The 72,089-nt window shown below is 33.7% G+C and overlaps 4 protein-coding genes across 6 annotated transcripts; 2 read left to right on the top strand and 2 right to left on the bottom strand.

Moving 5' to 3' along the window:
• Positions 1-2,766: 2,766 nt before the first annotated feature.
• LOC137816974 (uncharacterized) lies at positions 2,767-3,405 on the bottom strand. Its single transcript, XM_068620166.1, has one exon. The coding sequence runs from the start codon at positions 3,403-3,405 to the stop codon at positions 2,767-2,769; it is 639 nt and encodes a 212-aa protein (XP_068476267.1).
• Positions 3,406-17,282: 13,877 nt separating this feature from the next.
• On the top strand, positions 17,283-26,504 carry LOC137816972 (protein HLB1). Its single transcript, XM_068620165.1, has 14 exons — positions 17,283-17,845; positions 18,148-18,270; positions 18,437-18,506; positions 19,287-19,400; positions 22,848-22,931; positions 23,122-23,172; positions 23,355-23,384; positions 24,164-24,226; positions 24,350-24,415; positions 24,534-24,662; positions 24,764-24,799; positions 25,148-25,267; positions 25,359-25,547; positions 26,243-26,504. Exons 1-14 carry the CDS (start codon positions 17,454-17,456, stop codon positions 26,351-26,353), a joined length of 1,578 nt encoding a protein of 525 aa, XP_068476266.1. The 5' UTR covers positions 17,283-17,453; the 3' UTR covers positions 26,354-26,504.
• Positions 26,505-26,755: 251 nt separating this feature from the next.
• LOC137816971 (metal-nicotianamine transporter YSL1-like) lies at positions 26,756-30,471 on the bottom strand. 2 transcript variants are annotated; one of them, XM_068620163.1, is made up of 7 exons: positions 29,893-30,471; positions 29,333-29,735; positions 29,032-29,204; positions 28,688-28,782; positions 28,387-28,521; positions 27,997-28,301; positions 26,756-27,896 (listed from the first exon to the last, which is right to left on the bottom strand). In XM_068620163.1, exons 2-7 carry the CDS (start codon positions 29,706-29,708, stop codon positions 26,968-26,970), a joined length of 2,013 nt encoding a protein of 670 aa, XP_068476264.1. In that variant the 5' UTR covers positions 29,709-29,735; positions 29,893-30,471; the 3' UTR covers positions 26,756-26,967. The 2 variants fall into 2 exon arrangements, with proteins under 2 accessions (XP_068476264.1, XP_068476265.1); XM_068620164.1 differs by lacking the exon at positions 29,893-30,471 and having other exon boundaries at positions 29,333-29,890.
• A 31,247-nt stretch (positions 30,472-61,718) lies between these two features.
• LOC137816941 (serine/threonine-protein kinase BLUS1-like) lies at positions 61,719-69,747 on the top strand. 2 transcript variants are annotated; one of them, XM_068620123.1, is made up of 19 exons: positions 61,719-62,651; positions 62,739-62,783; positions 63,047-63,128; positions 63,254-63,322; positions 63,675-63,845; positions 63,939-64,004; positions 65,150-65,218; positions 65,298-65,366; positions 65,439-65,713; positions 67,540-67,676; positions 67,784-67,881; positions 67,950-67,988; positions 68,080-68,139; positions 68,301-68,402; positions 68,527-68,578; positions 68,666-68,721; positions 68,898-68,962; positions 69,050-69,101; positions 69,263-69,747. In XM_068620123.1, the coding sequence occupies exons 1-19, from the start codon at positions 62,113-62,115 to the stop codon at positions 69,326-69,328; spliced, it is 2,112 nt and encodes a 703-aa protein (XP_068476224.1). In that variant the 5' UTR covers positions 61,719-62,112; the 3' UTR covers positions 69,329-69,747. The 2 variants fall into 2 exon arrangements, with proteins under 2 accessions (XP_068476224.1, XP_068476225.1); XM_068620124.1 differs by having other exon boundaries at positions 61,769-62,651; positions 65,304-65,366.
• Positions 69,748-72,089: the final 2,342 nt, after the last annotated feature.

A 72,089-nucleotide genomic window follows, 5' to 3' on the forward strand; every position in this document is an offset into this window, starting at 1 on the left:
CTGTTCCAGCCCTTACTTCAACCACTCAGCGAACCAAGAGGAGGCACTGGTTCGGATACAAAAGCCAGTCCGAGAAAGCGTACGAGAAATCTGATGTTTTGTAATTTAACCACAACCAGGACTGCAGCTGAGCGTTCTAGAAAATCTCATCGGAGTCAGGCACCCCTTGTCTAAAAGCCACTATGTTCCTGTGCTCCCAAATACAGCTAACGACAGCCGCCCAAAAACCTAGCCATACTTGATTCTGTTGACTGGACAAATGGGTTAGATGAAAATTCATAAAGTGGTTCATGAGATCTTTATTTTGGACACCTAGAATACCAATCCACCTATAACACTGAGACCACACTTGTTGAGCAAAACCGCATTCTAGAAAAAGGTGTTGAGAGGATTCCTCCGACAGATTGCAAAGAACACAACGAGTTGATGTCACCTGCACACCTCTTCTCAACAAATTAACTCTATTAGGAATTCTATCGATGAGAATTCTCCAGGTTGTCGTAAGTACCTTGGGCATGGCTTTAGCTTGCCATAGGAGACTAAACACACCTTCTCTTGCAGCTGAGCATTGGTGATTATCCAACATAGAGTACGGTGACTTAACAGAGAACATACCCTTCTGGTCCCCCTTCCATATTAGTTGGTCAAGGAAATCCTTCCACACAACGCCCGTACTAAGTCTGGACAAGAGATCTTCCTCCATATCCGTCTCCCATTGGAACCTACCCCTCCTCCAGTTCAGATTCCACTGCCAAGTAGTCTCCTCCCATACTCCTACCTCCCCCACCCTTTTACCTTGATCAAGAGACAAGGAAAAGAGTCTAGGGTAAATCGATCTAAGACATTCGTTCCCAAGCCACACATCCTCCCAGAATCTCACTCTGGCTCCGTTACCTACTTTCCACCCAATGGCCTTTTGGAACCAACCATCTTCGACACCTTCACCACAGATTTTAGTGAGATCCTTCCACCACCATGATTGGTACTTCGACCTCAGGTTCATATTTTCTGCTCCTGTACCGTATTTAGATAATATAATCTCTTTCCACTTACCTCATTCACTACTCATAAGCCTCCATTTCCATTTGGCCAGGAGGGCCACATTAAAGTTCTTCATATCCTTCACCCCCAAGCCTCCTAGCTCTAGAGGCTTACACACATTATCCCAGCTTACCCAGGATATCGACTTAGTCTGCTTTCCCCACGCCCATAGGAACTTCCGCTGAATGCTACTGATTTTATTATACACTGCTACAGGAGCTTTAAAAATGGAGAGATAGAACAGAGGAATGATTGTGAACACTGATTTCAACAAACAGATTCGTCCTGCCATTGAAAGAAATCTCCCCTTCCAAGAACTAATTTTGGCTTCGACCTTTTTAACTACCGGATTCCAGAACTGTATCTTCCTCGGGTTACCACCCACCTCAACCCCCAGATATTGGAACGAAAGCTTCATCGTATTACAATTCAGAGTTTTAGCATACGTGCTCATGGCAAACCCGTCCACTTTAATACCGGACAACTTGGACTTATGGAAGTTGACTTTCAGACCCGATGCAATCTCATAGCACCGAAGGATAGCCTTAATTGCAAAATTGCTATCAAAGGAATCCTCACACCAAAAAAGTGTGTCATCTGCGAACTGTAGCAGACAGCATTCAACATTATTTCTTCCCACCTTGAGCCCCCTAAGGGCATTCGATCTCAGCGCTTGTCTGACCAAACCTGCTAAACCTTCAGCAACCACTAAGAAAAGGAATGGAGCCATTGGATCTCCCTGTCTCAACCCCCTAGAAGGTTTGAATTCCTCTGTAGGGCTCCCATTAACCAACACAGATACTGACGATGAAGCCAGGCATCCTTTAACCCACGAGATCCACTTATCATGGAAGCCTAGCCTGTGTAGCATATCGAACAAAAAACTCCATCTCACCGAGTCGTATTCCTTTTCAAAATCCACCTTGAAGCACACCCCACTTTTACCATTTCTCTTTATATCCTCAAGGATCTCATTGGCCATAACGACGTTGTCCAATAATCCTCTTCCACTAATAAAGGCTGACTGACATTCATCAATGATTAACGACATTATATTCTTCATACGGCTTGACAAGACTTTAGTAATAATCTTGTATATTACACCAACAAGAGAGATGGGTCTGAATTGATCAAGCGAGGACGGATCTCTTACTTTGGGGATGAGCGCAATGAAGGAAGCATTGCAACCTTTCGGAAGAGAACCAGTAGTATGAAAAAGTTGCACTGCTGCCATAACATCCGCCTTAAGCACTTCCCAACAACTCTTAATGAAATTGAAGTTGAACCCGTCCGAGCCCGGGCTTTTTGAGCCTCCACATTCCCATACGGCATTCTTCACTTCTTCCTCAGTGAAGCTGACTACCATATTCCTGCTTACCTCCAATGGCAACGACCTGAATTCCTCCGAACCTAAATGTACACCAAAGTCCTGCGTAGCCATGAATCTCTTCTCAAAGAGAGACTTTGCTTCCCTCCTTACAACTTCCGGTTCCTCACACCACTAAGAGTTCACCACAACTCCTTTGACCTCATTTTTTAACCTTCTCCATCGAATCGCAGAATGGAAAAAATTGGAGTTAGAGTCCCCATGCTTTAGCCAATTCACCCTTGCTTTTTGCCTATAAATGGAATCTAGCTTTCTATTAACCAACCCCAGTTGACTGAGCAGATCCAGCCTTCTCTGCCTTCCCTCGTCCTCTAGAGCATCAATGTCATCCTCCCCGTCTAAATTCTCAATTTCCATCTCAATACGTCTTTTTCCGATTCCACACAACCAAAAACCCTTCTATTCCACTCTTTAAGATCAGCCTTTAAGAGTTTCAGCTTTTCTTTCAGAGCGGAAATGCAATTACCTTCCACCTGATATGATTCCCATTTAACCTTTACCATTGCAATGAACCCTGGTTCCTTCAGCCATACATCGAGGGTTCGAAAAGGTTTAGGCCCCCAATCTTTAACACATGATTTTAAGACTAGAGCACAGTGATCCGAGACGACTCTCTGTTGCACATACTGTTTGGATGTCGGCCAAAATTGGAGCCACTCTTCAGAGACCAGAAATCTATCCAGTCTACTCTTTGTTGTGCCATTCGCTTTAAACCATGTAAACCTTTTCCCTACACCAGGAATGTCCATCCAACCATTATTTTGAATAAAGTTGTTAAAACCTGCAATCTCCTTCTTTTGACTTGAATGGCCTCTAATCCCTTTCCTCTCCTCGGGTCTCCTAACAGCATTGAAATCACCACATAGACACCAAGCCAAATTCTGGTACGATTGCTTGAGAGTCGTTAATGCTTCCCACAAGAGAATTTTATCCTGTAAATTACATGCTGCATAAACATTACCACCACACAATGACATTTCGTTTCAAGATGATAGCCCGCTATAGCGATAAAGCCAGTCCCGATAGTGTGGCTTCCATACTCAAATGCTTCCTTATTCCACATTGTTAACATACTTCCTACCCCATTAATCCCTTCATGATGGATCCATCCAATGTTACTACTCTTCCACAACAAAAAACATCTGGCATCTGAGAAAGAGGAAGTTTTCGTTTCCTGCAAACAGAGGAAAACAGCACCCTCCTTAGACACAAGGTGACTCAAATACCTTGCTTTTGTCCCCCCTCCCAACCCTCTAATATTGAGACTGATTATAATCATGGTAACTCCTTCACACTTCCCACCCAAGAAACCTCTTTATCATCCTTATCCCTTTCCTCTAGCCGATCCAATTCTTCAACTAGATTCCCTTCGCCCCCTGAACACTCCAATCCAAGATTACGTCCCAACTCCCAGATTCGCACTGATTCCGCATCCTTGACATCCAGCTTCAACCGATCGTTGCAATGATGAATGTCTGTACTCGATTCCACCAAGGAATAGTGGCTAAGCCTAGAGACAGGGTTTACCCCATGATGGAATGTTCCTACTCCCCCATTCGACCTCCTCTTTGGTTGTGCATTTTGCGTTCCCATCCCTCCCGTAGACCTCAGTCTACGAAATTCCGGTGATGACTTACAGCCAACTTCTCCTTTAGACAAAGCGTCGTGTTCCGCACTTGATTCTACACCGTTGGTCCTCTTGCACCACTTAACACTTCCGCTTGATTGGGGGTCTGAGCTCCCCGTAGATGAGCTTTCTCTCTCGCTACTACAGTGGACAGCTTGGCATAGGTTAACATCAGATTCATTCACCCGTGTTTGCATCTCTGCACAATGATCCCTCTCTTCCTTCGTACGATGAATGTCTGTACTCGATTCCACCAAGGAATAGTGGCTAAGCCTAGAGACAGGGTTTACCCCATGATGGAATGTTCCTACTCCCCCATTCGACCTCCTCTTTGGTTGTGCATTTTGCGTTCCCATCCCTCCCGTAGACCTCAGTCTACGAAATTCCGGTGATGACTTACAGCCAACTTCTCCTTTAGACAAAGCGTCGTGTTCCGCACTTGATTCTACACCGTTGGTCCTCTTGCACCACTTAACACTTCCGCTTGATTGGGGGTCTGAGCTCCCCGTAGATGAGCTCTCTCTCTCGCTACTATAGTGGACAGCTTGGCATGGGTTAACATCAGATTCATTCACCCGTGTTTGCATCTCTGCACAATGATCCCCCTCTTCCTTCGTACGATGAATGTCTGTACTCGATTCCACCAAGGAATAGTGGCTAAGCCTAGAGACAGGGTTTACCCCATGATGGAATGTTCCTACTCCCCCATTCGACCTCCTCTTTGGTTGTGCATTTTGCGTTCCCATCCCTCCCGTAGACCTCAGTCTACGAAATTCCGGTGATGACTTACAGCTAACTTCTCCTTTAGACAAAGCGTCGTGTTCCGCACTTGATTCTACACCGTTGGTCCTCTTGCACCACTTAACACTTCCGCTTGATTGGGGGTCTGAGCTCCCCGTAGATGAGCTCTCTCTCTCGCTACTACAGTGGATAGCTTGGCATGGGTTAACATCATATTCATTCACCCGTGTTTGCATCTCTGCACAATGATCCCCCTCTTCCTTCGTACGATGTGGATTTGACGCAGCCATGGTAGCAGGCCCTTCCTTCCCACTTTGACTAACCGTTTTTCCCCCATTGCTTCCAGACATTGGGCCCTTTTGAATCCCTTCTTTACTAACCGTACCTCTCACTGTTGATTGGGCCTGACCTTGCTTCGGCCCATTTGTTGGGAAATTGCACCCATAAGCCCCTTCTATTAGGTTAGCCAACGAGTCCTGGAATACCTTGCATGCCTCGTTGACTTGGCTCACAGCAGCTAAAGCTGCTCCTCCTTCAGACCCTCCTTACACACGTTTTGCCATTTTAAGGAAAGAGAACCCACCTTTAGACTGACACCCAGTATCGCTTGCAGCCTTATTCTCTAAAAACTTTCGGTTAGTTGGTATCGAGGTTTGGGTCAACCCCACCACCTCGGGGTCCCCGTCCCACCGCAGACCACCGTCTTCGCACTCTTCCCCTTCATCGGACAACCTTTCGGCGTAGTATGTTTCCTCCACCACGGTATCCGATGACGATATACTATCGGAGGATTCGTAGTGATCTTCGTGACACAAACATTCTCCTCGTTCTCTACTAGATATCTCCCCTGTAATGACAACATTACAGACCTGCCCATTGATCCTATACTCCTTCACCATATCCACTTTGCATGCTTTGCGTACTCTAACCTGCAAACGGGCGAACTCCAAGTTTTCCCATTGTCTAGTAGACTCATCAATCTGTACCAGGGATGCTACTTCTCCAACCACCTTCTTGAAACACTGTTCACTCCACAAGGTTAAAGGGATCTCGTAGCACCTTACCCAGACTATTTTATGCTCTGCGACATGAGATTCGGACCAGGGTTTGATGTCATCGAAAAGGGAGACGAACCATTCATTATTGAGCTTAATAATATCCTCCATTCTATCACCGTCTTTGGGCGTTAGAAGCACAAGGTTATCACCCATAAATCTAAGCTTGATTCTGCTCATACCCCCCTTGACAAATTCTTCATTCAAAGTATCAAAGGACATAGAAGAGGACATCCATCCAACTGCACTCGAAGCCAACCACGCCGGTGTGTTAGGTATTATTTCAAAAGCAGGGCCAGTCCATCTACCTTTTGAGTGTTTACGCACAATCTCAGCATAGGATTGTTTAGGTGTTTGGATCTCCTTCTTTCGGACTGTTCTGTATCCGCGCCAGACCTCCTTCTCCTTCTCCGTCATCTTACCCTTAGAGCTCCTTGCTCGCGAGGCAACATGTCTAGATGTGCTTGGTTTTCCTTTTTGAACTTCGACCTCTGCTCTCCTATATTTCGGGAAGTTAACGTGCAATTTCAGGTTGCCAATATAGATCTGGTCCAGTTTCTTTTCCAGTTTGGCCTCATTAGGGACTGGGTAAAATCTCACAAAGCCATATCTTCTTCCCCACCTATTAGCCGCCTAGAAATAAACACCTCTTTCACTCTGGCCCATTTTCTGAAAATTCTATACATATCATACTCTCCATGACTGTCAGGGAAGTTGGAGAAGAAAAAAGTTGTGGAGATCCCTTCCCCAGAGTTGTTCCTCGACGATGCTATCTTGATATCCGCCTCTCTTCTCTAGACTTCTTCCCTCTTCCCCCTCCACCTTGCCTCTTCTCCTCTACCACGATCCCTTCCCATTTTAGAATCTCTACCACCGGTTCCGCCCTGAGGAACCCACTTTGTAAGAGAATTGGAATATGACTCTTTTTGAGAAATTTTGAAAGATAAAGGTTCTCCCGTCTCAAATGACATTCCCTTATATGTGAATGTATGTTTTGTGTGATTAAATGATAGATTTGACTTGGAGGTGTGAATTATATGACTTGGTTAAAAAATGAATGGTTATCTATGACAATGTTAGTTATTGTGTTTTTAGTGTTAAGCATTCAAACTTATTATTTGTACGAGATATCATGATTTCACTAGTATTTTAAATTGAGTACATTAAAATATTTTATGGTGAAAAGTTAAAGAAGATGTTAGACCGTAATGATTATTTTATTAAGACGATTTTATCTCAATATTATGAGGAATAACAATATAATTTTCACCGATCAGAATAATCTGGACAAGAGACTTGATGATTTTGATCATAAAAAGTAATATCAATTTTTTTGATGAAATAATGATTAAACAACTAGACAATCATTTAAAGTAAGCTCAATATTATCAAATTGTCTTCTCTATGTACGACCTCTATCTTAGATTATCAAATTTTAAGTTTAAATTTATTAAACTATCTTAGAAGTCATCAATTTTGACTAACACACCAGAAAAAAAGCTTATGATACAACAAACCATTTTTCTTATAGTTGTATGTTAAATTTAGTGTTGTTAGTACCAAAAGTAGATACTTTAAACCTAGTTACTTGAATTCCACAAATATATAGTGTCTACCATTATCTCAATTTCCACATCATTCATTCTAGAAAATCTATTAACATTAGATAAACACTTAACTCTACTTTCAGAAGACTCGTGTATTGAAATTAACATCCAGAGACTTGCACCTGTCATACTCCTCACTGTGAATCCACACAACTATACGCATAAACATCTCAATATCTCATCATCTCATATGACAGGGTAAATTCATATGATATGCTCTGATCAGATCTTTCAAACCTTAGACTCGGTCATATGAACCTCCTTCGACTCTCACCAACTGAATAACTTCATCTTTGTGATTCCATTATATCAGTAGAGTCAGGATCGTCTCATTCACATGATACTTACAAATAAATACACCCTAATAACAATCTCGACACAATATTTCCTTTCCTAAAATACTATGTCTTGATCACACTTTAAAATCATTACATACTTCATGTAACACATTAATACACCATTCAATCACGTCACATTTTGAACTTTTTAAAACAATTCAAATATATCACAACTATCAAAGATTAAGAAGAGATTATCAACGTGAAAAGGTAAAAATATATCCTTTGTTGGTTGTGTGTGCTTGATTAGTTCTGTTTTGAATGCAATATCTCTATGCTTCCTATCTTTTTTCAAAGCTCCATCCTCTATTTGCAAAAAGATTACAAAGCTACAACGCAACTTCATGTGGAGTTGGGGTGCTGAAGGAAGAAAAATTGCTTGGATCAAATGAGATAATATTTGTAAATCTACAACAGAGGGTGGGCTTGGAATAAAGTAGACAGACTTATTCAATAAAGCTTTATTAGGAAAATGGAAATTAGAGGCCCCTGAGATAGATTTTTGGAAAGTTATCATTGTTTCTAAATATGGCTCATGGAGGAAACTAGGTGAATCTAGAATTCCAAAGCACAAGTCTAGATGGTGGTGTGATTTAACCAAAGCGCGTGAGGATGAGTAGAGCAATAATTGGTTTGATTCCAACATGGAATGATGTGTGGGGTCTGATGAAAGAATCAAGTTTTGGAAAACGTTTGGGTTGATAATTTCCAACTAAAAGTCAGATTCTCTGGGGTTTTTAATAACTCCTTCATCCATGACAGAACCCTAAGTAGCTTTGGCAACTGAAACAGTGATAACTGCGTTTGATTTTAGGTGGAGAAGAGAGTGGTTTAAGTGAGAAAAGGTTCAAGTTTAAGAATTTATGTCTATTTTGGATGATAAAACATTGGGTTCTGCTAGGGAGGACAGTTGGATTTGGAGAGATCCCCATATTAGCATGTATATTGTCAAATTAGCCTATGCAATCTTATCAAAATCACACATAAAGACAAGTAGTGCTATGTTTAGGGATCTGTGGGGTCTGTTGGCTCCACTCTTGGCTCAATGATTTGCTTGGAGCGCACTGTAAAATAAGATAACTACTAAACATAATCTGTTTAGAAGGGTTGTCCAACTAGTAGATTCTTTGTGTGCTTTTTGTGGAACCGAGGAAGAAACATCTTTTCACCTACTCTTCTTAACTTACTAGATTTTTGTTATCAATGGATCGAGGTTAGGTCAGTTAATCATAATTCTCTGAAGGATCATTCGACAAATTCCAGTGCCTTGGTTTAGAAAAGAAGGCAATAAAGTGTGGAAAGGAGTGTGGGTCTCTATTATTTGGTGCATTTGGAAGCATAGAAATTGGACAATGTTTAACCAAGAAAAAGTGGATGCGGTTGAAATATTTTCCCTGAAAAACAAGGTTCCAAGGGCATACTTTTCATTTTCATATTGGTCCAATGCTTGAGTACATGTATTAATATGGCAGGAAAATGATGGGTTCCTCAAATAGGGGGGGGGAGGGGGGGATTTGTCTCTTGTTTTTTTTGTTATACTTTACTAGGTCTTGTGGATGTTGTGCTCATGTTCACAAGTTGGAGATTGTTATAGGGAAGGGAAACCTCAATTATATTGGGCACCATGTAATTTGTAGATGATCGGAAGCAAATGAATAATGAGATTCTTCTTGATTGTTGTTGGCACAAACTTGGCACATAAATTGAAGAAGAAAGTGCAGATGCTTTCATGTACAGGGAGAAAGAATCACTCATTGTAGCTTTACATAAGGATTCAGTTTGCTCTGCTTTAGCGTGTCTTAGTGTGATTGTTGTAATTGTGGGCCTTTTTTCTCTATTTTCTATGTTTTTTAGCAGCTGGATGTGATCTATTTGTTGTAGTTTTGTGTGCTTTGATTGCTTTTATCTTTGGTAAGGGATTGGTGCAAACTGGTCCCATATTGTAAGGGCTTTATGCTTTTATAGGATGGTAGAGAGTACGACAAGTGATTCTACCTTGTAAAAGGATTGGGACACCCCTTAAGTATTCCTCTTTATTTATTTTATTTATTCTTTGTCGAGTAAGAAAAGAAAAAAAAAATCACCTAAACGCATAACTAATACTTTTAATCATATTTTTAAATAAAATTTAAAATTTTCATTTAAACTTAATAAATATAAATACACTAGGCTCTCAAAAGAAAAAATTAAGTTTTTTTTCTACTCTAACTTGAGCGAAAATTATCTCGCTTGAGCGATCATAGGTCTCGCCCAAACGAAAATCCTTTTGTTGAGCGAGATTGAACCCGAGAGTATCTCAAAACTAACGTTGTACCTGTATGGACAAAGAAGGACCTAGATAGTACCTGAAACTGGTTGTATAATTGTTGATGTGTTGGTGATCTTCATATTCCTTCAAGTCTCCTTCCTTCAATGTTGATGCTCGGTCAGGCAGGGGGAGGTACTTGTGATTGCACTCCGACGCTCAAGTCAGTGCTATGATTTTGGTATATTTTGTATAGGTAATTAAAGTGTACCTTACACCTCCGCAGAGGGTTTTATTTATAGTGTTGGTTATGGGTCCTTGCTATGATGGGCCAAATATCAGTTATTGACTGATATGCATCGTGATCCTTGATTAATAGGGAGGTATATTGGTGTATAGGTATATTGGAATATTTAGAAAATATTCGTGATGTGAATGCAACTACAAGAATACATGATTCTTTGACATTCTTAGGAGCAACTTGAGTTGGTCATAAATGACACTTTACTTAGAATTGGATCAATGTTCTAATTCAAGAACTCACCAAGACTTTGCACCAACCAAAACTCATATGGAGGTCCATATATTGTCAAATGGAATCAAACAACAAAGAATTGGAAGAGCACAAATAGAAACCGAACAGAAAAATGGAAAGCATACTATTGCACCGAACAGAAATTGCAAAGCAAAGCTGGAAACACAAATCTAATCGGCACAAATGGAAAGAAACACCAATCAAAGCTAATCTACCGAATGGAATTGGAAGAACATGAAAGAAGAACACTTATAGAAGGAGCTTGCTGGATTTTGAGACTTGGAGAAGCCATTCACGCCACTTGGTTCCTTGTTCCAAGATAAGTGATGGAGTGCTGCCACTTGAAGCTCACCATTGCTCACAAGATAAGGCAAAGGAAGAAGAAGACCCAAGACTCACAATTTCTCTCTAAATTTGAGTATAGTCTCTCTATTATGAAATTCCAATCTGAAAAATACAAAGAGAAGCACCTTATTTATAGCCTATGAGATGCTGAAATGCAAAGCTAAATGAGCCTCAAATGCTAATGAAATTCGGCGCCAACTAGACAATGAAGGAAGTGTGACTTTCCTTCCTAGTTTGGCACCTCCTAACTCCTATCTACACTCCCCCCTAACCTCCCTTACTACTTACACCTATTTATTACATCTGCGCCCCTATTCTATAAAAGAAATAAGAAGAGCCATCTTATTATACTCTTGTCCCAAAGCTCTTGCCATGCTCCTAGTAATTCGTTGGGCTTGGGCCCCTTGTTGGGCTTGGGCTTCATGGGCTTGAGCATCCTCTACTTGGTTTCCATCATACTCCCCGGGTTGGAGAGAATTCATCCACGAATTTGGGAAACCTGCAGCAAAAGGAGTGAGATCAGTAATATTGAAAGAATTACTACCAAGATAAGTAGGGGGCATATCTAACTCATAGGCATTATCATTAATCCTCTTGATGACTTGGAAAGGGCCATCACCACGAGGCATAAGTTTGGACTTCCTTAGAGAAGGAAATCTATCCTTTCTCAGGTGAAGCCAAACCCAATCACCGAGCTCAAAGATTAATGCCTTTCTCCTTTGGTTGGCAGTGTTAGCATACTTACCAACTTTCTTCTCAATTTGTAACTTGATGCGGTTATGCAAATCCTTAATAAAAGAAGCCTTTTCAAAACCGTCTTTGCATAGAACCTCATCAAGTACGGGAATGGGAAGAAGATCTAGAGGTGTGAGGGGATTAAACCCATAAACAACCTCAAAAGGAGAATGGTTAGTGGTGGAATTTACTACCCTATTATAGGCAAATTCAACATGAGGTAGTAAATCCTCCCAAGCCCTTGGATTCCCGGAAATAAAGCATCTCAATAATTGACCCAAAGTTCTATTAACCACTTCGGTTTGACCATCAGTTTGGGGGTGGCAAGTAGTAGAAAACAGAAGTTTTGTGCCAAGTTTCCCCCATAAGGTCCTCCAAAAGTGACTTAAGAACTTAGAATCCCTATCAGACACTATACTTCTAGGAAGTCCATGCAAACGAACAACTTCCTTGAAGAAGAGATTTGCAATATGGCATGCATCATCCACTTTGTGGCATGGAATAAAATGAGCCATTTTAGAAAAACGGTCCACTACCACAAAGATGGAATCTTTACCCTTCGATGTCTTGGGTAGTCCTATGATAAAATCCATAGAAATATCAACCCAAGGCATTGTAGGGATAGGAAGAGGGGTATATAAACCATGGGGTTGGACCTTAGATTTAGCCTTCCTACATGCTATACATCTATCACAGAAAGTATGTACGGATTTGCGCATGTGAGGCCAAAAGAAATGTTCATGCAATGTTTCTAAGGTCTTAGCTACCCCAAAATGTCCCATAAGCCCACCCTCATGAGCCTCTCTAACAAGAGATTGTCTTATGGATCCTTGGGGAACACAAAGTCTTTTTTCTTTGAAAAGAAAACCATTATGTAAGAAAAAGTCTTTGTGACCTCCCTTGGAACACTCTTGATAGATTAGAGAGAAATCTAAGTCATCGTGATAAAGTTCCTTTATGTGATCAAAGCCTAAATATTGAACATTCAAAACATTTAACAAGGTATATCTTCTTGAAAGAGCATCGGCAACCACATTAATTTTACCTTGTTTATGTTTGATCACATAAGGAAATTGCTCAATAAACTCCACCCACTTAGCATGTCTCTTATTAAGCTTGCTTTGGCTTTTCAAATATTTAAGGGACTCATGATCACTATGGATCACAAATTCCTTTGGAAAAAGATAATGTTGCCAATTTTGCAAAGCTCTAACAAGAGCATAAAGTTCTTTATCATAAGTGGAGTAATTGATATGACTCCCTTTGAGTTTCTCACTAAAATAAGCTATGGGGTGTCCTTCTTGAAGGAGGACGGCCCCAATGCCTATATTAGAGGCATCACACTCTATTTCAAATGTCTTAGCAAAGTTAGGAAGGGCTAGAATGGGGGCTTTAGTTAATTTATCTTTCAAAGTTTGAAAAGCGTTTTCTTGCTCTTGTCCCCACTTAAAAACCACATCCTTCTTTACTATGGCATTTAAAGGTGCGGCAATTGTACTAAAGTCTTTCACAAACCGCCTATAAAAACTAGCAAGTCCATGAAAACTTCGTACTTCATTGACATTGGTGGGTGTAGGATAATGTTGAATTGCTGCAACTTTTGTTTGATCTACATGCACCCCTTTATGACTAACCACAAACCCTAGGAAGTCTATATGATCTAATGCAAAGAAACATTTAGCATGATTAGCATACAATTTCTCCTTCCTAAGGGTTTCTAAAACTTGTCTAACATGTGACTCATGATCTTCTAAAGACAAGCTATATATAAGAATATCATCAAAGTAAACCACAACAAACTTGCCAATGAATGCTCTTAAAACATGATGCATGAGTCGCATGAAGGTACTAGGAGCATTAGTCAAGCCAAAAGGCATGACCAACCACTCATATAAACCAAATTTGGTCTTAAAAGCGGTTTGCCATTCATCACCATGTTTAATTCGAATTTGATTGTAACCACTCTTAAGATCAATTTTGGAAAATATTTTAGACCCATGTAATTCATCCAACAAGTCATCTAACCTAGGAATGGGATGTCTATATTTGATGGTGATGTTATTTATAGCGCGACAATCCGTACACATCCTCCATGTCCCATCCTTTTTAGGGACAAGTATGACAGGCATAGCACATGGGCTCATGCTATCTTGTACCCACCCCTTAGCTAATAAATCCTCAACTTGTCTTTGAATTTCTTTGGTCTCTTGGGGATTGGTCCTATATGCAAGGCGATTTGGTAAAGAAACCCCGGGCATGAAGTCTATTTGGTGTTCAATCCCTCTTAGAGGTGGTAAGCCTTTTAGGAGGATCTTGAAACACATCTTCATATTCCTTTACCAAATGGTCCAAACATGTGGGACTATCCTTAGCCGACTCATATTCATTAGGTCTAGGAATAGCTAAAAAAATAGGCTTGTGAGTAACTATTACCTTTTTAACTTGTTGGGAAGATATGAGAAGGCTTCTCTTGGAATTTTTTATATCTTTTTCTTTCTCTCTCTTTTCTCTCATTTTGATTTGGTCCTCATGTACTTCCTTTGGAGAGAGAGACTTAAGAATGACTTTGTGTCCATGGAAGTTAAAAGAAATTTTGTTGGTAAAGCCATCATGAAATTTTTTTCTATCAAATTGCCATGGCCTACCTAAAAGTATATGAGTAGCTTCCATTGGAACAACATCACACAAGACCTCATCTTTATAGACCTCATCTTTATATTTGCCAATGGAAAATGTAATGAGGACTTGTTTGTTCACTACTATCTCACCCACCTCACTCAACCATTGTAACTTGTAGGGCTTGGCATGAGAGATGGTAGGCAATCCAAGTTTGTCTACCACTCTTGTGCTTGCCACATTCGCACAACTCCCCCCATCCACAATCAAAGAGCATACTCTATCACTAATAAGACACTTTGAATGAAAAATATTTTCTCTTTGAGTTTCATCAAAAGGTTTTAAAACTTGTCCAAGCATGCGTCTTATTACTAATAGGTCACCCTCATGTGGGCTTTCACTTTCACTCTCACTTGGGGATCTAGAAGGTGAGGAATGTCTAGAAGATTCGGACCCATGCTCACTACTATCTACCCCATCATGCATATACATAGCTCGTTTAGAAGGGCAATTAGAAGCAATATGTCCATAGCTTAAGCATTTAAAACACTTCTTACTAGACGATTTATGTGGTGATTTAGGCCTAGAATTGGAAGTGGAAGGCTTAGACTCTCTAGGTTTGAAAGTAGAGTCCTTTGAAGGGATATTTCAAAAAGAGTTATTTTTATTTTTCCAAGAAGAGTGGTAGTAGTTATCCTTAAAAGAATTTTTGAAAGCATTTTTCCTTGCAAGTTGATTTTCAATTTTATTAGCAAGGTGCACCACATTTTCAAAAGAAGAATATTCTTGTAACTCTACCACGTCTTGAATGTCCCTTCGAAGGCCACTCACAAACCTAGCTATCTTAGCTTCCTCACTCTCATCCATATTAACTCGAATTAAAAGCGTGTCTAGTTGTTTAAAGTAATCATCCACACTTAGCGTGCCTTGGTGAAACTGTTGGAGTTTCAACATAAGGCCTTTCCTAAAGTGTGGGGGTACGAATCTAGCGCGTAAACATGCTTTCAAATCGTTCCAAGAGACCACGGGCGGCCTCTTGTGTAGGTCAATGTCCATGAGGTATTGATGCCACCATTGCATGACATAGTCCAAAAATTCTAAAGAAGCTAACTTAACCCTATGCTCATCCCTAACCCCATTTAGATATGAATGTGACTCATTGAGTGCTATTGTAACTGCCGTTACTGTTATTTATTGCGTAACTTGAGGTGTTCTTTGACTCGGTCGGTCGATCACCAGGCCCGAGACTGACTCATTCCCTCTCGTTTGGGCGAAAATGGGTCTCGCCTGAGCAAAATTTCCTCTTTCGTGAGTAAAAATAAGTTTGAAACTCACTATCTGAAGCTAGTTTAAGCAAGGAGGTCTCCCTTAAGTGAAAATATCTTGCTTGAGTGAGATATGCAAAATTTGTTGCATAAAACTTGGTTTAAACATGTTTTCACTACAATTTTTACATTTCAAATGCATTTATGATACACCTCAAATCATTCATACAACCATGCTAACATTTACAATTTCAAATAAAACATATTCAATCACTCATTCACAAGAAAATCAACATATATAATACTAAATACACAAAATCAACAAGCTCAAAGAGGAGAGCAAAAATAAACTTGCTTTATCAGATATTCTAATCAGACAATCTTGTAGTCTTTATTGTCAGGAATCCAATAGCAGACTTTTATTGTCAATCTTGGATTAAAAAAGTTAGAGAGAAGACAAATAAAGAAAAAATAGAAAATTTAAAAAGATAGTAATTCTTTTAAAATTAAACCTATATAATTTATTTTTCCAGTTATATACTTTGTTTACTTTAATAATAAAATTTCCAGGTGTAATTTAAAATATATTATTTCTACTCAAAAACTATTTTATAGTTACTTAAATTTATTCTGAAAATCTACCAATACAATATTATATTATTCTCATATAGTAAGGAATGTTAAAAAAGTTAAAAAGTTAAGGTTTAAATATATTTGTTGACGAGTCTAATTGATTAGATAATGTTTTTAGGACGCGACGATTTTCCTTTAAAAACTTGTTTTTCTATTAAAAATAATATAAAATACATTAAAAAGCAATAAATAACACATTTGGAGTTATTTTAATAAAAAATAGTTTAAAATCCTTAACTAATGTAATTAAAATTTAAAATTAACATCATTATCACCATCATTAACCATATTTTTTATTTTTATTATTAATATTTTTAAATCCATAATATCACTACAACAATAAAGAAAAAAATTATTTAATATTTTATATTTATTAATAATTCTTAATTTAATGGAATGAATGAATAAAAGGAAATGAAAAAAAATATCAATTTGATAAAAATGAATAAAAAACGAATCTCTGAAGAAGAGAGTGTGAACATCGCCCCCAAACAATCACTTTAAAGGTCTTGTTGCGAAATATGGGACAAAAAACATGTTACCATTGCAAATCCAAGTTTTGAAGACCTAATCTTCCGTAATAGTCGTCTTTCCATAATGCAGCAAACCTCTACCCTGCCTCGTGCGAGAAAGATCGCGTCAGAAATCATAGACTCAAAATTCTATTGATGAATTTGGAGAAGTTTTGATGTCACATTTGTGATGAGAATAACAAGTGATCCGTGAAGAAGGATGCAATTGAAGTGAAAAAAGAATAAGTTGTTTTTCTCCTCGTTCACATCTCCATCCAGATCGCCCACACAAGACATTCGAAGATGGTTGTCTGCCACATGTTGTTGACGAAGGTCACAATCACATACTGAGTCATATTTGAAGAAACCACTGCTGTCATTTATTCATAATTTTTTGAAAAAAAAAAATCAAATGATAAGAAAAAATAACAACTACGATTTTTAAGAGATATAGATATGTGCAAAATAAATACTAAAAAAAAATCGATCATTTACACTTATTAGTTTTAAATGTGGATATAATTAAATAATTTTTTTTATAATACATTATTTTCTATAATTTTTTTACCCTTTTTATTCTAGTTTTCCTTGTTTTCCTGTAACAGTGATAAAAAAAAGGCCAAAGAAAAGTGTACCAATTAAAAGTGTTTCTCTTACGCTGTCTCCTTCCTTCAGTCCTCCTACTTCCCCTTTCTCGACTCGGATCGGAGCAAAACTCTCTTTTCTCCTCAATCTTCCATTTCACTCTCTCTAAAACCCTAACATCCCGAAATGCCCGAACCGGAGTCGCGAGACGGACACGAACCAGAACCACAACCAGAAACGGAACCGGTGCCAGCAGAACAAACAGAAGCACAATTGAAATCGGAATCGGGATCGGCGCCCGAACCCGTACCAAATCTGCAAACAGAAACAGAATCCGTGCCGACGGAACAAGCGCAAGAACAATTGGAGCAGAAATCGGAATCAGAAGCTGATCCCGCGGTAAACGACGTAGATCTCGGAGAAAAGACGGTCCGTTCCAATGAGGTGAACGCCAATCCTTCTCCCACTCCGCAGCTCCGGAAAGACGAAGGAAGCCGAACGTTCACCATGAGAGAATTACTGAATGGATTGAAAAACGATTCCGAACCGGAGAAAGAAGATGTTAACTCACCTTACAGGTTACTGCTCTTTTGCCTCGTTGAATTAGGAAACGTAAAACGACAATGCCTTAGGTTTACTTGTTGATGCAATCTTTTGCTTAGCTACGGAATGGTAGAACACATAAATTGTAGATCGTTGGCGTGTACAATATTTAATTAAGAAATGGTTCTAATTTTAGCTTCTATTAGCGAATTTCATTTTGTTCAGCTATGGTAAATCAAAGTGATAGAGATTTAAGGGTTTGACTTTTGGGGTGACTTGTCTTCCTTTTGTGCACACGTGAAATGCAGCTTATACTGTGGTGTTTAAAAATTTTCAGCCCAGAACAACAGCAACAGCACGAAGAGCAGAATAACGCTGCTATGGATTTGATAAATAGCGTAGTAGGTGTTGATGATGAAGGCCGGTCCCGACAGAGGATTCTTACATTTGCTGCCAGGAGGTAACACGGCCACTTCTATTTGCTACTACGAATTACACACACTGAACACTTGCTGCAAAACTGGAATCTGCTTTGTAATCTTTTGCAAATAGTAGGAGCTCCTTGGTAGGGGCCTGCACTTGTCCATATTTATTCAAACTTGTAACTTCTTAATTGGACTTTCTAGGTATGCTACTGCAATTGAGAGGAACCCTGAAGATTACGATGCATTGTACAATTGGGCATTAGTACTTCAGGTCTGATGTTAGTGGAGTCGCTGGATTTTCATGTTATAGTTTTATGTTTTTTCTTATTGGCCTTTTCTCCCCCTTCTTTTTTGGTTAGAATACTTGGGTTCTACGTTTGCAATTTGTTGTCCTGTATAAGTTATTCTGGCATGATATTCCATTAGTGTGAAGGAATTTATTCGGCTGCTTATATTTTGCATTATTGTAACTGAAATAAATATGTTGCATTTTCTGATGAAATGGGATTACAACTTCATATTATTAGCAAATGAAATTCTTTGGATATCCACTGCAAACAAAGTTCTACTGGTTTATGTTAAACTCAAGGGTAAACTCAATGAATTATGTATTTATTAATCGAAACAATCTAGTTTTTAGGCCATAATTACCGTACAAGATATAGACAATGCAGGTTTCCCCACAACAAGAAGTTTCCTCCTGCTTTTAGCAATTAGTAAGAAAACTACCCATTGAATAACCACCCTTAATCTCTGTACATATTATGCATCACATCACACACTAACTGTTGCTGAATTGACCATTCTATACCTACCTAATTACTACATGAAAACTGAAATAATGCGCAAAAGCAATAATTTGGATCCATAACTACCTAAGGACAATTTCTATGCAAACACTAATAATGCATGACTACTAAGTATCAGTTTCCTTCTTATCCTTTTTCACATTCACTTTCCAAGTTCTATCTCTATTGGTTTGAATTGTAGCTATGCCATACTTAGTCCAAACTTTACATAAGCTGTCTATTCAATCCTTTCTGGTGTGCAGGAAAGTGCAGATAATGTAAGTCCAGATTCCACTTCACCCTCCAAAGATGCTTTGCTGGAGGAGGCTTGTAGAAAGTATGATGAGGCCACTCTCCTTTGTCCCACACTACATGATGTATGTAAGAATATCCTTCTCCTCAATGTTTTAGATGAACGCCTAGCAAAATTTTAGCTAGGAACTGGATACAAGTGTAGATGAGTTGAACATTAGAAATGCTTGGGCGTGACCAAAAGCAGTCAAGCCTTAATGAGTCCAAACCTTAAATCAGACTGGGTATGCAAATGCTAATAAATACCACTAAAACATCCTTTGAAATGGGCATGCATATGCATACGTAGAAGTTGTAAATATTATTGTGTATATTATTATTTTTACTATTTCATTCTTATTTGAGAAATTAACAAGCTCAGCCAGGCAGTAAATTTCTTAAGCTCAGATAGTTTATCGAATGAGTTTCAGTATTTTTGGTTAATCATGAATGTGAAAAGGACAAAATTGGACCAAATTTTGGAAGAAGTGAGGGATTTTTGTAAAGAAATAGCCTTGATTAGTATCGATGTGATAATGGCAAGTGATATTGAATTATGCTACTTCTGGTCCTATATATAAGAAACAAATGAAAGTAATTTTTTTGTTCTAAATACTATCTCTGGTACTTAATATAAGGTATTTCCAACAGAATAACACAAACCAGTAAAAATAATTAATTTAGTTGATTTTGTTTGTTTATAAAGTGTTACCAATGCTCCAAATTTATTTTCATTATTAATGACTTGTAAAACTCTTTTCTCATTATTCATTAATATAAAACAGAGACTCATAATATTTAATAGGGGCAAAGAAGGAAAAAAATATAATGTTGTATAGAAGTTACAAAATGCCTTATAAAAGGACAATATGAGTTTCTTATAAAATGTTCCTTATACTAAAGACCGGAAGTTGTATAAGAAACATATAGCCACAAACAATTTAGTTTTATGAACATTTGTTTCTTATATAAGACTCAATGTAGTATGATGAAACATTCTCTTTCATTCCTGGATCAACTATTCAACAAATCAAATTTTTTATTTTACACATTATTTAAATACACAACCAATTGTTCTAACTAATTGTTAATAAACATATTGAGTATGCTCTAACTATAATGCATTGACCAAATATCTAATATACTGAGTCAGTGATAGATACCCATTAGTTTGTTACATTGTTGAGTTAGTTATGTTTGTGTGTTACAATACTTTGAACCAGATATGCTGTCTATAAATAAGGGGCAGGTTGAGAGAGTGATCATATTGTCATTTGTGCAAGTAAATTAGGACCATTTGATGTCATAGGAAGGCACAGATCCTCAAATGCAGTGTGTGGGTTCTATTATATAAACTGGTGATTTCTTTCCTAATTTTTGTAATAAAGATATTAGGTTTCATTTAAGGATACAACTATTAGAGTTTTGATCTTGGAGCTATGGGTATTGTAGATGGCAGGACCTAGGGGTTCTACAAGTTTGGCAAGAATAAAGAAACAGTTTCTTGATGTTCTTGGTGAAATGAAGATAGAATAGCAGGTTTAGGCTTTCAGTCTCTAGGAAGAATGATAATTGTTGGTGCAAAATATGATGAGAAGGTAAAAGACCTTGGAAGCAAGAAAACAGAGGGGGCGTGAAGTCTTGAAAGATGGAGGTGAAATCTTAGGAGGATAAAAATAGAGGGGAAGAGGAAGCCTTGAAGGATGGAGCAGTCACTGAGATGGTGGAAGCAGAAACAAAGATAAAATCCAAACTGATCTTATTGGAGGATGGGGAGCAAAGGAGTCAAGGACTGATTCATGTACATCAAGAAGCAACAAAATTTAAAAAACAATTTTTCGTGCAAAAGATTGGAAAGAACATCATGATGAGGCATAATTTAAAAAATTGAAGGTGAAGATGCAGAGATTGGATTAAGGTAAATCAAATTTCACTAGTGAGTTACAAGCTCCAAAAGAGGAAGAGTTGCAGGTCATCAAAGAAAGAGATAGTTGGAGACCTGGAGGGTTGACCATAACAGATGAATATGTGAAACACTGGTCTGCCATGGCTGCAGATGTTTGTATCTCAGGTTGTCCAGTCAAGGGATTGCTACAAAAGCCACCAGATTTGTTTTCTTGCATGGATTCGGACAGGTCACTGTCAAGTAGTGGCAGAGCTTTGTTATTAGTGAGAGGGGCCTTGGCGCCCCCCAATTTTTTTTTAAGCATGTATAAATTAATATATATAAAGAAAAATAATTTTTTTTAGTTTTAGTATATTTTATATATTTGGCACCCTCGAAAATTTTGCACATGTATTTTGGTACTTACAAAATATTTCCTGAAGATCCGCCATTGCTGTCAAGGATGGAGGTGTGTCTCTCATTTGTGTTGGCCCAGCCTCCAAAGTTTGATTGGGATGCTTATAAGCGGTTTGATGTTACTCTATTAATGAAACAACAGTGGAGAAAGGCACATCCTGTCAATTCCAAATAAATGCAGTTTGTATGACAACAAATAGAGCAGATACAAAGTATAACATATTAACCAAGCCACCATCGCCAAAACCACTGGATCATGTTTTTGCAAGGAGGATGATGATGACAACAAAGAAGAAGGAAGAGTGATTGACAAAAGCAGGAGAAATAAAATTCTGAATTTAATGGGCGAACCCAGTCCAGTAAGGACTGTGAGTACCAAGGCAAAAATTGTCATGCAATGCACAAGGGAGCCAAGATATCTCATTACAACTAAGCAGTGATGGTGATTTTCTGTTCCATGGCTAATAATGAAGAAGAAAATAGAAGGGAGTACAGGAGCACTCACATATTTGAATTTGATGCAGAAGTTAAGTTCATTTTGGGTGGCCTGCAGCAGTCTGGTTGGGTTAGTCATGGTTCTTCAAAGTTAAACAACTGGAAAACTGGTGTATCTTTCTTTCATTACTTACCCGTCAGTTAATACTTATTAAGTTGGTTAGTTAGATTAGTCGGTTGGTTAGGTTACTGAAATAGTTTGAACAAGGCATGTTGTTTATAAATAAGGGGTGGTTGAGAGGGGCCATCTTTCATTTGTGAGAGGAAATTAGGACCTTTAAGCATTGAGTGGTTCAGACCCTCAAAATTCTGTGGCATGTGTTCTGCACTTCTTGGTATGTTATTAGTATCACCCTTTGAGCTCCTTGTCAAGTAAAGAAATCTGTTGTTCATTCGTTGTACTTTTGGAATTTCCTGGCCATGTAATCCTCACAATTCCATTGATTAGTATTAATATGAGCTACATTTTAAATAACTAGGCATGCTTTCACCAAATATCAGTATCCATACCTAGGCAGTAGTACCTCTGCTGTCTTGCCCGCACTGCAGTATCTGTATCCCATCTATCTGCAGGAAAATGCTGTCCATATTATGATGATACACAAGTAGTACCCTTGTCAAAGTCTATTTATACAGTGGGAAAGCTCAAAATTGTTCCTATTTGCCTATAAGTATGTTTGTATACAAAAGTGCGAGTGTTTACTTTCCATTTTCCCCTGCATTTGATTGTATTCAGGCTTTCTACAATTGGGCTATAGCAATTTCTGATCGGGCAAAGATGCGTGGCCGCACAAAGGAAGCTGAAGAGCTGTGGAAGCAGGTCAGGAAAAATAAATGCTTCCTTTTTATTAATGGTTTTGATGCATAGTTTGGATGATTCTTGGTAAAGAACTGAATTTCATACTGAACTTGAATGGAAGAACCATTCACATTTTGGTTATAGCTGTCAAGATTCGGTTGATAGAGAGGCTTATCATAACTTATCTAGTTTTTGTTAATGTTTTTCCCAGGCAACAAGGAACTACGAAAAAGCAGTTCAACTTAACTGGAACAGTCCTCAGGTTCTTCTCAATCAATTTTTAAGTTTGTCTTCTATTTTCTTATAATTTCAAACATGATTTTGGAACAGCCTTTCTTGTTTCCTTTGTTTTATTTGCTTTATCCTGTACAATTTTCTGTTCCTACATTTTTTATTTTCTTCACAAGTATCCCTTGTTACTGATTCTCACGGAATCTATTTCAGGCACTCAATAATTGGGGACTTGCTCTACAGGTATATATAACTTTCCTGTATACCAGCATTTCACTACTTCATACAAACGGCACTTAAAAAGAATAGTGTATTTGCATGTTTCATGCTTCTAACTGCATGTTTGTGTCTCCCCATTGGTATGTATGTATTTTGCAAGTAATCAGATATAGAACTTTAGGAGAAGCTACATTAAATGCTTTTTAAAAGCACATTTTCATCTTTTTCTGAGACTTGAATCTTTTTATTTCATCTAAAAGCTTTCTTTATACCAAATGCATTTTGGGCCATGGTGAATAAATCTCATGAAAATGTGTTGTCATAATTAATCATCTAAACTTAAAAGTGGTATAGTAGCACTTCTGGCTCATTCAATGCTGTAATCAAGCATCCATATGCTGCAATACTTAGGTAAAGACACAGCATTAGCACAGTTGAATCATTGATCCATGTCAGAAAAATTCTACTTAGTTTTAATTTAGCTGTGGATGGTCTAATATATTCTATCCTCTTTTATTTGGCCTTGGGACTTCTTATGTAAACTTTAGCCAAAAAAGCATTTCACGGACAAGATTATCTGAAAAGCTTCCACAAATGAAAAAAAAAGAATGGAATAAAACCTTCAAACCACTGGTCCAGCCATAAGTACATGTTCCCTTTGTCTTTTTATAGTCATAGCCAACTCTCTTCTCTATTTTGCAAAAATTGTTCTTAATATTTTATAAATTTCATATTTTTCTTTATTGGAAGTTCAGTTAATTTGTTTGTATTGTCCTTGTTTAAAAAATTGATTTCCAATTTAGGAACTCAGTGCCATTGTTCCAGCCCGAGAAAAGCAAAAGATTGTGAGAACTGCAATCAGCAAGGTAACAAAGGTTTTTGGAGGGAATTAGATGGAAGTGACAAACAATTGTCTTACATCTGCCATGTCCTCTGAATATAGCACATTTCCTCTTCTACTTTTGACTTTTCCATATTCTTCGATGCAGTTTCGTGCAGCCATACAGTTGCAATTTGATTTCCATCGGGCAATTTACAATCTTGGAACAGTTCTGGTCATACTGCTTCTTCATTTTTCACATATTTAACGATACATTATGCTTTGGTGTCTTGTATTGACATGTATGTAATAGTATTAAGAGTTAATAATTGACTAGCTTAATGCCATCACAGTATGGATTAGCAGAGGACACTTTAAGAACTGGGGGATCAGTTAGTGCTCAAGAAGTTTCACCAAATGAATTGTACAGCCAGTCTGCAATATATATTGCTGCTGCTCATGCACTGAAACCAAATTATTCTGTAAGAAGCCACTTTTTATCCTTGGATCCTGTTACCTATTTTAATCATGCAATCTGCTTATGTATTATTGTTACTGTTATTTATTTTGGTAAATGTAACAGGTTTATAGCAGTGCCTTGCGGTTGGTGCGCTCTATGGTGAGTTCATTTTATCCTAAATTATGTTAGTGCTGTAGTTTTAATCGGATGAACATTGCAATACGCTACAGAATTTATCATTTAAAAGACTTAAAAAAATTGCTCTTTCTAGCTTTCTGAATTTTGTTTCAACCAAGTAACCATGCGGTTTATTGGATTATTGGTTCTCACTTCTCATCCCCTTATGTAGTACTTGCAGTGAGACAACCTATTTTATTTTCTTTAGAAGTTGACTTATCCTAATTGATATATACCATCCGTTATTATTGTTTATCACTTTGTAATGTGAGTGTTAGTTGATGGAACCATCCATTTAAATACTAACTTGACAGAACTCATTTTCCACAGCTACCATTACCACACCTTAAAGTTGGATATTTAACTGCACCTCCTATGGGGTCAGTGATTGCTCCCCATAATGACTGGAAACGGTCAGAGTTCCTTTTGGATCATGAGAAGCTTCAGCAGGTAAGATGCAATTGAAATTTTTAATTAGTTTAAAAATCATTCATAACCTATAGGTTAATTATGATTAAACAATTTACATTCCTTCATTCAGATACCCAGAGGAGATCCCAAACAAGTATCTCAAAGCCTCTCAGCCAGATCAGTAGATGCAGTGAATGGGGATAAGAAGACTATCAAACTACATATAGCAGATATTATTTCTGTATCAGCATGTGCTGATCTGACCTTACCACCTGGTGCAGGCCTCTGCATAGATACAAGTCATGGATCATTTTACTTGGTAAGCAACAGTTTCCTTGATCTGAGTTTATCCATATTGCACCGGTTTATTTCTTGTTTCCTCTTCACTTATCAAATAGTGTTTAATCAATTGCACTAAATCTGTTTTGATTGAGGACAACATAGAACAATTTTGGACTTACAAAGCCAATGACCTCTTTCATAATGAAGTAGTCATGACACCCGCATCTAATAATGAAATTACCGCTGCTTACACTTGATTGTCCCTTCAACTTGTAACTACATTTTTTTGTCTTATTAGTCAACCCAGTTGTTTTCTTCTGACAACTGGAAGTTTTTTTTGTGATGTCTTGTGTTGATAGATTATCTGGTTATGTCATTAGATTATCAGCTTTAAACGGAGAAGGCAATTACATATGAAACCTGCACTATTGTTGTCCATTCTGTCTTGAAACAGAAATCACTGCACCTAGGGGGCATAACCTACATGCTTCCAATAGTTTTTCCGTGCATTTGCACAGAAAGGCAAAGTCCATTCATGTGTTTTTGTGTTTCCCAAGTAACCTATCCACCACTTGTCACCAGCGAACTTTAAAAATGGTTATCCAAATTTAATTAATTTTACCAGGGTTGATGAAATCTTTGAAATGTGATTTTATCTCAATCTAGAAACACGAGCATCTCTCTAGATTTGAAAATGCATCTCTAATATTCATTTTTATTTGCATTATCAAGGTTGCTGACTCTTGGGAATCATTGGATGGCTGGCTGGATGCACTTCGTCTTGTTTACACAATTTATGTGCGAGGCAAAAGTGATGTCCTGGCTGGTATAATAACAGGATGAATATAAGTTTTAAGTGTACCATCAATTTAATATTCCAATTTGAGTAAGAACTAATTCCCGCGTTTTGCACTTCTCCGCGAACTTGTGTATAATATTGAGTTATGTATGAAATAATTTCAGTACAATTGAAAAATCTTGGTTTACTCGTTAACGAGGTTGTTTCTAATTTTTACAAATACATTTGACAAGAATTGCAGAATTTTAGGAACTGAAATATGAATTAATGTTCTTTACTCTTGAATTTCTATTCCGGGTTAAGCCTATTTTCGTTGTCTGATCCTCTGCGCGATTTTTCACTTCGTTGGTTATACATTCTTTAGCCCATTTCCTGGCATGGCTGAAAAACCGTGTATTACTCAAAGACTATATGGGTTTCGTTACTATTTTTTCTGGGATGGGGTGTACCTGCAAAAGCTGCGCTCCAATAGCAGACCTTATTAGAAAATTTTGATGTTAACAAACTGTATGCGGTTACACTAACACTCTTCTGGAACGCATATGGATGATGTTTGATATAGTCCAGAGTGTACTTCTGTTGACCAAAAAAAAAGAAGGGTACGCTAGCTAATTCCTATAGCATTTAATTAACATCTTGTTCTGTTGTCGGTCAAACTTTAGGAGGGAACGAATTTCATGCAGATAGGAGGATGGATTCTTGCTAGAGCTAGAATCGCAGCAGGTAAAGTCCATAGTCCTTCTCCACAAATGAGTCCAGAAGCAGCTGCTGGAACCATCGACTCTGCCTTAATGGAGTCCAGCTTGTGCCACACAAACACAACCACACTACCTATGAACATGTCGATTGCAAAGTATGCTCCAACCAGAAATGGTACGGCCATCACCATCGGTAATGGCACCCATTTACCAATCTTTTGTGGTGAAAGGTCTCTGATCGTGTTTGCTCCGATGGCAAAAGCGAAGAACCCAAAGCAAAGCTGCAAGCAATGCTGGGGCAATGCTGAGAAACCTTGGACACCTATGATTGCCATGTTTCTGTAAATTAAAGCATAAGGAGCTTTGAATTCTCCTTGCGGATTTCCCACATCGAATGCCTTGTAGTATAGGAAGAAGCTGAGAGGAGCTGTCACACAGCCCATTGCAATGCCGATTACTTGGCATATAAACATGGCTCTGGGTGAGGTACGTGTGTAATGAGCAGTCTTGAAATCTTGCATCAGAATACAAGATACCGAGACCACGGATTTAACGAGTCCACAACCCACAAGTCCAGCCACCACACCATTTTCTTTTCCTGTAATTGCTGCCAGGGTAAAGAGTGCAACTTTCCCATAATTATATGCCATGTTTATGTCCGTGAGACCTGCTCCAAAAGCGTTACAGAATGCCAGAGAAGGAGCAAATATATAAGCAACCACAATGTAGTACCATTTCAGCTGAGGAAACATGCGTGGTAATATAATTATGGAAATGATTGTGAAAACCACGTATCCAATTATTCCAATCCGCATGGGAATGCTCTCCGTCAGAAATGTCTCAGCTTGTTTAATGTCCTCATTGGGATTCCCCTTTCTATCAGCAGCCACTGTTGCAGTAAGAATACCACCTCAACATTAGATATAATATATTATTATTTAAAAATAAAAAAGAAACAAGCTCGCGTGTGTGAATTTGACTGGTCTTACCATTTTTATTGTTCTTGCTCTTTATTCTGTTATGGACGCTGAGGACTGTGCAAATTATAATCTTGGTGAAGTTGTATATGCCATCACCCAGGATTAGAGCGATTGATAGAAAAACCTTATAACCGTATAAGCCCTTCATGTTACTCTCTTCTAAATTGTCAGGGAACCAGTCTCCTCTACGTCTGTCAACGAGTGGATACATTAGCCCATAGGAGAGCACAGCTCCAAGGAGCAAAGACACGTTTACGAGGTGAGAGCAAATCATTCCTGCTCCAACAAAAGTCATACTAAAATCGAAATAGAATCTGCAAATTAAATTCAAAGAGCACATCAGAAACATGTGGGATGGAACACTTCATTTAGAAGAACAAAGTATGCTCGAAATCATACGTTTGCTTCCAAGCTTGTAATCCAAAGGTGGGGAACTGTTCGAATCCACAGCCCTCTATTCCTGAGAAGAACCACTTGAATAAACCCCATAAGAAGCTGATAGAAAAATATTTTGTGAAACCCTGTACTTGTTTCCTGCAATATTATATGAAGATTGTTATTAACAAGTAGGCTTTCTTCTTTTATAATATATTATCAACAGGAAAATAAATGTTATAAAAAAATATTATTTTAAAAGTATAACTCATATATGCAAATTGCAACAAAGGAAAGCTGATAAACATAGAGAAGTGTAGAGTACTTGGCCACTTTGTCTCCCTGAGTATGGAAACCATTGATGAGAACAGCGGTTGCCAAGCCACTGGGATAAGTTAATTCTAGATCAACTATCATGATCTGCAGCAGAAAGAAGTATTATAAGAAGTCTTGCATGCAACTCAAACTCAACTTCATTACTTTCTCAAGTCAGATCACAAGTAATCATAGAAAGAAAAAACAAAACTAAAAATCTGGTCCTTTTTGTTGACGAGTGTTTGTGACAAGTTATATATATGTGTGTATATATCCAATCATATATAAGTCACAAAAAGATGTACAGCGAATCCAAAACTTTGCTCACGCACAAAAAAGATATACAAGTAATACCTTTCTGAGTGGAATCAAGACAAAGAGGCCAATAAAGCACACCACAAAAAGGAAGGCAGTCATCCAACCAAATCCAGGTTCTTTAATAGCGTTTGGGTTGTTACCCTCGTTTCCTACTCCAGACAACTCATAAGTCGTTCTGTTTAATCCCAACAGATAAGAAGCAAATCCTCCTGCAATGTATACATAGATCAAACTTTAAAGAAAAGTATACACAGAGAGAGGGAGAGTATAAATTCAGTAAGAACTATATATGAAGAGGGCACATATTTTCAAAAAGATGAAAAGACAAAACTCTAACCTCCAACAGCAATGCTATAGCATGCAACTGCACAAGTCTGTATGATGGTGTTTTCCTGGCGGCTGAAGGGTTTGGCTATAATACCAACCTTGTGCAAAGCTTTGGTCCAGGTTCGGACAAACACAAAGGCAAGGAGTGCAGCAGAAACATTCAGGTTAGGAACCATGCCAGTTGTGAGGTTGAGCTTCATGACTATTATGCTGTATATGATTCCAATCAACATGCTCACAAACACTCCTCTCAGTGTTATCTGTTCTGTCCATGGCTGAGACTGAACTTCAGCGGCAGGTAGCTGATCCTCCAAGTCTTCATCTCTTTCAACTATCTCTAGTTTCTTGTCTTCCTCCATCTTAAGGTTACTTGAGGGGGAGATCATGTCTCTAACTCTAGTAACAGTTATGACCTATGTAACACAAACTTTGAACATCAGACAAAACACAACTCAGGCATACCAAAACTGATAATATCTGGTTGGTATTAATACTATGTTTATTAATTGTGATGTTGGGGTATAGATTTTGAAAAGTGGAATTATAATATACTGTTAACATCTTCCTTACCTTAGTTTAGTTGTTCTTTCTCCTTTGCCTTTTCCTCACCAATTGGATGGACCATGAAAGATTTAAGATGCTTTCTTTTCCCAAAGGCACAACTACTGTATGGATTGATGTGGGACACATATATAGAGCAGTGTTAACTAATGACTGGGATAGGACAACAGAAACTTCACTTGACTTCTAGCTGCAGTGAATGGGCATTATTGGGTTTATTAGAGTATTTAAAGACTGAGTCTCTAAGGAATTATGTTCAATATCTCACATAAGAAGAGATTGTAATAGTACTTGTTTATCTCGTAATTTATCTCACAGTATTAAAGGATTTTGCATGTAAAATGTTGGTATTCATTGTATTTTGTGTTTATTTCTTTACTACCTCTTTTGCTGTGATGCCTAACTTTAATTTACATCCACATTAAGGTTGTTGACCCAGGAATGTTGTGGTTGGCATCTGGTGTCTAAAATATCCTATCCTTAAATATCGGATTTAAAACACTACAAAAATACTATTCATTCATCGAAAAAATCCACATTGTGTCCACCAATCATAGTGCAGATCACAATTCCCTTCATTGCAATTTTGTTCATACAACAATTTCATAGGACATCTCTTTATCTCTCTCACAGATTCTTTTCCTCTTATATTTTTTATTTTATGTATTACTTTTAGGTCCAATACAATTATTATTTACCTCGATTGATTAAGAAACATTCAGAATGCATAAATAACAAAAATGTGCTTAAATAAGAGTTGTTAAAAGGAAGTATTAACTATATAATACTAAGAAATTGTAGTTTTTTTTACATGAAGAAATTATTATAGTTAATAACACATATTTAACAATCTAGTTCAACTGTCTTCAATTCCAACAAAAGAATACTTGAGAAATGTACACCCAAAAAAATCATTTTATTACAGTGACTTATATCAATTATTACATCTTTAATTACTTATAAAATAGGGGGGAAATTTAAGTTCTTTACCTGTTTTGTAAGGTGTTGTTCCATAATTTGAATGCGAAGTTGATGTTTTTGTTCTTGAAGAAGAACCTGTACACTACAAACTTACAGTCACAAGTACAACAGTTTTGACTACTGAGGATTTACTTTTCACAGATTCGCTCCAACAAGCACATTGAAAAAATGACAAGGTTCATCTGTCCAACAGCATATATATGCGCTCAGAATCAGAATATTATATATACATAACAGGCACACCCACAAATGTAATGAATTGGATGGCGGTGAGGGTGGAATAAGCAAAAGCTTTTTCCTTAGTTTGTTTGACTAGTTAACGTTACTATTGACCCACCCTTTTGCATCTTTACCCTCCCATGAGGTTCTGATAACATTTCTTGCTAGTGGCAAAGATTCTCTTCCCATAAGGGGACTAAGATTAGCCATTGAAAGACCACATTGATTGCAACCCTTAGTGGAAGGGCTGGCCTGTCAAATATCAGCATCCAGTTTGAAAATGATAGAATTGTGATAAACTTGGATCAATACCTTCTTTCTTTTCTTTTTCTTAGTTGATAATATACATATATACTAATATAATATTAATAGTATAAGGCATTTTGGAGTACTTAAAATATGTGTGGAAAACCAAAAGTTTCTATCTTTTTCAAAAAATCAAATCTTGTCTCAGAAACTTTATCAGTCATGGTGTGCTGATTTCAACTTATAGGATAATAATTGAAGTGTGATGAATTGGGTGCTGAAAATATGGTAAAACTTTGTGCCTAGCATTTCAAAGATGGTGATGATGATGATTTAGTTGCATGATTAGAACCGTTGAATATGAGCACTAGTTTGTTTAAAAGATGCTATACTCACACATCATCATACATCACATCATGCACAAATTCTGTGTCTGAATGTAAATTGTACATATGCAGAGTGAGGGAAGCTAAGAAGACAAAAGGGTGAGCAAGATAATTTAGATCTAGTGAAAGGGTTTTTTGCATCAATGCATATGATCATGTGTGGATGGCTATGGACCTATGGTTATAGATGGCATCTATTTTGTAGAGAAAGGAAGGGTTTTTCATTTGTGTTTGTGATTACCACTAGTTCTATAGTGGATACTTGAATTTGAATCTGGTGGCTAATAGTAGATCAAACCACACACGACACTGACACACTTACCACAAAATTCTACCTTAGTTAGTGTGGAGTGTGGTCACCACGTGCCTGATTCGTACACTTTTGCCAATACCTGATTTTGACACTGATTTTTCTGTCTTTTTGGAACCCTACAAAATCCAACTGCATTCATACTTAGATGATTAGCATTATTGAGTGTAGTGATAATATCAATAAGAATAAGATTAATTACTTGAAAAGTAAAGGAAATACTAGATTAGAAGCTTTCTGTTTTGTTCATATTTAGACCATCATCAAGGTCTGATGTCAGATGATGTACTTCAATAATAATCATAAATGATTGATTTAGATAAACACTAAGAAAATGTTGTTTGTGATGGAAATTGGTTCAGTGTCTTCAATTTTTTAATGGAATAATTGTTTTTAGAAAAAATAAAATTTGAAGTTATTTATTATATAAGAAAAAAAAAACATTGGGATAGGAACTAGGTTAAATGCATGAATAAGACTTCTTCCACCTTTCTCCATCCAAGTATATCAAACAAAGAAAAAAGTATGTGGAACCTATAGGAGATCATTGTTTTCTTTCTTTGGTTGTTCATTCTGAACAATAAAAAAAATAGAATAACATGTTAACAAAAGAAAGTGAATGACAAGTTATTTTGTATCTATCCATAATTATTCTTCTTCTTTTCTTTTCTTTCTGACCTATCAAATAAAGACCATTATTATTCTTTCTCATTCTGACCAATCAAATAAAGAACAAAACTATTTTTGTTTTTTCTATATCAATGAAAATCATGGAGGGAAAATGCAAGAACAAATATCTAAATAAAAATTCTAGCAGGATTAGAAAAGTCAATGGATTAGAACCACTATAGTTGAAGGGCTTTCAATTTAAAGCAATTTCTAGTGAGAAGCCAGAAACTTGAAAAAAGAGATTATATGACTCCAACTCAAATAGGTAGATAACAGTAACTGCATTTGAATCTATAGAAAGACAAAGAAAGAAATTTTAAGAAAAACTTAATTAAAATTGTTGCAGTAACAGTTTCAACCTTCAAACAAGAGGATTCTTTTATCTGAGATAGAGAATTTAATAAGAATAATTTATAATTTTGATACTCTTTAAAAGACCATGTAAATATTTGAGTTTATGACCTTTCACACTCCATATTAAATACTGATTAAATATAATGTGGATCCAAAACAATTTAATCACCAAAGTTTGGTTGCTATTTACTATATAAAATTCATTAATATTTAGAAGTTTGTGTTAAATAAACTAAAAAATAATTATATTTATAAATTATCTTTATTTTCAACTTTAAACAATGTGATAATATTAAAATTGTGATTTTTCTTTTACATTGAAAAAATAAATCTAATCATTATGCACATATTATTATTATTAATTTCTTTATTTAATGCAAATTTACATCTGTATTTGGATTCGATACTTCAATTTTTTTTTTCCTTTATAAATTATACATCCACATTACATTTATAGGTTTTCATTGACCACCAATGATAATAAATACTGATTAAACATGGTGTGCATGCAAATAAATCTAATAATAAAGTCTTCAAAATGGTTTGTAATCTTTTCAATGCAGCCCTTTTATTTTGACAATCAATCTTGTATTGTTACAATGATATGTTTCCATATTTAAAATTATGACTTTTGATTGATGATAAATACTACTTAAAACTAATTTGTATGCAAATAAAATATAATTACTATGTAAATATTATAATTAATTCCTTTATTTAATAAATTTATTTTTCAAGACTCCAGTTGAAGCAAGAGGGAAGAGTTGCATATGGACATTGGACATTAATCCACGTAGTTGGTGAGCTTATATATCTATAAGATTATTGGGCAATATCAAATTCCCATCCCAATCTCAGTATAATTCTTCCTGCACCCTCCATAGTTTCCTTTGGACCTCCATGGGTGACAAAAAGACAATTTTACCCTTCTTTCTTTCTCAGCTGCAATACATCCTCTTTATGCGCACCTCCTCTTCTCTTGTGGGGTTTGTCTTTGTTTTGGAAACCACTGTCACACCTTTCTATCTTTTTCATGTTCTCACAGTTGCACCCTTATGTAGATTCCTATCATATATCTTCTTCTTCTTTTTTTAAAGAAGAGAAAGATGAAAAGTGTATATGAAAAATATATTACTGTAAAAATGTATTTCATACTTATAGAAAAACTTTCTACCACAATATATATATAGAACCTTTAACATTATGTAAACCAACCAATATGCGTCTAACACTATAACATAGATCGTTTAATGCTAAAATACATAAATTGTCTAAAACTATAATATAAAGATCGTTTAATGCACAATGATCGTCTAACACTAGAGTAGTGATCGTCTAGCGCTATAATATAGAGATTGTTTAATACATGATCTAATGTTAGAATATATAGACCGTGTAACGTTAGAACACAAAGATCATCTGATGCTAGAATACAAGGACCTTCTAACACTACAATAGGGATAGTCTAACATTAGAACATAAAGATCGTCTGTCATAGATTGTTTAATGCTATATAATATACATCATGCAACACTAGCGCATCTCATGTCCTTTTTCTACATTATGTCGGCCTCTAGGAATGGTGAGAAGGGATGATAGGAAAAGAGAATGAGCCAAAAGAATAGTGAGGGCAGGTGCCCAATCACTGAAAAATTAAATAATCCAATTCAAGTGTTAGTTTGAGGCTCACTCCTTCCATAAATTTTTCGTTAAAAATTGGATTCGAGATTGAGAAGTGAATCATAAACACTGCAAAGACATCAAGCACTTGGATCCAAAATACAAAATTTATAGTGTATTATGGATTGTACATTCTAAAATACAAATATTGTATTTTGAATTGTGTAATTTAAAATACAAATTTTGTATAATCGAAAATGCAAAAAATAAAAAATATTAACTCCCGGTTGTTGTAATATAAGAAGTCTCTCACATTCTGAATTTTTTTTTAAAAAGTCAAAAAAATAGTATAGGATAGTTTTGATATTTTAAGAAATATAAGAGTCCAAGAAGAAAATATGAAGGTGTGAAAAGAATTTTCCCTAATATCATTACCTTCCTTATCCAAAACCTTAACTCACTTATACCAAAAAAAAAAAAGGCTTAAATAAGTGAACGTCAATCTAAAACTGAACAACTCAGGTAACACTTATTTTTTATTTTATTATTAATAAATTATGTAAGTTTTTTTAAATAATTTAAATTTATTTGTTAGTTTTTTTCTTCAAAAACTCATATCTTTCTTATTTGATTTTCTTATACACTTACTTATACATTCTTTCAATCCTATCTACAAATTTAGTTTTAATATTTTTAAAATTATCTATAGTTAAAAATAATTTTATATTTTTTAAGTTAATTATTCATTATAAATTTTAAAAAATATTATTTATTATGAATTTTAATATGATCTATTAAAAATATTTTTTATTTTAAATTTTAGTATGATAAAAATAAACACTTATTTTATATACTATAATTACTAATATGCAAGCATAAAAATAAGCTAATTACTTACTCAAAGTATTTATTTCATATTAAGATGATAATTATTCCATTGATAAAAAAATTATTATTATTATTAAGTTACGCTTCAATTTTGTTCACTAAAGTGCATGAACTTTAATATTTTTTGACACAATGCAGTCAAATAGGTGAAAACATTTCTTTATATGTCTACTTCTTAATCATAAATTGTGTGCATGGATTCAAAATATATTAACTTTAGTGTTAACTATTACTATGGTTTTTCTTGTGTTTCTTTCTTAGTGATTTAAACAACTATACATTACAACGTCCTCATCAGAATTTGAGAAAAAAAAATAACAAATGAAAAATTCACAAAAATCTAATAATATTTGAGTGACTAAATTAAAAGTTAATAAAAAAATTAAGAAAGATGTATGGAAAGTAGCATTTTACTTGGTTGAAGGAAAATAAGAGATAAAGATAAAATGCAATATTTAAACAGTGAATAAAATATTAAATTTTTATTTCTATACATGTGTTGTGTTTGAGATTTCACATCTATAAATAAGACATTTATATTATATAAGTAGAGTGCAAATTTCATCTTAAGAATTGATTTTGTAAGATTGAATTAAGTTTAAAGTTTGTTTCTTAATATATTTTTAGGATCATTTAGAGTTTCTCATAGTAAAAATTTATTGACATTATCAAATCACTCACTATTGGACCGTTACAAATCACCCATTATATAGTTTCACACATGAATGTCTCAACGCGATGACAATCTTACATCGACTAAAAATAAAGACATTTTATAATATATAAATAGAGTAGAAACTTAATCTTATAAACCAATTTTATAAAGTTGAATTAGTCTTAAATCTACTTCTTAATATTATAATTCTTTATTTTATTTTATATTAATTAAATAAAGAAAATATATGTTACAATAGTCCAACTAAAAGAAACTTGAGTTTCCTCATAGTACAACATTATTTACTATGCTCCAATCTTCCTCGACAGCATCGATGCTCTAAGCAATTCCCATCTTTCTTCTCATTTGAGACGGCAATGGTGGCCCTTCATCACCATCCATTGATTTCACCAAATTCACTTCCACAACCAAAAACATTAGCTGCCACAAATAAACATTAAAAAATCCAAAAAAAGACAGTGAATCTATGGTAACCCGTGATAATAGTGAGAAACTGAGTGAGCACTCTAGATCACGGGACCCTTTCGTTTTTTATTTATATACAAAATATAAATATATGCATGGTGGTGTCTGCTTCATGTCTGGTAGTGCATAGACAATTACGAAATAAGCCAACACCAAACTTATGTAACTTACAACAATACCATTTCCTTTCAATCCGTCTCTTGTCCTACCAATATCATCTTACAATCTTCCACTTTTTTTTATTCCACTGGAGAATCAATTATTTTCCACTTTTTTTCTCACAAGAGAATCCATTATTTTGTTGAGTGTGAATTCATGATCAATCGAGTTTGGCTGACTAGACATCATCTTTTAGTGAGTTGAATTAATTCTTGTGTTTCTCCTATAATCTCTTTTAAGAGATTTTTGTACTTGTAATAAAATTGTAACAAACAGAATAGAACGAAAACCTAATTAATTTTCTGTGGACGTAGGTTGCAGAAGGGTGACCGAACCACATTAAATCATGTGTTGTTTATTTTCTACAGTTAATTTGTGATTATATATTATGTTAATTTGTGATTATATATTATGTGTATTGTTTTTGCGTGCGTTTTTTTTTTTTTTTCATATTTTTCCATAACTTTGTTTTCACACGTTGATGCTCTCAAATAAACACAATTTATAGGTATATATTAAACTATTAGCTATGAATATATATTTATATATAGAGAGAGATATGGTTTGGGAATATGCATTGTACCTTAGGTAAAAATGTTGTGTCTTACCACTGAGGAACAAGCAACAGAGGTTCATTAAATGTTGAAAATGATATATAGTATTCATACATTCATCTTCCCACAACAAGTTCAGGGGTTGCTTGGGGTCATGCTACTGCTACAGATCATATATATATATATATATATATCTTTTTTTTTGGTTAATTATGTCACTGTTGTTGAATATTTTCCCCTTTTTTTTATCAACTCTTTCTTAGAAATTAACATTTGAAAAACAATTGACAATAAAATGGAGATTATAATATCTAATAGTTTCAAATTCAGTTTTATTTAAATTGATTTAACTATTGTTTTTTTACAAAATAATTAAGACAATTTTTTAACATTAAATTGTGAATGTAAGAGAGGGAGTGATCATACAGTGACTCATATATAGCAGGATGGTTTTACATGTGTTTTGATGATTTTAATTAAAGTTTTCTATTTATTCCTTCATGTAAAGCTTTTTGTTCATCTTTGTAATATTGTGTAACTTACTTATTTATATATTCACTATAAAAAGAATCATTAAATAAAAATTAATTTTAGAGACCAAAATTAATTAGTTATTAGTGATCAAATTAGAGATTAAAAAAAAACTGGTTTCTAAAATAGTTTCTATTATTGTTAAATAGTTTCTAAATTCGTATTTAGTTAGTTACCAAGATTTTAAGTACCGATTATTTAGATTCTAAATTTGGTAGCAAAAACTTTAGTAGCTAATTAGATACCAATTTAGAAACCATTTAATTTAGAAACAAATTTTTTTAAAAAAAAATTGGTAGCAAAAATTTTGGTAGTTAATTAGATACCAATTTAGAAACCATTTAACAATAATATAAACTAATTTAGAAACCAATTTTTTTAGATTTTAAAATGGTCTCTAATTTAGTCACTAAAATAACTAATTATTTTTTATCTCTAAATTTTTTTTATTTCATGATTTTTTTTTAGAAGTTTCTCAATTATTAACATATTGATTTTTTTAAATGTATATATATTAAAAAACTTAATTATGTAAATATTTATAAATCTTTAAATAATTAATTAAATTTTTGAATGCATAAATGAAAAAGTTATTTATTTTACATGTTAAAATATTTAATCATATTTAATAAAATTAATTGATGAAATATTAATGATGTAAATTAAAATATTATTGCATATGTATATTTTAAAAAATATAACATTAAAAATTTTAATCTTTTAAAATTAGTTTTTTTAATTATTGAAAATGTCACTTTTGTCCCATTAAATTGGACAAATTAGTGGTGAGTCAATTCGTTTTACCTTTCTTAAAACATCAATCTTTAAAGAAGAAAAAAATTATATAATAAGTATAATTTATTAAATCTTTTAGGTTTGGTGACCTAGTTAAAGTTATTTGTTTATTTTGTGGATCTTTCTGCAACTCTGGTCACTTAAATAAACCTTTATAGGTAAACCAAAATTTAAACAAGTCAAACAGTTACTTATCATGAACATTATTTATAGATTTTATAAAATTAAAAAAGACGTGTCATCTAAATCTAATTAATTAAATTAATTTGAAACTGATTCATTTAAAGTACAATTAAAATGATTTAGATTAGTATGATTATAAATTACATTTAAATATTTTGTATTTCTTTCCGTCTTATTTCTGGAATCAAATTCAGTATTGTTATTAGTAACGCACATAACAAAAAGTAGAAGACAAGGTCTTGGTTTGGTGGGTGTTAACAAGTGGGATAAGTTCAATGTCCAAGTTACTGCACTGCTGTGAGATTTCTCATAAATGCCAAAACTTTCATCATCTTCTTTATATTATTAGGTCACATTTAATACAAAAAAAAATCTTAAACTTAATAGATTTTTCTTAAAACTTATAATCTTATTTATTGATATTAGTAGGAAATTATACTTTAAAAAATTATTAAATAACAATTAAATTTAGATAAAAAAAACAATTAGTCACCATGTAGTAAATTAGATACTATTTCAGAGATTAAAAATTTATTAATATATAAGTGTTTCTATTATTTCTAATATGAAAGCTTTTATAAAAAAAATAGTAGTTTCCATTATTAATAAAAAATTATAAAGTACTTTCTCAATCAGTATCTAACCATTAGCTACTAAGGTTTTAGCTACTAACTACTTTTAAAGACTACTTTAGAATTTAAAATATTAGTAGTTAAACAACAAAATTTTCCAAATCCAAAAAGATGAAGGCTCGTAGGCTGCAACAATCAACAAATAGTGCCACAACCTTCTTCTTCTCAAATTTCTCGGATAACTATGGTGAATATGATATGGTAAAGGTGTTCCAGCGCTGGGCGAGGGTGAAGGAGGTTTTCATATCACGTAGGCTGAATAGGTGGGGAAGAAGATTTGGGTCTGTTAGGTTGCTTGATGTGGAGAATGTTAGTGGGCTTGAAAGGGAGATGGACCAAGCGTGGATAGGCAAAATGAAACTATATGTAAATGTTCTGCGCTACAAAAGAAATGAACTGCCACGCCCAGAGGTAAGGAGGCACAAACTGTACGCAGCACCACGAAAGAAAGGATACGACAAGTATGAACCGATGGAGGGATATAGAAAAGAAGCTGGGAGGCCTAATAAGGGAAAGGAAAGGAGGGAATGGAGAGAGGTTTGTGGGTGATGTGAAAAACGCTTTATCAGATACATGGAAGGGCCATATTATTGTAACTAAACAACAAACCCTCCCATGGATGAACAATAGTGTTATAGGATTCTTTTCAACAGAGTTGAGCTACAACTAGTTATATGAAGAGTTCATTTTGGGAGGGATGAATATGGTAAATGTGAGATACTTGGGGGATAATATGGCACTCATGATACCCAACTAGGGAGATAGGATGAAGGATATTATCAGAATCAATAAAAAGTGGTTTGAAAGTGTTTTTGAGGTTATAGAGTCATGGTCTGATGCACATGTAGCAAGTCACAAAATAATCTGGGTTAGATGTTATGGGCTCCCTATATCTTTATGGAGCATGGACTGTTTTTCTAAAGTGGTAGGAGAGGTAGCCTCCTTGGTGGATGTCGATAAAGCAACGGAAGAGTGGGATAACCTTGAGTATGCCAGACTCTAGGTGCGCACCCTTAAATCGTGCAGTGTGAGATTAACAAAGGGGATGAAGATCAATGCTCAAATCTTAAATATATACATGGAAGAAGAGTAACCTAATTTCTTTGAAGGTAAATGTAAGTGCACGTATAATCACAATGCATCCTTAGACAGCGTAACCTCATCAGAATCCTTCGTGGAGGGAACTAATTTGTCGGAGAAGAGTGTTGATGAAGAGGGCAAGCCAGGGGAGGAGGAGTTGCGATGGCCGAAGGAATTAGAGGAAGGCGGGAAAAGTAACATAACAAAGAAGACAAAATTTATGAATGAGGAGGAAGGGGAAATGCAAGATAATCAAGGGTAGGAGAAAGGTGTCAGTGCTTACATGAATAAGGCAAAGGAGTTGAAGGCAGATTTTGTAGGGGTTGCGGGATGATGGCCCATCAGGAGAGAGGGGTAGGGCCCTTACAGGAAGAAGATGGTCCACGCTATGTATCCAATGCCTTAGCCCATTCGACGTTTGGTCCAAATCGGGTTTTCTTGTTGAAAGGATGAGGACAACGTGGTTAAGGAAATAGAAAGAATGGAAGCAAGAGATCTTGAGGTTTCGAAGAAGCATGAGGAGGGAAATAAGGGGAGTTTTATATGATCATAGTAAACTTGAATATAAGAGGAGCGAGAGGGGGAACCTAAGTTAAATACTTGAAAAACATTATTTTTAAGGAGGGGGTGAAAGTGGTGTGTCTACAAGAAACCAAAACAACTGAGTTTTTGGATGCGCCTTGCTTTGCTTTGTGGGGGAATAATGAGGTGGGCTGAATGCACAAAGAAGGTATAAGAGGGGCTGGAAGCATGTTAGTAATGTGGCACAAACAAACATTTATATGTGAAAGGCATGTAGAGGGTAGGGGGTTTATTGCAATCTTTGGCCAACATACTAGCACAAAGCTAAAATGCATGGTGGTTAATGTGTATGCGACCTACAATATGTCTGATAAGGTGGCCTTGTGGGAGGAACTAACAAATATGAAAAATGCAAATCTGAGTTGGGCATGGTGTTTTTATGGAGATTTTAATGCGGTTAGATGTGCAGACGAAAGAAAAGGTGTAGGAGAAAGGGGTAGCCAAAAGAACGAGATCAAAGGTTTTAATAATTTCATTGAAAGGAACCTTCTAGTGGAGTTGTCGGTAGTGGACAAGAAGTATACATGGTTCAAGGCGAATGGTACAACAAAAAGTAGACTAGATAGAGTGTTGGTGTCTGATGATTGGTTACAGAAATGGCCTATGGGAAAACAATACATCCAACCAAGAGAGGTGTCGGACCATTGCGCAATAGTGATGAAATGTGTCTCAAAAGATTGCGGACCCAAACCCTTCAGAAGAATAGATGCTTGGCAAATGGAGCCCGGATTCAAGGACATGGTAAAAGCTAAGTGAGGTTCGTATGCGATTCAAGGAGACAACATAACAAAGCTAAAAAACAAGCTGAAATGTCTTAAGTGGGACTTCAAAGTATGGAATAAAGACGTTTTTGGACATTTAGACACTGAGAAGAAAAGAGTTATGAAGGAAATTGAGGTTCTCGATAACCAAGATGATGGTATTGAATTTGGTGACCAGGCTAGGACGAAGAGGCTGGACCTATTAGGCCAGCTGAATGTGATCAACAAGAAGTGCGAGTCTTTGCATAGGCAGAAAGCCAGAACCAACTGGTTTGCGCATGGGGATGCTAACACCAGGTTCTACCATACTGCAATTAGATGGAGACGGCTGAAGAATGAGGTAAAAGGTGTAAACGTGGGGGGGTCAATGTTGTGGGAAACCTGAGGTTATAAGGAGTGAAGCAAAAAGGATGTTTGAAGAAAGGTTTACGGCCAAATGTGATTTTGGGGTAAGGTTAGACAATGTGCATTTCAAATCTTTGTCCGTAGATGATAGTATGCGTATTATCTCTAGAGCTTCAGAAGAAGAGGTTAAGAAAGCTGTGTGGATGTGTGAGGGGTCAAAAAGCCCAGGCCCAGATGGCTACAACTTCAATTTTATTAAACACAATTGGGAGGCTCTTAAGCAGAACATCTTAGATGCAGTACACTTCTTTCAAGAATCTGGACGCATGCCATAAGGGAGTAATGCATCGTCCATAACACTTGTGCCCAAAGTGAAGGATCCATCAATGTTAGATCATTATAGACCCATATCTCTTGTGGGTTCTCTCTATAAAATTATATCCAAAGTGTTGTCTTGTCGTATGAAGAAAGTGCTACCCTCGGTCATTGATGAATGTCAATCAGCCTTTTTGAAGGATAGAGGGCTTCTTGATAGTGTATTAGTAGCTAATGAGGTCATTAAGGAGCTAAAGAGGTGTGGTAGGAGTGGTTTGTGTTTGAAAATTGACTATGAGAAGGCGTACGATTCAGTGAGTTGGGCTTTCCTATTTAAGATGCTATAGAGGTTGGGTTTCCATAGGAAATGGATCTTGTGGATTAAAATTTGTTTGAAATCTGCAACAGTATCAGTCTTGGTTAATGAAAGTCCTACTTCGGAGTTTAAAGTTTCCAGAGGGCTGAGACAAGGAGACCCCCTAACACCTTTCTTGTTTATAGTGGTTACTGAAGGGTTAATTGGGCTTGTTAGGCAGGCACTAAGAGCCAATATGCTTGTAGGAATCAAGGTGGGTAGGAAGGAGGTCGAGGCCAACGTACTACAATTCGCTGATGATATGATTTTCCTATGTGAAGACTCATACTCTAACGTATTCACTATAAAAGCAATACTCAGGTATTATGAATTGGCCTCGGGATTGAAGATCAGCTTCCATAAGTCAAAGTTTGCAGGAATCAATGTTGGAATTCAGACCCTTAAGGTTTATGCAAAGAGCTTACATTGTACTCTAACGAGGGTACCCTTTAAATACTTGGGGCTGGAAGTAGGAGGTGTAACATCCCTAACTTTTACTTTTTTTTTAAAAAAAAAATAAAAATAAAATATGCGTACAATATCTAACTAACGTACAATATCTAATTAACGTACAATATCTAATTAACGTATAAACATATATTGTTTTCTCATATTTGTATGTCAAAATATATCCCTCTTCATAAGGATTTAATATATACATCCAAAAAGTTTAAAAACAAAACAAAACAAAGCATTCAATTTAAATCTATCTAATCCTTCTGCTGCTCATTGAGGAGCTCTATTACCTGCAATCTCATCTGCTCCGTGTAAATACACGATCATCACAGTTAGAGAAACAAACACAAACAAATAACAGGGTAAGCTATCTATATAAAATGTTTTGATATAATTTAAATTTCAAATTAATAAGCATAATTCATCAATTCTCATATGATTTCTCAAACCATCAAGTGTCTATTACATTCATAAAATTCATTTTTCATATGTCAGACTTTTACTGACTCACAACACATAGACACTTGACTCTACTTCCGGAAGACTCGTGTATTGAAATTAGCATCCAGAGACCTGCACCTGTCATACTACTGCTGTGAAACCCACACAGCCATGCACATAATTATCTCAATATCTCATCATCTTCATATGACAGGGTAAATCCATTTGATATGCTCTGATCAGTTCTTTCAAACCTCAGAATCAGCCAAATGGACCTCCTTCGACTCTCACCAACTGAATAACTTCATCTATTTGATTCCATTATATCAGTAGAGTCAGGATCGTCTCATTCACAGGACACTCACAAATCAATACACCCTAATAACAATCTCAACATGGTATTTCCTTTCCTGAAAATACTACGTCTTGATCACACTTTAACCTCATTACATACATCATTTAACATATCAATGCACCACTCAATCACTTCATATATATATATATATATATATATATATACTTTCTAAACAATCCAAATATATCTCAAACTTTACTTAAAACACATAATTAATTCCAAATATATGCTCTTTAAATCAATCATCATCTGAAATCACACAACCACTTCTCATTCAAACATCTCACTTAAGTAATTCAACCAAAATATTCAAAAGGAATAGTTCAACTCATTTATATTATCATTCAAACACTTTCAATTCTCAATCACAAACAATTTCAACAAATTATTCTCATAACAGATTCAAAATCAACCATTCCAGTCAATATATTACTTTACTCTTTAAGAAAGACAATCCTGCAAGCAAAAATAATTGGAATTGGTGACCACGTCACCTCCACATCCAGAATCTTCTAACCTAGGGTTTTATTGAAAATAATAAGACTAGCTTCCCTTACCTGAACTTTAGCTTATGCTCACTAAGAGCTCCAAATCTACCCAAAAGCTAAAGGTAATTAACCTGCACCACAGAGTCCTAATCAAAATCTAACTATATAACTAGGACCTTGAGTTAACAGAGATTAACCCGTACAAAATCTAATAAGATCAAAATTAACTCAAAAGAAAAAGGAGCAAGAAGGAACTTACTCTATCTGATATTTTGATCCGGCAAACTTATAGGGTTCATTACCAAGAGTCTAACGGCAGACTTCGATCGCCAAACTGATAAGCGAGGTAGTCATAATCTTAAAGAAAATGAGAGGAAAGGAAAAAGAGGAACAAAACTGAACTTACTCTATAAGAGATTCTGATCGGGTAGACTTGTAGTCTTTGCTGCCAGAAGTCTAATGGCGTACTCTGATCGTCAAACAGATGAACGAGGAGGTCAGAATCTTAGAGAGAAGGGAGAGAAAGGAAAAGGGAAACTTTTAGAGAGATGGTGGTTATTTTAAAATGAAACCTGAATAACTGAATTTTCTATTTATATGTCATTTTCATTTTAATAATAAAATATTCAGGTATAATTTAAAATATACCACTTCTACTCTAAGGTTATTTTCTAGATCCTTACAGGAGGAAATCCCAGGAAGAAAAAGCATTAGGAGCCTATTATAGAAAAGCTAAACACAAAGCTTAATGCTTGGAAGGGAAGATTTTTGTCTATGGCTGGCAGAATATGCCTAATTAAATCGGTATTTACATCTCTATTGTTATTTTACTTTTCCTTCTTCAAGGCGCCTAAAACGGTATGTGATAGAATTATCAATATTCAGAGAAGATTCATGTGGGGCTGGGGAAGGGAGAACAGGTCGATATCGTGGGTGAGCTGGGAGAAAATATGCAGTCATTTGGAGGAGGGAGGGTTGGGAGTTAAAGATGTCAGGAAGTTCAATGGTGCCCTTTTAGCGAAGTAGAAGTGGAGGCTTATGAGCGAAGAAAAGGGATTGTGGAAAGAAGTCTTGTTGTCTAAGTATAGTATGGACCTAGAATAAAGTCGTAGCAATGAGAAGAAATACTCCTGGTGGTGGAGAGACCTATGTAAGAGTTATAGTGAGGGAGAAGAAGTAAGTTGGTTTCATAGTGCAATTGGTTGGAAGGTGGGAAGTGGGGATAAGGTGAGATTTTGGGAGGATGCATCGACTGGAAGTAGGCCTCTACAAAATACTTTCCCTAGGCTCTTCTCGTTATCGGTGAATCATGGACCAAAGATGGTTGAGGTAGGTATGTGGGAGGATGCTGAGTGGACTTGGATGTTAGGATGGAGAAGGCCTAGATTCCAGTGGGAGTTTGAACTAATAGATAAGTTGCTAAGAGTGATATCCATGTTCAAACTGAGTAGGGATGTTATGGATACCCTGATATGGGAAGGGGATGTGTTTGGCGTGTTTTCGGTAAAAGCAACGTATGAATGCCTTACTAACTCTACAAGAGGTACTCCAAATACTGTATTTAAGTTACTTTGGCAGGTTAAAGCGTCTCCTAATATGCTGGTAACAACGTGGAGGACCCTCATTGATAAACTTCCAACTAAAACAAACTTACTGAGAAGAGGGTTGATGGTTAATCATCTTCCATGTGCGTTATGTGGTGGTGGGAATGAAATAGCACAACACCTGTTTTTGGAGTGTATAGTAGCTCAACGTGTTTGGAATCGGTGTTTTAGTTGGATCGGAATTGCTTTTGTCCAACATAGAGAATTGACATATCACTTTGAGCAATTCTACTCTACCCTTTTCAATCACAATCAGAACATGGCGTGGAAAGGAATGTGAGTGGCGGTTGTGAGGTGCCTATGGGAGTAGCGGAATCATATAATATTCAAACAAGGGGTAATGGATGATGATGAAATATTTCACTTGACACAAATCAAAGTGTGGTTGTGGATGAAATATAGGCTACGGGCTTTTAACTATTCTTTAGGGGAGTGACATCTAAACCCAGTCCAGTGTATAAAATGCTAACTTTACCTTCCTTGAAGGGGAGTTAGAGAGTATGAGAAGGGAAATACTGTCTTACCTGGTAGAGTTTTAAGTAAGGTTAGTCATCTTGGAAATGGATTAAGTAAAGTTGTCCGCCTAATTGTGATGTTGTACTGTGAAGTAGGCAGCTGCAATGTCAGGACGAATCATATTTGGGAGGTTGTTGTCATCTAAAATAACAACAAAATTTCTCTAGGTTGGGTGTGACTCAGGGGCTGATAAGGCAGGGGTACTCAAGGCATAGTGAAAGGTGAAAGGGAGGTAGAATGGGAGGTATGTGTGAAGCTGAGTGATGGGTGGATTTAGTCTGGTGGGGTTGTACCTAAAGTTGAGAAGTGGTACCTAAAGTTGTTGGGTGGTAAAGAATTTGTATGCTCTGTTGTAAATCAAAAGGAATAAAGGGTAGGACTAGAAGGGACCTCCGTCTAATGAAATATTGGTGTTAGTGTGTTGTTATGGTGCTGATCACGGGGCAATGGGGTTGACTGTGAGGGATAGGTGGTTTGCTAGGCATGGAAGGAATGGCAGGCACGTGAATGGAGTTATGCAGCTAACCAAAATTGAATAGTTGTGGAACTGGAATCAGTGCACATAAGTGTGGGACCAACATTTGTGTATCCACAAGCAAGAGTTGGTAACTATCTGTTTTTGTTGAAGCCAAGGTGTGGTGTAAGAGGCAAGTGCGATGGTGTAGTGCTGACATGGTATGCTAGGATGAATTGGTGTGCTGGGGTGAATTCTGATTGTAGCCTAAATGATTGGTGGTGCTAGAATGGTGCCTTCTGTTGCAGTTGAGTGCATTAAGCTAGCTTTCGTTGGGGTGTACAGGTTATGATTTATAGTGCCCAGTGGTTGTGGGGGTATGCTGCAGTAGCATATGGTGCAATACAATATTTTTGTAGATGTTCAGCTTAGTCTTAGATACAAACTGGTGTGTACAAGAATGAAAAAATGATGGCTTGACTCTATGTTGTCTACCCTTTAGTTTGTATTTTTTTTTTTTGGTTTGTATCTTAGTTGTTTTATCTTTGTTTAAGGGTTGGAATACCCCTGAAGTGTCCCATTTAATTCATTGCTGATAAAAAAAAGTAGTTAAAACTTTGGTAGTTAATTTAGATACCGATTTAGAAATCATTTTATAATTTTTTATTAATAATATAAACTACTTTAGATACCAATAATTTTGTAGTTTATAAAATGTTTTTAATTTAATCAATATATTAACTAATTATTTTAATCTCTAAAATTAGTTTTTATTTAATAATTTTCTTGTAGTGTTATAATAGCTAAATAAAGTTTCTACTAACGAAAGCATGAAAACAAGGAAGATAACTTTTTAAAGCATCATTCAATAATCCATATTTTTTAAAGCATCATTCAATAATCCATATTTTTTAAAGCATTATTCAATAATCCACCATTTGTTATATTATGGAATGCATGTAAATGCCTTTATATAAGTTTCATAAAATATATTAAATAATTAAAATAAATAAGAAAATATGGCTATCTTTTAATGAAGAGGAAACTTATAAATAAGAAAGAAAAATAAGATGATTTGGTAAAATTTATTAATTTATGACATCGTTTCCTTTAAACAAGCTTAAACTCTTATCATACAAACGTTTTCTTCATTTTGCAAAATAACTACTTTTTTATGTTGTAGTGAAAATATTTGTAACTTATTTTTCAGGTGGACAATATTTTATATCTACTTCCTTCTCCTCAACTAACTCTCGGATCTTATGAAATTGAATATCAATGTATTTAGATTGTCTATGAAATACTAGATTTTTGCGTAATGCAATTGCAAACTTGTTGTAACAAAATATCTCCATGGGAGTATCTTACTTCTGTGAGTTCAAAAATTCTTCTTTGTCACATTGTCTAGGTTAAACTAGGCATTGCAATGTATTCTGCTTTGGAGATTGAGAGAGCAACAACTGGTTGTTTCTTTAAGACCATGATATTGTACCACTATCAATATGAGATGCATATTCTGATGTGTTTTTCCTTGTTTCTACATCTCATGTCCAATAACTATTGGTATTGCCAACAACTTTTACTTTTCTATTACTAACATTAAAAACTCACTCGGTCAAAGTATCGTTAAAATAACGTAGAATGATTTTATCAACTTGCAAATGACACATACATGACTCTTCCATAAATCTGCTAAGCAAGCTTACTCCAAATACAATATATGACCTTGTTGCACTCAAGTATTTGAGACTTCTAATCAAAATCTTGTAGCAGGTTAGATATATTGTCTTATTATTAATTTTTCTTATCAACTTCACTTTTTTTTCAATTGATGTGAAGACTGACTTTGAATTCTTCATCTTAAACTGTTTTAGAATATCACTAGCATATTTTTTTGAGATATGAAAATTCCATCTAGCATATTTCTTTTGTGATTTGAAAATTCTATAATTTTTTAAATGACTTTAATGCCTAAAAAACAAGACAATTAGGTCTAAATATGTCATTTCAAAATGTCTTGTCATAACCTCCCTGAAATCTGCAACCATCTTGACACAGTAGAAATATCTTCAAGTTTAATAAATTTAATATATAAAGTGTGTTCAAATAAAGTTTGTATGCTTTTGAATTTGTGCAATATCCAATGAACACACATTTTTCTCTCTTATCATCAAATTTCTTTCTTAATTGATTTGATACACGTGCATAAGATACACACCTAAAAGCTTTGAGATGTGTAATTGATGGTTTCCTTCCACTCCAAGCTTCTTCAAGCGTTTTATTATAAAAAAAAATTAGTTGGACACTTATCTAATATATATACACACACACAATAGTAGCAATTTCTTCTTTCCACAATTCTCTAGGCATTTTGTTTAGCCTTCAACATACATCTCACCATATCCATGATTATCTAATTTTTTCTTTTAGCAATCTCATTCCATTGAGGGGTATATGTGGTTGTAGTTGGTAATAGATTCCATGTTGCTCGAAGAAGTCTATACAACAAATATATTATTGGTCTCTATTTGTTCTTAAAGCTTTATTGTTACAACCACTTTGTTTTTCTACAAATGCTTGAATATCTTGAAGTTATCACAAGCTTCTGATTTTTGCTTCAAGAAATACACTCTTGTATTTCTACTAAAATCATCAATGAAAGTAACGAAATACCTATTACCACCATGAGTTGGAATCTTAACTGTGCATAAGTCTAAGTGTACAATCTCCAATATCTTGTTTGCTCTCCATGACTTTTCTGTTGGAAAGAAATCCCTATGTTTCTTTCTCAATTGGCAAGTCTCACACACATTATTGGGAATATTTACAATAGGTAAACAATAAACATATTCTTTCTTTGACACAAAATTCAACCTAGAAAAATGGAAGTGTCCAAAATGCATATGCCACAACCAATCATCATTTGGTATGATAAAACTTAAATAAGGGTATTTTCATGTTGAATTTTCAATGGTATAATAGGTAATTTGGAGTCATTTTTAACTTTGTAATATCCATGATGAATATCCATATTGTAGCATTTATCTGATAGTTGTTCCATGCTTAGTAGGTTGTGATGAAGGCCAGGAGCACAAAAAACATTAGATATTAAATTTTGAATATCTTCCTTCAATCTAATTGCGATTATATCTTAACTCAAAATCGAAATATTGGTGGTATTGCCAAATTTTAGTATAGATATGATTGATTCATTGAGAAAAGAAAATAGTTCATTATTTCTATACATATGGTACTACAACTAGTATCTAAATACCAAATATTTTCATATTCTAAAAAATTGTTTCTTGTTATAAATAAACTTTGTGGGTTATTCAAATTCTCACTAATATCTTGGAGCTGATTTTCTACAATGTCAAAATGATTTGCGGACCCATTGAGGGGGGTTCGTGCGTTGGAGTTTTAGACCTAGGTTTTGAAAAAAAAAATAAGCTTCTCACATAGTGGGTGGGCAGATGAAAGACTCCCCTTGTGTTTTCATAACTCTTTAACCTAATTTCTTCATTTTTGTATCATTTCTTCTTTCTGTTTCATCCATGAGTAGCTAAAACCACATTTTGTTGGAGCTAGATGCAATTACACTAAACTCTACACACACACACACACACACACATATATATATATATATAATCTTCTTTGTGTTTAAACATTAGTGTTTTACTTTTATACTTCATGTTTCTTGTGGATACCACCCATACCTTTTTAAGGATTTTGTTTGTGATTAAAAAATAGTTTCATTTTCTTGCACTACAAGAAAAGTGGGATTTACAAAAGGAATAATACTTAGGGAATTAAATATGTCAGGAGCAAAGTATTACCAACATCAGAAACCGACGGACCCTAATTAAAAATGAAAATATAAAAGTTATATGAACTTATTTCCTCCACATGTATGATGAATTTATCTCATTTTGTTCGCAGTAACCTACGAAAACAACCAACGAATCACTATTTTTTCCATTAAAAAAATATTCCAAATTTTTTACATTCACTTTCCCAATTTTTGGCTGGCCCTTGTTCGATTTTGCCCTCCATTATGAGCCCTTCTTGGTACCATTTTGTCCCAATTTGGCATTCACATCTAACACCAAAATCTCGTCAGTATTGAGTGAAACCTCACCTTTAGCTCACTGGTATTGAGTGAAACCTCACATTTAGCTCTATGTAACCACCGCAACTGAAACTCCATCGCTGTCATTGTAAATTCATGAAATCATTGCCACCAAATTTTATCGCATTGTGGTGTGTTGCATGGTGAAATAAGCAAGGTATGTTGATGTTATTCAAAGGTTTTGAATTTGTGTTGTTTGGGGTTTTTAATTTGCATTTTTTAGGGTTTCGAATTTACGTTCTTTGATTGTAATAGACCCTGTTGCTTAGTTTGACACTTTTTTTCTTCTGAACATGATGATACTTCAACAGATGAAATATTATCCCAGGAAAATGGGAGTTTGAGTAAAGTAGATTCTCAACCTCCTTCAGCAGATCTCCTTGGTGATCACTTGGGTCATTGGATATGGTTTTTCTTATATTTTCTACATCTTATATTTTTGTACGCTTGATTTTTATTAATGATGAACCACATTCTTTTAGAAAAAATTTCTAGGATAAATACAAATTTTGACTATGAAACAATTACTCTTTCACTAGACTTTGTTATGAATTTAGTGAAGAAAGACCGATTGGAGAAATATAAGTATTTTAAGGAAGACAAATTCAAATTAGATGAAGATAAAGGACCACATAGTTTTATGTTTTAGAGAAGTAACATTGAATTGAAATACTCCTACTAAACTTTATATGTTTATGTTAAATCAAAAGTTCAAGTTGAGTTTTGATAAAACTATTTATTATTGTTTCATTTAAAAGAAAACAAATTGTATGGAGATTTCTTCTTCTAAATTCATTACAAACTTCTAAATAGTAGATTTTACATGAGTAATTTAGTAAAGTCCGAAAAAAATACTTTACATAGGACTCAACTATTAGTAATGATTAGAAATATAAGCAATTTGTGTTCTTATACATGCATGATTGTCGTTGAGTATACATGAAATTTGTTCAAGATTAGAAGGATATTAGTACAAAATTATTGGTGGGCATTGGAATATAACTTGCACCTTTTGCTAATTGGAAATATTACTTTGAAAGATTTCATGCTTTGCTTGAATGATAGTGGTGTTCTATAGGAGGATCCCTACAAAATAGAGGTGTAGGGTTACGATAGTTGTCACCTTAGATAAGAAACAACACTTGTTTCCAAATTTTTTATTGAAAAATCATTTAGCTTGATTTTGCTAACTAATCATATGCACATTTTGAACATGATTTATATATAAATTAATTAGTGAATGCCTTTAATAATGATTCTCCACAAAAACGTATTGGTAAATTTATTAAATATTTATAAATGAAGCTTACCTTCATATTTGACTTACCCTTTACCTTATGAACAATATCCTCCGGTTATTATGATTAGGACATTATAATCTCGTGTTTACTTCTTAACTTTCCATTCATAGCTAATTTACTTTTAGAGTCAATTCTTGTTGTGTCATGTTATGGTTCTATCACGTCTAAAATTGTCATGGATTAATACTCATTCACATATGAATGTAGAAATTTAAATTTACAAATTCTCTTTTTGAAAGTTTAGCAAATGAGTAATTTATGGTGAGACAATAAAGTTTAAAATCGTGCTTAAGTCTTTGGTCTTCTCTGTTAGTTCCATTTTTGCTTCCTACCATGATGATATAGTCCAACCTAAACATGCAAAGTCGTAAGATTTTTTTCTTCAAAACTTCACTAATGCAAGAATTAATATTATTTTTTGTGAGGGTTCATATATTTTATTTAAAAACCATGAATGTCCACTTACTTTAGTTCTAAAATTCGAGTCACCTCACCTTGATGGCATGTTCATGCATCATGAATTTATATCTGAATATTTGGAGTGAAGAAATTTTGAAATTATAAATCATCACCAATACAAAATCAAAATTTACTTTTAATATAAAGTTGAGATAATAAAATTTATTTGTACTTGTATAAAATGTCCAACTCACAATTTTTCTAAGTAAACTGAGTTTTCCAATGTTCCTTATTATAACTTAACCACTCTTGTACACAAGATGTTAATATAATTAAGTAATTTGAACAAAATGACACATGCATTTGTTGGAAAAACAATGGAGACACCTACGAGGAAGTTGGTAACAGTTCTTAATTTGATCTTGTAAGTTTTATAATACGCATAATTGGTATTTACTTCTACTGATTTTTTGAGCTTTAATTGTAACATTTTCCATGACAATTGAAATGAAATCTTTAAAATTTATTATTGCATATTTCTATGTTGATTCATTAAATAAGTTACATGGTGGTTGAGTAGGTTGTAAAGTTGTATGAATCGACATTGTGTGTTGGTGACATTGTTTCCAAATGAAGGGACTAAGTCTCCCAAAGAGAAAAATAGAACATGGTTTGATATTTAAGTTGAGTGGATGAGATAATATACGTCCCTTTCATTGGATAAGTAACAAAATAACATTTGAAAAGGAAAAATACAATGCAAATGACATTTAATGAACAAATTTATTAAAGTCAGTGCAACAACAACTTTATTTTTTCTTGTCCTGAAAAGCAGAAAGAGTTTGACTAAATAATTACATACGAATATGACCACAGGTAATTATCGACGTCGGTAAGTGTTGTGTAAGAGATGAGTTAATTGAGTTTCCGACGGATGTATCCATCGGTAAATTTGCGACAAGCGATTTACCAATGGATGTTTTATTGTCAAAAATATCCGTAAAAAATTTCGTGTTATCGATAAACTTTAGTACTTAGCAACGAATTTTGTCCTTCAGAAATATGATTTGTTTTGTAGTGTTGACTTGAGGTAAAATACTCAATGAATCGTATATCTAGGAATTAATCATGATTTTATTGATCATCTTTTAATCATTAAGCTTAACACAAATATTATTTTGTTGAATTACACAAGAAATTTGGGTTTATAAAAGAAATTTAAGTTATTTTCACCCAATAAATTAAGTTTTTCAATAAATTTGATGATTGATTTTAACGTTGAAAGTTGAAGTATTTAATTGAATACCACATTACAAGAAGAGGTATCAAGTTCTAACCATAACATATTTACTCATTTTATAGAATTTAAACTTGTTAATTTACTTATTTTTCGTATTTTTAGTATATTAATTACTCTTAATAATTTCATCCTTATATTAAAATTTCATAGTTCAATTAGTCTAGATAGTAAAAAATTGTATACTTACTAATATTGTGCAAGTTTCTTGAAAAAAAAATAATACTTAGACTTTCTATCTTGTTACTTATACCATTTGATACACTTCCACAAAATATTTGGTAATCTTCTTCAACAATCGTGGAAAAAATTAAAATTCAACATTTTAATTTTTAATCTAAGTTAACTCTTTTAGTAATTTTGTTATGCATTTTAAGTACATTAAAAGATAACAGGTCTTATATTAATTGTTTAACTTTTTCACTTTTAAAGAGTTTTTATATTAAGATTTTTTATATATTTGTAAAGTGAGTAATAAATACCACGATTCATGAAATTATGAATTTCATTTATAGTTTTGGTACACGGTAGAAATTAATTTAATTGAAATTGAAAGTCTATAACACAAATAAGCTATTGAACATAAGAAATGGTGATTGATAATGAAAGTCTCCAATATAACTAAGTTATAGCACATGAACAATTGGCAAAATAAATAAATTTAAAAGTCTAAATTAAAAAATTAACAAATGACGACCAATAAAAAATACTTAAAATTGACTAGTATACTCATCCTAATTTTATAATCAACCAAACAAGAGAAACACTTATTGGACAATAAAAAGAAAAAAGAACTTACAATTTTTTTTTTAAGAAAAGTATATTTACTACTTAAATATGTGCTCTAAGAAATACTTACGAGAATAATATATTTAGTACTTTTATATCGTTTAGGAATGAATGCTAAATACAATTTATATATATATATATATATATATATATATATATATTCTTTTTATAATCTTTTCATATGTTTTTCAAGAAATAAATAACAGATAATATTTGAGATGCTTAACCTAAGATATATAAACAATGTGGGTATTAGAAAAAGGTAATGGGTATTATGTAATTGATAGAGAGTAAGTTGAATTTCTTTTCAAGGTGCTCAATAAATTTTCATTTAATAAGCTTAGTTAAATTTTAAATCTGTTATAAATTTAATTATTTTTAATTGGGTTTATAGTAAAGCAAAAATGAAATATATATTATAAAAATATCCCATAATCACTTGAATTTCTATATCATCGTTTTATGTTTTTTCTTATGTAAATGAGTTGACTAATTCCTTTCATATATGTATCATGAAATGTTTTTTCTTGTATACTATCATATGGGATATGGGATTCTCTTTGGTGTAAATATTTCATTTTTCAATTTTATCTTTTACAATATTAAAATATAATAAATTTAACTATTATTTATTTTAAATTGAATATTTAAATTTTTAAAAATTTAGAGAAATTTGAATTTAAGAAAAAAATAAAGAATCAAATTTCTTACAATTTTATCCTTTAAATAATTACTTTTTTTAAATTCAAATAATTCTTCCCAATAAAACAAAAAACCTACACAGTAGTAAATTCATTAACAAAATTTTTACTTATTATAAATTGTAAATAAACTCAAATAAATCCATGAACTAATTTTTGTTTCATATCCTATATAAGGTAGAATTTATTGTTATAAAATGATAAAATTATCACTCTAAATTAGTGTTTTTATTTTTATGTATATAATAAAATTTGTAATAACATTTATAAATTTATATCATATATTCAATATAATTATTATAAATTTATAATGAAATATCTATAAAAAAAAACACAATAAACTTTTTAAAATATTTAAAAAATAAACGTTTTTATTAGTGATAAAAATAAGATTGTTGACTAATTCCTTTAATAAATCTAATAACTACAAATAATGATTGTTAAACTTGACTCATATTTTCGGATTTATAATTCTTAATCCCAACATTGTAGTGTTTATTTAGTTGAATCACTATATGAATCTATTTTACCAAAATTTCACTAGAGGAAATAGTCATAATTAAAATCCAACAAAATAAATATTACAGAAGGCAATATATTCAATAAACTAACAATAATTAAAGCACATAAAGTTATCCAAAACTCAAATATAACTAAAAGGCACTTATACTTCTTCCATTTCATAAAAGTTAAAACCTAAATAAGTGAGAATATTGAGCTAGTACATAGCATGAGAGCAATTATTTTGATCCTCATACAAAGAACTTGGACCACATGAAAGATAAAGCTAATCTAGTGACCTAATACTTTACTTTTTACTGAAAATTTCTAAGATGCGTCACATATAAACATTTCACAATCTTTTAATACTCACCACTCTCATGTAACAGCAAAAACAAAGGATTCAGTATATATATATATATATATATATATAATGCATTAATAATGTTCAACCAACTTCATGAGATTCACCCAAAGTGTACTTCTTACATTTCATCCTATAAAAATTAATACTATATAAAGAGTTAAATATGAATTACTAATATATAAAGAATTAAATACGTCACTAGTATAAATTTTAGACCTCTTTGATATGGTAAAAAAAACTATTAAAATGAGTTTAGTCAGTTTTTTATGCGATAAACATAGTTTCAGTGTAGATTAGAATGTTAAAATATTTCACGTTGACTTATGATTGATAGTTTTTATTGGATAAATATATTTTTAGTGTAGAAATGTTAAAATATTTTATGTTGACTCATCGTTGACATATATGTTATAATATTATAATACAGTTTACACTAAAAAATTTGTTTATATCAAAAAATTCACTGATAATAACTCATTTCAATAATTTTATCACAACAAGTATTTATGAGGTCTAAAGTTTGAACTAGAAAAAAAATTAAATCTAAAAAAAAAACATATTTAACACATATATAAATTATAAGATAATAAATCATAAAAGTTTGAAATATACTCTTTAATTTTTATATTCCAATATACTAAAATAAGTTTTATTCAAATACTTCATCCTTTGTACTGATACTAAATAATATATACAAAAACTTTATCTTCATTACTTCCAATTAAGAGAACTAAATAAATCCATGATAAAGTCTCGAATATAATCTTCTAGAGACCTGTTTTTATAAATAGTTTGATTATTTGAGTTCATCAAAGTAAACCATCAAAATTGGACTCGTGTGTTTAAAGGAATTATACTCAATACTTCATCCTTTAATAAAATGTCACAGTCAAAATACTTTAACCAGAAGTTCCTAAAACTAAAATATTTGATTATACTCATTCAGCCAAATCAAAAGCTACTTTGCCTCTTCCTTTTCTTATAATTTCCTTTTACTTCATCCTTCCATAAAAATCCAAATATAAAACACAACTTCTTTAGGCTATATTTCATAGGTATTATCTATCACACTATTAATATTTATAGAGTGCCTAATTATGAAAAGAAAAATAGTCCTAAACAGGTATCAATAATAATAGGAAAAAATATATGGTTGTGATAAAAATATGATTTATCCAAAGATATAAGAGTTATTTAATTTTTATAATTAATTTTTTCAATCAAAATAATTATTGAGTGGATAAAGTCTATAATTTTCTTTATGAAAATGTGTAAAATTATTTCATAATAATTCATATATAATAATTCATATATATAAATTTTAGTTGAAAGATTGTTTAGCTACTTAATTAAAAATATATGCACTTATTATTCAATTAATATCAAAATATCCATTCATTATATTAATAAAATTGAATGTATGATGTCAGTAACAATATCTAGCATTATTGTAATTGTAACTAGAATTCTTGTAACTAGATGACTTAAAATGATTTGACATATGCATTCACAAAATTTCAATAAAATTGATTTCTATTGGTTAAATTATTTGTCTTAATAATTTTTGTATATATACTGAATTTAATAAATATAAATTTGAGAGTTTACATTATGTTAATCTTAACATTCCTACTACATAACCTAAAAACTATATAATGGAGTTAAATATGTAATTAAATATATATATATATATATATATATATATATAAATCATTCATAAAGTATTCATGGATTATATAACAAGATGTCTTTTGGTGTGACCAATTCTCGAACAGTATTCATAGATTATATAAACAAGATTTTCGTTCAGTTTTTATCACTTTATAATGTTTTTTATAGATGACATTTTCATTTATTCTAAGATATACTTCAGGAAGATTTGCAAACTATTCTTCAAATTTTGATAGACAAACAACTATATGCTAAACTGTTTAAGTGTTAATTTTAGTTAAAGCGAGTAAATTTTTTGTGGCACGTGATCTCCAAAGAAGGAGTATCAATGAATCCAACCAACGTAGAAACAATTCTACAATGAGAACCACTATAGTAACTGGAATTTGTAGTTTTCTATATTTTGTAAGGTATCATAAAAGATTCACTTAGGGATTTTCTAGAATAGCTATGACTTTTACTCAAATTACCAAGAAAGGCCAAACTTTTGAATGAACAAAAAAGATGCGAGAATAGTTTTCAAAAACTCAAGTAAACATTAACCATTTCCCCTTTATTAGCATTACCCAATCGTACTGGACACTGGTGATATTTTGTGATACTTCCAAAATGGAATTAGGATGTGTTCTTATGCAAGATAGAAGGGTAGTGACATATGCTTCTGGGCAATTAAGATCACATGAGAAAAATTACCCAATTCATGATTTGTAACTAGTTGTCATTGTTTTTGCACTCAAAATATGGAGACATTATGTTTATGGTGATAAGTTTGATGTTTTTAGTTAAATACTTGTTTGATTAGTGAAATATGAGATAAAGAAGATGGATGGATTTTTTAAAAATATTATGAATTTGAATTACATTATGATCCAGTGAAAGCAAATGTAGTGGGAGATGTTTTAAGCAAAAAATGCTACATATCTTCTCATTGATGATTCAAGATATGAGTTTTTTATAAAAGGTTAGAGACATGAATTAATCAATTACACTGAGCCTTGTTAGAATGAAATTAAAGCGAATTCAAATTACGAGTGACCTACAGAGGCAAATTCATGAGACTTAAGTAGGCGATGAATTCATTCAAAAGAAAAAGAGGTTGATAAGGCAAATGAATAGAGACATTTTAGGCATAGATAAGGGAAGAATTTTAAGATTTAATGGTAGGATATGTGTAACTAGTGATGTAGAGATTAATAAATTGATTTTATAAGAAACACACAAGAGTAAATTGACCATACATCCAAACATAACAAAAATGTACCAAGATATTAAAAAATATTTTGGTGGCTCAAGATGAAGAAGAAGATAACACAATATGTAGCAACATGTTTAGTTTGTCAAAAAGTTAAGATAGAACACCAAAAGTTAGCAAGACAAATCCTTAGATATACCTAAATAGAAATGAGATAATATAACTCCACATGGGTTATCGTGTGTAGGTTAAAAAGATATGCTCACTTCTTACCCATTAACATTAGGTATTAATTGGAGAAATATGTTGAATTGTACATATGAGAAATTGTAAGGTTGCATGAAGTTTCATCTAGTATTGTATCTGATGGGGATCCTAGGTGTACTTCTAAATTTTGGGGAAGCTTGCTTACATGAAGCTCTAAGGACTAAACTTATATCTCCAAATAGATAGATAGTTAGAAAATACCATCTAATCCTTAAAGGATTTATTGAGAGTTTGCGAATTAGAGGATTATGGCAGCTGTGATTGATATTTGTCATTGATTGAATTCATTTACAACAATAGTTTTCATTCTAGCATAGGTATGATACCCTATGATGGGATAAAATGTATGATACCCTATGATGGGATAAAATGTGTGACACCTTTGTGCTAGTTTAAGTATGGAGAGAAATTAATCTTATGACTTGACATGGTTCAATAAACCCCCAAAATGATCAAGACTATCAAGAAAAATTGAGAGAAGCTCAAAGTGGATAGAAAAGTTATGGTGATAAGAAAAGACGATCATTGAATTCCAAGAAGATAGTCATGTATTCTTAAGAGTCACCCAACAAATGGTATTGGTAGAGTAATAAAGAGATCCACTCATTGATTTATTGGTCCTTATTAGATTCTGAAAAAAATAGGTCTTGTAGCTTATCAATTTTTTTTATCTCCTTTTCTTTTTATTCTACACAATCTATTTCATGTGCCTTCAAGGATAACCTTACATTTGAAACAATACTGATAGACCTTACATTTGAAACAATACTGATAGGTTATGAACAAGAAGATATAGTAGTTGAGGGGAAGACAAATTCTAATAGTGAAATTCATTTGGAACGAAGACACTAGTTTATCTCAAGTTAGGCATTTATGCATTTTATTTATTTCTATTATTTAGTTTATCCTCAGTTACACACCACTGATATATTATGTTTATTTATTTATCTCTAGTTATGCATTGATATTTTCACTTAATTAAATTTATATTATTTATGTTATCTTACTAATATACCTATATTTTTTAAATATAATATTTATTATTTGTTTTATTCAATAAATAAATATTATAGAAATAATCTAAAAATTATGATATTATAACTTGGAGATTTAAATGAGTAAATACTATTCAAGATGAGATTGTCTTGTGTTATTCTATCAACCATGATAAAACTCATTTATTTCGACTGATCACTATAAAATTAATTCAAATCTTTTTAATATGAAATAAAATGAATTATATTGATGAAATTGCAAAAGATAATTTACGTATTTTCTTGATATAATATTATTTTACCTAATATTTTTGATAAAAATAAAAAAATTAACTTAAATAGATGGATGTGCTAAATTTTTGAAATCCCTTCTATGCAATCATTACAATAGTTTTACCATGGATAAGTTGAAATATAAATATTATTACCAAAGACTTATCAACATCCATTTATAATATTTATAGTATGAACGTTTTTGAATTATGTTAGAAGGACCAATAGTAATAATCTTTTTAATTCCTCTTACTATTCATATCAATCCTTTAATTAATACGTTTTAATTGATTATGTAAAGAAAGTAGTAACATAAAAAATAAAATAAATTATAGATAGACAAAATCTATCCTTTCTTTCTAAACAATAAACATATGTGGAATAGAAAAAAAGATATAATATAAAAATTGTAAATTATATATATTACTAATATTTAATAGAAAATAATGATCTCTTATTAAACAATAAACGTTTTTTGAAATGGATTATATTTTCGTTAATTTTAAAATGAATTAGGAATTGGAAGAATGAATAGGAAAAGTTGAGCGCAGTAGAAAGTGAAAAAAGAGTGGAGGGTCCCATTGAAAGAGTGGGAAGCGGAGAGGAGAGGAGAGAGAGAGGACGAGGAAGAAGGAACATGTCAGGCGTTAGAAATGGGCGTTGTTGTTTTGTTGGTGTGCCCACCCTTCACCTCACCGTCATTCCACTCTACTCCTCCTCCTCACCACTCTAATAATCTAATAATCTAATTCTTATTATTGTTATTATTATTATTATTATTATTATTATTATTATTGGTATTGTTATTAGCAGAGGCAGCAGCACACACCATACTCTCCTCTACTCTTTTCAATTTCAATTGAATTGATGGTGGTCAACGCGAGGTGAGGGTCAATTTAGGTCTTGCATCACTTAATTCAGTTTCAAATGGGGAGCAGAACCTACTCCGCCAATCCAGCCGATTACAAGCTTCTAGAAGAAGTTGGTTACGGCGCCAGCGCCACGGTCTATCGAGCAATCTACCTTCCCTACAACGAGGAGGTCGCCGTCAAGTGTCTGGATCTGGATCGCTGCAACAGCAATCTCGAAGACATAAGGAGGGAGGCGCAGACCATGAGCCTCATCGAGCATCCCAACGTCGTCAGGGCCTTCTGCTCCTTCGTCGTCGAGCGAAGTCTGTGGGTAGTCATGGGATTCATGGCGCAGGGCTCCTGCTTGCACCTCATGAAGGCGGCGTATCCCGAAGGATTCGAAGAGGCCGCCATCGGATCTATCCTCAAGGAAACTCTCAAGGCGCTCGAGTACCTCCACCGACATGGACACATTCACCGCGACGTTAAGGCCGGCAATATTCTCCTCGATTCCAACGGCCAGGTCAAGCTCGCCGACTTTGGTGTTTCCGCTTGCATGTTCGACACTGGTGACCGCCAGCGCTCCAGGAACACCTTCGTCGGAACTCCCTGCTGGTGCTTCTCTCGCTTCCGTTGCTGTTTTTGGTTCCTCTTTGTGCTTCGTCATTTGATTTTCATGTTTCAGTGTTCACGTTTTCGCAGGATGGCGCCGGAGGTGCTGCAGCCTGGAACCGGTTATAATTTCAAGTCAGTTAGTGCTCTTTTTCTTCTGGATAAAACTCAGCAATTTCTAGTGTTGTTTAATTAGAATTGGGGTTTAACTTTGTTAGCTTGTTAATTTATGTGGACCTTTATTGTGGATATCATGCGTATTTATGAGATAAACTCCAATTCTTATTCTAATTGAAGAAACACTAAAAGTACTTCAGTAACTGCATCTATGTTTTGTTTGTTGGTTTGGATTAATTGTCATTCAGACTTATTTGTTTGAATTGGATTGGGTTGGACAGAGCGGATATTTGGTCTTTTGGAATCACGGCGTTGGAGTTGGCTCATGGTCACGCACCTTTCTCCAAGTATCCTCCCATGAAGGTATGTCAAAGTTGTATTTATTTGCTGCAAAGTGTTCAGAATGGTTATGTTCTTCGGTTGTAGGTTTTTGTGATTTGTTGTGATGTGCGGGTTAAATAGGGATTCACAGTTAGTTTTTTGTGTAGGTTCTTTTGATGACAATTCAGAATGCTCCTCCTGGGCTTGATTATGATCGTGACAGAAAGTTCTCCAAGGTATGGGTGTTCTTTCTGCATAGACCAATTCTTCGGTATTAAATGCATTTGTGGCTTTATTTGGTTTACCGTCAAGGTTTATTATATGCGAACATACAAACATGATAGTGACTATGTTTCTGCTAAAGAGACACACATTACAAATTTTTTTAAACAAATTAATTTTCATGTCAATGTATAATCAGATGATTTGTTAAATATATCAAATTTAGCGTAAGAGAAACATGGACACACGGAAATGCCATGCTTGTGTTTTCACTACTGATAATAATAATAATAATAATAATAATAATAATAATCATTATAGTAGGAGTAGTAGCAGTCTAATTAAAGTATTTCCAGTTGTGACCAGTCTTTTAAGGAAATGGTTGCTATGTGCCTGGTAAAAGATCAAGCAAAGAGGCCATCTGTGGAGAAGTTGCTCAAACACTCCTTTTTCAGACAAGTGAAGCCTCCAGAGCTTTCTGTTAAGAAATTATTTGCTGATTTACCACCCCTGTGGAACCGTGTCAAATCCCTCCAGGTTTGATATCATGCGTACTTCACTGCATAGCTGCTATATAATTTCACTTAATCTGTTGCTTTTTCTTTGCTTGACAACACAAAAACCTTGCAGCTTAAAGATGCAGCTCAGCTAGCACTGAAGAAAATGCCTTCTGCAGAACAAGAAGCTATATCTCAAGTAAGCCTGATATCAGATTTTATTTGTCACGTGATGTGATATGTAGTCAATGATTCATAAGAACATTTTCACGAATGACTGATGTTATCTAAGTTTGTCCCTCCTCCCCTTTCCTTGTCTTCTTGAAACCTTGATAGAATATTCAAGTCTGGTTGATTGATACAGTGCATTACATACTTAAAATGGTATACCTCTAGTTGATATTGCTTTGCTTCAATATTTGTCTATTTACTCTTATACTTTAAATTAGAATACACAATTTGGAGAGTGACACTCATTTTCCTCACTTTCTTAATTAGGCATTCCCAATATTCTCTTTCATTTCTCCTCATCTTTCACGCCACTCCTTCAGTTGGCTTATGAATTTCTCTATCAACCTTTTTAAATTATCCTTCTCTCATCTTTATCTATGTACTTAATCTTCTTAATCCCTCGTGTTTCCTCATTTTTCATCTTTCATTCATATCTCAACTTAGCTTTATTATTTCTTTTTGAGAAATTCTCAAAAGTTGAAAGTAACCTTGCATCACTATTTGAATTGTTCATTATAAACCCAAAATTAAACATTTGTGTTTTGCAATTTGCAAACTAAAATACTAAAGTAACGATTTCAACACTTATATTATATACAATAACCAAGATTTCATGCTTATTTGGCCTTGCTATGAAATTTTCTTTTTTAGTAAGTACTTTCTTGAAAACATTTCTATAAAAAATAAACAATTCTGTCTTTAAAATTATGTTTTTTTCCTGCTCGTGCTTATTGGAAAATCTCCAGTTTCCAGTTTATTACACCTCTTTAATAAAAGTTTTCTGTTTCCCCCCCAGCTTAAAATCTCCATCATTTTTTATATGAACACCTAAAAACCAATGATCAAGTAAATAAAAGTGTTTTTCTTAATTGAAATTGTTAATTCAAAGCTACCAAATCATCTCTACACTTACAAATGAGAGGAAATTTTGCAATTGGTCCCCTCTCTGAAAAAGGTCTTTTCAAGTGAGATTAAGAGAGAACCATTTATTTTGGAAGCTTGGCATTTTGAAGTTTTTCAGTTAACACCCATTGACACTTAGATCGAGGAAAAATAGCCTTGTTACTTCCACAACCATTGAAATCTAATCCATTTATTTATTTTACTTTCTAGAGTGAATATCATCGGGGAGTTAGTGCATGGAACTTCGATATTGATGATTTGAAAGCTCAAGCTGCATTGGTATGTTATTTTGCTTTTATATTGTTTTAACTTGAATAGTTTTTCTCTTGATCTGAACAGATGTCTTCAATTTTACTAGATGCAGGACGATGATGATATTGCAGAGATGAGGGAAGAAGATGAAAACAAATTCTTCAGCTCTTACAAGGTTTGGTCAACTGTTCTAAACTTTCTATACCTTAAAAATGTTTTTTAAAATCTCTGTTGTTTGTCATGACAGGGTACAAGTGATTTCCAGTTTACTCTGGACAAAAAGAATTCAAAAAACTTGCAACAAGATGAGTTTGCATTACAAGTAGGTAGTAACGACATACCACAGAGTGAGAAGAGAAATGGATCAGTGGCTGAAGCAACATCGTCTACTTCAGAGAATGATATGGGAACAAGCAAAATTAAATCACAATCAGTGAAACTTGGTAAAACCCAAAGTGGACCCCTGGTGCCTGGCTCAGTGCTTGGTCATTCTTTATCTGAAAAAGGGCGTGCATTTGAAAGGTACATTGTATTTTCAAATTAGATATTTGTTGTAGTTTTTATATTGGCTGGTGTTGGTAGTTTGAGAATAAATTGCCTTCCCTATATGTGATGATAAAAGGGGAAAGGAAGTGTGGGGTAAAAAAGGTGGTGCAGGTACATGTATGCAGTCTTCCCTCAAATAAGTTGTAAGAGGGGCAATGGTTCCCCTCATATAATGCCCTTGCCTTTGTAATGTTTTAGTAGTCAGGATCAGGGAGCTATTTCCTTCCACGCCACTCTTTGTCCCTTGTGCATTTAGGCTTTTAGTTGAAGAAAGATGAAAAATAGTAGTCTTTGGTGTGTTAGTGCTGGAGATATGCTGCTTTGTATAAAGTATAGGACCCATGACCTTGTACATGATTAATTTGCAAGTTGAGATACTTTTTTAGTTTGTCTTGACTACCGTATATTGGACGGAACTATTTTGTGCTTGCTAAATTTGTTGGGAGTTTTGGGCCAAGAAGTCAAGGAAATTAATTTCTCAATTTCATGGACAAAAGTAACATTTAGAAGTTACCTTTTTATCAGTAAAATAATATCATCAATATAAACTACATATATAGTGAAAGATTAAAAGGTAAAATTCGTAAGAAAAGGAGGATGGGTTGGTTCTTTTGGTTCTGTACTTCATATCTTTGAAGGCATTTCACTTCTAGATTGCTTTTATGGTTTGAGCATGTGTTTATACCCTAGTATGGAAAGTGGATCAGCTGGAGGGTAACCCTATTGTTCAAGGTAGAAAAGGCTGAGATAAACAACAGTGAAATCATTAGAAGGATTTAGAGGTCAATGGTTTGCTTATAAACATGACTTGCATTGTAATTGAATATTATGATGATGCTTGTTTCGTGTAGTGAACCATAATATAAAATGGTTGGTTATTTTTGTAGTTGTTAAAGATTGTAGAACTAAATGATGCTAAAATATTTTTTACAGGGAGTTTTGTAAGGTGATTCACCTTCATGTGTGTTAGAAATGGCGATAGTAAGGCTTTAAAAGGGTCGAGTTGTTCATAACTTTTTTAGCTTGACTTATTAAATGTATAAATAAACTTGTTTGTGAAACTAAACAAAGAAGCTCAAAGTTTGAATTCAGATTTCTTATATAAATCTTTTAGGCTTTACTTTTAAAACACATGAATAGCTTGCGTTTTTTTTTGTATCAATGGCAAAATACTATAATTTAGACAAGGTATTGTCTAAAAAATAATATATATTATTACTTAGTAAATTATAAATGTATATTTTGAAAACTATAATTTAATTTATAACCTATTGCTACCCACAAGTCATACCTTCATTGTTCTAAATGTTTTGTACTTTCTTCAAAATCTTCATCTTCTACAGTAAATCTTGTGTGAGCATAGTGGCACAACCAATTGAAAAGCTTTTTATGATAGTATTATCCAATTGAAGGTTATTAAACGGTGAAAGATTGAGTGTAACTCACATCTATGTGAGTTGATCCATGTGTTCACACATGCCAAGTTAGGATACATTCTCCATTCGGACTTGCATCTGAGAATGTGGAATAGCCTTTAATTCGGACTTACATGCTTATTTATTTTTATCGAGTTCTAGTAAGTTCAAAGTCTATCTTTGTAATGCGTGTATTTTCCGGATAATCTTTATCCCTTCTATATTTCTTGAGTTGTCCATAAATGTACTGTGTAAAATGTGTAGTTTGAATTTTGAATGAACAAATCCAATTTGTGCTCTTTATGCTGCTTGGTGATTGAGGTTTTCATGTCATCAATAACGTTATCTTTTGCTTGTTAAAATTTGTAATGCTTTTATTACTTTTAGGTTTGAGAATGAAAATCAGTTATCAAGCGAGAAAAGTAATCGTGATATTCGACGAGCTCCAAGCTTTAGTGGTCCATTAATGCTTCCAAACCGAGCTTCAGCAAATAGTTTATCAGCTCCAATAAAATCTTCTGGAGGTATTTGAATCATCATGTACACCGTAAGGCTATTTGTACAAGTTCTAGTATATTTTAATCAGCCATCTTAAACCTTAGTGTTGATTCTGTCCTACAATTCTTGCTAGGATTCAGAGATTCCTTGGATGATAAATCTAATAAGGCTAATCTAGTGCAAATTAAAGGACGGTTTTCAGTGACATCAGAAAATTTAGATCTGGTGAAGGTATGCATTTTCTTATTAATCAATTTGCCCCTTTCGACAACCTTAACTGACTTCATCTTATTGCATAGGATATTCCTGTAAGTTCAGTTTCACGCCGATCGTCACAGGTTAGTTGAGGATGTAATTGATTATTGTTTATATATTTATGTTTTTTCTTATCCCTCGGCTGACATTCTCTTTCTGTTACATTACATGTAGGGGTCTCCAATGAGGAAATCTGCCAGTGTTGGTGATTGGATGGTGGATTACAAACAGATGGTTTGTACAATTTCTATTGGCTCTATACCCAACTTCGATTAACATCTTTTTTATGAATATTTGGATTCTTTGGTTGGTTACAGATTATGTAGGATATTTCATTTATTATTGTATTTGATAAATATACTTCTCTGTCTTTCATTGGATGTATTTCTCTTCAGCCAATTGGTCAGTCCTCCAATGATTCTTCCAATATCAATATTCCTGCATCATTTCTAGTGCCTCATCTTCATAATCTTTTCCAGCAGACATCAATTCAACAGGTGAGAGAAGCTTCTAGTTCGAGGAATGACATAATTTGCTTGTGTGTCTGCTGTAAAACTGATAATTTTAAATGTAACTTTTACCAATTTATAATCACACTGAAATGATTCTGTTTAAATCCAGGATCTTATAGTGAATATGTTGAATGGCTTGCAAACTGCTGAGGCAATTGATGGTGAGTGAAGGATTTTTTTCATGGGTTGTTTGAGGATCTTTTTTCCTTAATATTGGATGAACTAACGAGTACAATCAATTTTTTCAGCTTCTCAGAATGGAAAGTTGCCGCCATTGCCTCGCAATTCAGAAAACAATGGAAGTGTAAGCAAATTTCGTTTAATTAATTTTTTCACTTGTTCGCTTAATTTTTATTAACTATTGTGTATGCCAATTTTCTGCTCAAAACTAGTCACTATTTTTGTGACATAAACCTGTAGTAAAAGACAGTGATTTTTCATCAGCTTTATGTCTTACCTGACATTTGCGTCATTTTATAGGTTGATACAGCAGTTTCAGAGAGGGAACATCTGCTGCTGGCCAAAATTTCAGAACTCCAATCTCGGTTAGTAAATATCAGCTCATAAAGTACTTGGTGACCCTTTCTCTCTGCTGCACGAAGTTAATACACCTTCTGCCTTTGTATTACCAGGATGATTAATTTGACCGATGAACTAACTTATGAGAAGTTAAGATACGTGCAGGTTAGTTTCTTTACAAGATTTTATATTTCATCATCTGTTCTGGATTTTCTTCTGCTACTTGCTTGGATTGCATAAATTTCATGTCCAAGCTGAATCCATTAAATTGGAGCTTTGAAGGTGCCTGTGAAACTAATGATTGATCTGGTTATCAATATGAACAGTTACAACAACAGCTAGCTGCTGTCTACAGCCAAGAACAAAATGGGGAAAGAGAGGAATATGCATGAAGGTTGATATTGATGATCCTCTTTAATGATGTACATGTACATGTGCATCCAGGCGAGTGATCAAAGATACTTTGGACTCCAATTCTCTCTTTACTGAAGGAGAAAGTCCTTGGTAAGTGTCATATATATATATGTATGTATGTATGTAAGTATATATATATATATTTTTCTGATCCAGCCTTCCTTGTGTTGAATAAGCCTTTGTGACTATCTAAAGCCCTGCTAGTGCAAATGATGTCATAGTCAATCTCATTATTTATTTCATTTAAAAATTCAGATGTAAATAAGCTTCTCTGCTGTATCATTCTGCAACGTGCTATGTTTGCAGATTAATCCGGAATTGTGGTGATAACTGATAAGAAAGTTGTGGGGACTACCCCGGGGCAGAAATAACATCCCTACATATTGAACTCTTTTTACTATTATTATCGTTAAACCATATCGGATTTGAACTTGTATAGGCTTGTTGTCTTCTACCACCTAAAAAATAGGAAACATGCTAAAATATTCTCCTTCTACTATTCTTCTTACGTCATAGCATCCAATTTAGCAATGTTACACCCCAGCATTAAGCAATTCACTGTTTAATTAGGACCTGATTTTAAACCTAAAAAAGGAAAGCTTATTTTATGATACAATATTTGTTTTATAGTTTTTTTTCATATGCTATTTTTTTTAGTTCGATATGAAAGTGTTAAATAATTTTGAGGTCTTTATGTTCTTCTTAAGAAACTCTCATAATTACCATAATCTTATAAAACGTATCTTTTAATTAAGAAAGTATTTTCCTTAAAACCCAAATAAAAAGTTACATGAAAGTAATTATTGGTAAATTTATTTCTTCATTAATTTTTCTTGGATTAAATTTTATTATTGTAGCCAGCCATATTAATTCAATGGTTATATATATTATATGGTAGAATAATTGAATATTTACAAGTATAGAATTTTATAATTAGTGTTACTTTTTTTTAAAAGAGTATTGTTTGTTAAATTAAATTTGTAAATAAAGATATGTTTCAAAATTATAATAGGTATTAGGATGTTGACAGTTGCCTCAAATTGTAAGATCCTAATGCTAATCCTCGTAAGTTAAAAGATCAAATTGAGTTACGATCAATATTTATTTGTGGCAAGTGCTTCCTGCACCACCATATCACTGCTCCCGATTCAGCGGAAAAGACGAAAACGTCTTTAAAAAAATGAGGTGCATATAAAAATACCTTCCCTTTTCTGGAATAAATTTTTGGAAAATGATGGTTTGACACCTATTTCTCCACTTTACACCCCACTAAATATTAATATTTTAATTATTTTTAATTTTTTAATTTTTAAAATTATTTTAATATTTTATATTTTGTCTAATATTTTATTAAAGACATTTTTTATTTTTTTTATTATAGATATTAATATTTTAGTGTAAATGTAAACTGGAGCGGGGTGTTAAAATATAATCATCCTAAATTTTTTGTATTACAACTTTTCATTTTTTTTTTCTGGATTTTCATTTTCAGAACACAATAATCTCCGAATCTCCTTTTCAAATGTATTATTTTCAATTTCAGATTTTTTTTTCTGGAATAGAATTTTAATTTTTTTTCTGAATTTTTATTTCCAAAATTCAATAATCTCTTCCAGATTTATTTTCTGGAATATATTATTTTTAATTTTTAATTTTTATTTTTAGAATAAAAGACATTTTTGGAAATTAAAAAAATATTGTTAAAAATGATTGGGTGTAGGAAGGTTAAAAATGATTTGCCTTTATTTGTTGGTCATCCATGTATATCTGTACCAAACAAACATAAAATTTGTACAAATTTTTCTCTCTTTTCCATTTATTACATAGTAACAATAGATAAATTTTTTGACAAGAATTAGGCCCCGTTTGTTTTCAAGAAAAAAAAGAAGACTTTTATTGTGCAGGTTGAAAACATGGTAATAAAAAAAAATAATAAAGTGGGAGTATCATGAAAATCGAAAACGTTTTTCAGTTTTAAACTTTTGAAAACAGATTTACAAAGAAATATGTATATATATTGATATAATTAATTATTTATAATTTATTCTATTATTCTTTTTTATTTTAATTTCAAATTATAATAATGTTTATGTAAACTAAAATTACAATCTAAACCTAAAAATTATAAATTAATAATTATTAAAAAAATAATATAATATTTTAATTAAAAATAATTATAATCTAAGAAATATCAAACAAATTAATTTTTAATAATTTTCAAATTCAAAAATAATTATATAAATTTATATTTTTATAATTAAAAAAAATATAATTTTAATCACATTCATCACCTCACTCATAAACTTTTTCTATACTTTCCACTTTATTTATCTTAATTCAAACAATTTCACACTATCACCTCACTCATAAACTTTTTCTATACTTTCCACTTTATTTATCTTAATTCAAACAATTTCACACTATCACCTCACTCATAAACTTTTTCTATACTTTCCACTTTATTTATCTTAATTCAAACAATTTCACACTATCACCTCACTCATAAACTTTTTCTATACTTTCCACTTTATTTATCTTAATTCAAACAATTTCACACTATTTCCATCCTTATAACAAACAAAGCATTAATTTATCACTTTTTAGAAATTGTTGAGATTGCAATGCCTTTAACCTTAAAACTTACTACAGAGGCTGGTATGTTTACTTTACATAGTACTGTTCTACCCAGTTATATCATTCTATCTCCTAAACGTTGACTTTCTATTTTAGCTCCCACAA

Source organism: Phaseolus vulgaris, unplaced genomic scaffold (assembly GCF_000499845.2).
Source record: "Phaseolus vulgaris cultivar G19833 unplaced genomic scaffold, P. vulgaris v2.0 scaffold_14, whole genome shotgun sequence".
Lineage (NCBI taxonomy): Eukaryota > Viridiplantae > Streptophyta > Magnoliopsida > Fabales > Fabaceae > Phaseolus > Phaseolus vulgaris.

What these genes read in the sequence shown, in the direction of transcription:
- LOC137816941 (XM_068620123.1), top strand. Translation starts at nt 62,113, where the DNA reads ATGGGGAGCAGAACCTACTCCGCCAATCCAGCCGATTACAAGCTTCTA. An exon ending in GGAACCGGTTATAATTTCAA is followed by an intron (nt 62,784 to 63,046) that starts GTCAGTTAGTGC and finishes TGGGTTGGACAG; the next exon opens with AGCGGATATTTGGTCTTTTG. An exon ending in AAAGGGCGTGCATTTGAAAG is followed by an intron (nt 65,714 to 67,539) that starts GTACATTGTATT and finishes TATTACTTTTAG; the next exon opens with GTTTGAGAATGAAAATCAGT.
- LOC137816971 (XM_068620163.1), bottom strand. Translation starts at nt 29,708, where the DNA reads ATGATCTCCCCCTCAAGTAACCTTAAGATGGAGGAAGACAAGAAACTA. An exon ending in TCTTGATTCCACTCAGAAAG is followed by an intron (nt 28,783 to 29,031) that starts GTATTACTTGTA and finishes TTTCTGCTGCAG; the next exon opens with ATCATGATAGTTGATCTAGA. An exon ending in TTACAAGCTTGGAAGCAAAC is followed by an intron (nt 28,302 to 28,386) that starts GTATGATTTCGA and finishes TTTAATTTGCAG; the next exon opens with ATTCTATTTCGATTTTAGTA.
- LOC137816972 (XM_068620165.1), top strand. Translation starts at nt 17,454, where the DNA reads ATGCCCGAACCGGAGTCGCGAGACGGACACGAACCAGAACCACAACCA. An exon ending in CTTACATTTGCTGCCAGGAG is followed by an intron (nt 18,271 to 18,436) that starts GTAACACGGCCA and finishes TGGACTTTCTAG; the next exon opens with GTATGCTACTGCAATTGAGA. An exon ending in ATCATGAGAAGCTTCAGCAG is followed by an intron (nt 25,268 to 25,358) that starts GTAAGATGCAAT and finishes TCCTTCATTCAG; the next exon opens with ATACCCAGAGGAGATCCCAA.
- LOC137816974 (XM_068620166.1), bottom strand. Translation starts at nt 3,405, where the DNA reads ATGTCATTGTGTGGTGGTAATGTTTATGCAGCATGTAATTTACAGGAT.